At 47.5% G+C, this 72,089-nt stretch overlaps 1 protein-coding gene across 1 annotated transcript; it reads right to left on the bottom strand.

The window, feature by feature from the left end:
- Positions 1-33,231: 33,231 nt before the first annotated feature.
- LOC141126626 (ecto-ADP-ribosyltransferase 5-like) lies at positions 33,232-67,840 on the bottom strand. Its single transcript, XM_073612546.1, is given in 8 exon segments — positions 33,232-35,916; positions 47,854-48,009; positions 49,226-49,393; positions 55,172-55,360; positions 61,517-61,549; positions 64,295-64,507; positions 64,510-64,987; positions 67,687-67,840. Coding segments are annotated over 8 exon segments (1,428 nt in total). The 5' UTR covers positions 67,777-67,840; the 3' UTR covers positions 33,232-35,815.
- Positions 67,841-72,089: the final 4,249 nt, after the last annotated feature.

Raw genomic sequence — 72,089 nt, 5'->3', positions numbered from 1 at the left:
CAATTTCAATTCCTCTTCCAGGGAATACATGGAAATCCGGATAACTGATGAGGAGGAACAGCACATGGATCTTAGGCCAGAGGAGAACTCATAAACAAGACATGAAATCCTCTGAAGGAGATGGACTTTTTAGGTGCCAAAATTGTACTTGTCAGGAACCATATATCAGGCGGAGACAGAAAATGCAGTTAAAAATCACACCTTTAATGAAATAGCAAAAAAAAAATAACACAGTACGGGAACGTAGTAAAAAACTAAACCCCGGGCTTGGTTCCCGAGAGCGGTTAATCAGACGAGCCGGGGTCAGAAAGCCAGAAATCAGAGTAGTAAGGAGCCAAAACAGGAACAGGTCCCGAAAGAGAAGTAAGCCAGGCCAGGTCATACACAGGAACACAGACAGGAATACACTGGATATCATTGACTATATCCCATGTTACAGGTCCTCGGTTCCTGGTCTAGGCGGTCTCTTGGTTATAGATTTCTACAACATACATACACTATATGATTTTGTCTGCCTGTCCCGTAACACCACTCCCTGAAATTTACTATATCATGTTAAGTGATCTTTTCTCATTTTTTTGTCCTGTGGGTCCCCATTTTGGACCCTCTTGAGGTGGAATTGAGCCATGGCAGAGTCTCCAGCCTGGCCACCAAGCATTAATAGACATTCTACCAGACTTATGCAAAGAGACAATACAAGCAGATCCGTTCTTTCACGGAACAGACAGGTGACAAGGAGACTCTCAATCTTTTTTCATAAACTCAAGAGACTTATGTCGGTTAAAACTTGGTTTTGGTGGGATGCTGCGTTCCCTGGAGGAATATTTAAAAGAAAATAGAATCCCCAAAGGACTCAGAATAAATAAATGTCCCTCCTTTGAGGTAGAAGACTTCAGATCCCAGTGGGTTAGTATTTTAGATGAAGCCTCCAGGAGGACTAATGAGACTCCTAATTAAATTCAAAGAAACTCGTACGAAGGCTTTTAAATCTGAAATAAACAAAACACAACAGGACCTGGATAAACTTCACCACTTACCAGACTTTGAATTAAAAGAAGAACAACTTACCAACAGCATAGACACCTTGGAAGAGGAGATTACACAGACAAAAAGATCTAAACTTGACAAACTTGACTACGCCGAAGAAATAGTATACAAGTGGATCACCTTTAACCAACACTCTGGGATACACAGACTGGACTGTGACGCCTGTAGCTGGGGGGACATGATCTGGGAGTTATTGGAGACTGGGGACATAATATAGGAGTTGTTGGAGACTGGGGACATGATATAGGAGTTATTGGAGACTGGGGACATGATCTAGGAGTTGTTGGAGACTGGGGAAATGTTATAGGAGTTGTTGGAGACTGGGGACATGATCTGGGAGTTGTTGGAGACTATGGACATGATCTAGGAGGTGTTGGAGACTGGGGAAATGTTATAGGAGTTGTTGGAGACTGGGGACATGATCTGGGAGTTGTTGGAGACTGGGGACATGATATAGGAGTTGTTGGAGACTGGGGACATGATATAGGAGTTGTTGGAGACTGCGGACATGATATAGGAGTTGTTGGAGACTGCGGACATGATCTAGGAGATGTTGGAGACTGGGGAAATGTTATAGGAGTTGTTGGAGACTGGGGACATGATCTGGGAGTTGTTGGAGACTGGGGACATGATCTAGGAGTTGTTGGAGACTGGGGGCATGATATAGGAGTTGTTGGAGACTGGGGACATGATCTAGGAGATGTTGGAGACTGGGGAAATGTTATAGGAGTTGTTGGAGACTGGGGACATGATCTGGGAGTTGTTGGAGACTGGGACATGAGCTAGGAGTAATTGGAGACTGGGAGATGATATAGGAGTTGTTGGAGACTGGGGAATAGGGATGAGCTGAACACCCCCCTGTTCGGTTCGCACCAGAACATGCGAACAGGAAAAAAGTTTGTTCGAACACGCGAACACCATTAAAGTCTATGGGACACGAACATGAATAATCAAAAGTGCTCATTTTAAAGGCTTATACGCAAGTTATTGTCATAAAAAGTGTTTGGGGACCCGGGTCCTGCCCCAGGGGACATGGATCAATGAAAAAAAAAAGTTTTTAAAACGGCCGTTTTTTCAGGAGCAGTGATTTTAATAATGCTTAAAGTCAAACAATAAAAGTGTAATATCCCTTTAAATTTCGTAGCTGGGGGGTGTCTATAGTATGCCTGTAAAGGGGCGCATGTTTCCTGTGTTTAGAACAGTCTGACAGCAAAATGACATTTTGAAGGAAAAAACCCATTTAAAACTACCCGCGGCTATTGCATTGCCGACAATACACATAGAAGTCCATTGATAAAAACGGCATGGGAATTCCCCACAGGGAAACCCCGAACCAAAATTAAAAAAAAAAAAGACGTGGAAGTCCCCCTAAATTCCATACCAGGCTCTTTAGGTCTGGTATGGATATTAAGGGGAACCCCGGCCAAAATTTTTAAAAAAATGACATGGGGTTCCCCCTAAATTCCATACCAGACCCTTCAGGTCTGGTATAGATTTTAAGGGGAACCCCGCGCCAAAAAAAAAACAAAAAAAAAAAAAAACGGCGTGGAGTCCCCCCGAAAATCCATACCAGACCCTTATCCGAGCACGCAACCTGGCAGGCCGCAGGAAAAGAGGGGGGGCGAGAGTGCGGCCCCCCCCCTCCTGAACCGTACCAGGCCACATGCCCTCAACATTGGGAGGGTGCTTTGGGGTAGCCCCCCAAAACACCTTGTCCCCATGTTGATGAGGACAAGGGCCTCATCCCCACAACCCTGGCCGGTGATTGTGGGGGTCTGCGGGCAGAAGAAGAAGATGAAGGAAGATAGAAGGAAGAAGAAGCATTTAAATAAAGGAATTGTCAAAAACTGTCTCTTGTCATTTTTAACATTTTTGACAGTTTTTTAGTGAAATGGTAGGGGTAAGTACCCCCTTACCATTTCACACAGGGGGGGCCGGGATCTGGGGGTCCCCTTGTTAAAGGGGGCTTCCAGATTCCGATAAGCCCCCCGCCCGCAGACCCCCACAACCACCGGCCAGGGTTGTGGGGATGAGGCCCTTGTCCTCATCAACATGGGGACAAGGTGTTTTGGGGGGCTACCCCAAAGCACCCTCCCAATGTTGAGGGCATGTGGCCTGGTACGGTTCAGGAGGGGGGGCGCACTCTCGTCCCCCCCTCTTTTCTTGCGGCCTGCCGGGTTGCGTGCTCAGATAAGGGTCTGGTATGGATTTTTGGGGGGACCCCACGCCGTTTTTTTTTTTTTTTTGGTGCGGGGTTCCCCTTAAAATCCATACCAGACCTGAAGGGCCTGGTATGGAATTTAGGGGGACTCCCACGTCATTTTTTTTTTTAATTTTGGTTCGGGGTTCCCCTGTGGGGAATTCCCATGCCGTTTTTATCAATGAACTTCTATGTGTATTGTCGGCAATGCAATAGCCGCGAGTAGTTTTAAATGGGTTTTTTCCTTCGAAATGTCATTTTGCTGTCACACTGTTCTAAACACGGGAAACATGCGCCCCTTTACAGGCATACTATAGACACCCCCCAGGTACGAAATTTAAAGGGATATTACACTTTTATTGTTTGACTTTAAGCATTATTAAAATCACTGCTCCTGAAAAAACGGCCGTTTTTAAAACTTTTTTTTGCATTGATCCATGTCCCCTGGGGCAGGACCCGGGTCCCCAAACACTTATGACAATAACTTGCATATAAGCCTTTAAAATGAGCACTTTTGATTTCTCCCATAGACTTTTAAAGGGTGTTCCGCGGCATTCGAATTTGCCGCGAACACCCCAAATTGTTCGCTATTCGGCGAACTTGCGAACAGCCAATGTTTGAGTCGAACATGAGTTCGACTCGAACTTGAAGCTCATCCCTACTGGGGAAATGTTATAGGAGTTGTTGGAGACTGGGAGATGATATAGGAGTTGTTGGAGACTGGGGACATGATATAGGAGTTGTTGGAGACTGGGGACATGATATAGGAGTTGATGGAGACATGATTGTCACGGGCATGGCCAGAGCGGAGGCTGTTGGAGAGGACTGTGTGCAAGCCTGTTGCCCACCGATTATGGGCCCTAGCATTTGAGGTGAATGAGAAATCCAGTCTGAACTGTATTAATCGGACTCAGTCATGTATATATTGTATGGGGGACAATGATCTAGGGCAGCCCTCAAATTTTCCACTTGCCTGCTCGCATTTCTTCAAGTGGAATTTAGTTGAGGGCAAGTGAGGAGCCGTATCGGAGGGGGGCAAGATTAATTAGGAGCATAGGTACACAGAAAGAGGAGATTACACGGACAAAAAGATCTAAACTCCTTAGAGACAAACTTGACCATGCCGAAGAAAAAGTATACAAGTGGACCACCTTTAACCAACACTCTAGGAGAACAAGGTCTGGAGGTTAAGACATGTATTCCTAAGGACACCATCAGCCACAACTAGCACACCTAAAAGAGTCAGCTTTTCTGACACTGAGGGGGAAACTTCGATCTCCTCAACTTCTACATCAACTACAGGTAGCCACGAAAGAGAACATAAACTTAGGGACACCTTTTCCTATGATGGTGGCTCACAGGTGTCAAAAAAAGTCAGGAACCCCCAAAAGGAAAGGGAGGGTCACAACAAGTCACAAAGGAGAAGTAAGAAATGTTGCCGGCGCAGTCTGATTGCATCCTCTCAAACCACAAATGTTCAGAATCTCCCAAGTCAAGATTTATCACCATTATTAGATGTTTTATCTCCAGGATTGAATTTTGCACAGTCCACTAACTTTGCCTTTAATTTCTACTTTAGTTGATGTTAACAATTTTGCTCGCCGTTTCACCTTGAGAAAATATTTTCTGAACGCCGATTCGCAAATTTCTTCACTCAACATGTCCTCTTTTCACCCTGCATCTTTACCTTCACATTTTGATTTTCAGGATTTTCGCTTGATTCATGATAAGAGCATTTTAGATTTTTTTTTTTTTTTTCAGTATACTCAGGTATCTGTATAATGAAAAAATGACCCCACCTGACAATCTAGTGATCTCTTCTAAATGTAAATCCAACATTTACCCCATACACACGGGGAGTAGACAACTAGATTCCTTCCAAAAATCCGTTGAGCGTGACCTTGTGACCTTAGCCAACAACATACATACCCCCACCAACACCGCCAGAATCTCACCAAAGGAGAAAGAGACATTTTGAAATCCATGCAAGAAGATTCTAATATTGTTAGTAAAACTCTGACAAGGGGGAGCTGTGGTCATACTCCACTCTTTTGACTATGCTAATGAGGCATTATGACAACTTTTGGACTCTGAAACACCCACCCAAACGTACAAGGAACAACTAGTATTCATTGTCAATGAGGCCGTTTCTGTGCCGTACTGAAGCTAATAAGTTGTTCACCCCCCCCTTCTCCCATCCTGTTGCACCCAATTTCCACCATTTACCTAAGACAAAGAAAACCGACACCCCACTCCAAGGTAGGCCCATTGTGGCCAGTATTGGTTCCCTAGGTGAATCACTTAGTAATCTCATGGACACTCCGTTAAAACCCTTAGTCTCCAGAATACCTTCTTATCTATGGGACACCAAACACATCATACAAGAGACTGAAGGGTTTCCATGGGATGAAGACAAAGAAATGGTTAACCTGCTTTGTCAAATCCCTTTACTTCAGCATACCCCACAATCTCGGTCTACAATCATTAAAACATAAGATTTTCAAAGCCATATAGTTGAAATCGCTTCTTTCCAAGACTTTTAGGCTATGACCTCCTGGGCATGGCCCACCAGCTTCTTCTTAGGCTCCCAGGTGGATGCTCCCCTCTCTGACCTACAGCACAACTGGCTACATAGCCCTCAGGTTATTTATACTGCTCCAAGTAGTCTCCTACTGGCTCAGCCAGATTCCCTCAACCAGGTCTCTGGACAGTGGGGAGCTGGTTCAGTGTCAATATGGTGGTGACACAATAGTTCAAGATCAGTATGGTAGTGAGAAGCTGATTCAGCTTCAATGTGGCAGCTGATATCTGTTTAGGCCCGTATCTAGAAGAAAAAGAAAGGGTACATTGAAGCCGGGGGCTTGCCTATGGAAGCAGTAGGGCAAGTCAAGAGATGACCTGATTGGTAGACTTGGTTCTGGTAAGCCTGATGTGAGTTGTAGGCCTCATTAGAAGACAAACAGTCCAAACTGACACCAGACTGAACCACCCCTCGGCTATATGAAAGCAATTGGAATCCCTCCTTGAGTGTGGGAAGACAGCAAAGACCATGGGAGCATCTCCCAGACCCCAAAGTGAAGTCTATTCTGTGCAGACGTTGCCCTGTTGCAGTAGTCCTGGCAGTATTATGCATATCTGGTCTCTACCTGACAGCCTGCAGGGGCCCCAGCATTGGTTATTGCCCTGGCACATCCCACACTTCTCCCCACACATCTCCTGGCAGGGGCTTATAACCTCCCTATTGCTAATCTGCAATGGCACAGATCAGACTGTGAAGCCTGTAGCTGGGGGGAAATGATCTAGGAGTTGTTGGAGACTGGGGACATGATATAGGAGTTGTTGGAGATTGGGGACATGATCTAGGAGTTGTTGGAGACCAGTGGCATCTCCAGCTTTCATATTTAGGGGGGGCACATGGGGGGACAGGGACAAAAGTAGGGGGGCAACTATAAAATGTATATATACAGTATATATATATATATATAGATATAGATATATAGATATATAAAGATATATAAATATATACTGGGGCCCTTTACTACGATCCCACAACAGGCCCTTTCACATGTTCTGCAGTGAGCTCCCTTCCTACTGTATTGGGGCCCCCCCAGGGTGGCAGAAAACAAGAGATATATGTCACCAGCATACCAAGAAAATATAAGGCTCCAAAGCAGTTGGAGAACCATCAGGGTTGCAAAGGTTGTCTTGCCAACGGGCCCTGGTTTTCTGCCACTGTGGGGTTCCCCAGCCTCCTCTTGCTGTCCTGCCCCTGCTATTGACTGCTCTGGTCTGGCATCTCTTGGAATTTACAGTCTGGTTCTCCTGTCCTAAGGATGGGAGAAATCAGTCTGTTTTTTCAGTAACTGAGAGTCCTGGTGGAGTCCTTCCTGCAACTCGCTCTTCTTGCTGCTAATGAGGATGCAGGGGAAGGAGCAGATCAGGCGGCCGTGGTTGTGTGAGCGCTCGCATTATGCAGTGTCAGCGAGCAGGGGAGGGGGGAGGAATCAGCAGCTGACTGGGGACTCTCTCCCTCTTAGACATTGATTTTTTGTAAAAAAAAATATTTTTTTTTTATTGGGGGGGGGGGCACATGGTGGGGCACAGCATAATGTTGGGGGGGTCAGGGCCCCCTCTGGCCCCCCCCAGGGACGCCATTGTTGGTGACTGGGGACATGATCTAAGAGTTGTTGGAGACTGGGGGCATTATATAGGAGTTGTTGGAGACTGGGGACATGATCTAGGAGTTGTTGGAGACTGGGGAAATGTTATAGGAGTTTTTTGAGACTGGGGAAATGATCTGGGAGTAGTTGGAGACTGGGGACATGATCTAGGAGTTGTTGGAGACTGGGGACATGGTATAGGAGTTGTTGAAGACTGGGGACATGATCTAGGGGTTGTTGGAGACTGGGGACGTGATCTAGGAGTTGTTGGAGACTGGGGAAATGGAATAGGAGTTGTTTGAGACTGGGGACATGATATAGGGGTTATTGGAGACTGGGGACATGGTCTAGGAGTTGTTGGAGACTGGGGACATGATCTAGGAGTTGTTGGAGACTGGGGACATGATCTAGGAGTTGTTGGAGACTGGGGACATGATCTAGGAGATGTTGGAGACTGGGGGCATTATATTGGAGTTGTTGGAGACTGGGGACATGATCTAGGAGATGTTGGAGACTGGGGACATGATCTAGGAGATGTTGGAGACTGGGGACATGATCTAGGAGTTGTTGGAGACTGGGGACATGATCTAGGAGTTGTTGGAGACTGGGGACATGATCTAGGAGTTGTTGGAGACTGGGGACATGATCTAGGAGTTGTTGGAGACTGGGGACATGATCTAGGGGTTGTTGGAGACTGGGGACATGATCTAGGAGTTGTTGGAGACTGGGGACATGATCTAGGAGTTGTTGGAGACTGGGGACATGATCTAGGAGATGTTGGAGACTGGGGACATGATCTAGGAGTTGTTGGAGACTGGGGACATGATCTAGGGGTTGTTTGAGACTGGGGACATGATCTAGGAGTTGTTGGAGACTGGGGACATGATCTAGGAGTTGTTGGAGACTGGGGACATGATCTAGGGGTTGTTGGAGACTGGGGACATGATCTAGGGGTTGTTGGAGACTGGGGACATGATCTAGGAGTTGTTGGAGACTGGGGACATGATCTAGGGGTTGTTGGAGACTGGGGACATGATCTAGGGGTTGTTGGAGACTGGGGACATGATCTAGGGGTTGTTTGAGACTGGGGACATGATCTAGGAGTTGTTGGAGACTGGGGACATGATCTAGGAGTTGTTGGAGACTGGGGACATGATCTAGGGGTTGTTGGAGACTGGGGACATGGTATAGGAGATGTTAAAGACTGGAGACATGATAGAGGAGTTGTTGAAGACTGGGGACATATTCTAGATGAATTAGAGTAGTCCTCAAAATTTCCACTCATCTGCTCGCATTTGGCGAGTGGAAATTAGTTGAGGGCGAGTGAGGAGCCATATGAGAGGGGGGCGAGGTTAAATGGAAACCGATTCTGCAATCGGCCAAGAAACTTTTGGGAAGGGAGAGGAGAGAAAGAGGAGAGCCGTCCGGATCACACAGAGAGGGGGATCTCCGCTGTGAAACAAAGTCCCACCTCCTGGACCGGCTCCTATGATAGACAGCACAGTGGTCCAATGCCAGGAAATAGAAGTAGTGTGACTGTCATATACCAGATAAGACCAGAACTGTGTGACTGTAACAGAGTGAACCAAACATAAATAGGTGAAAGTAAGTTTATTAAGGTAAATGCATATAAATGTGAGCACACCACCAATACAGAGTCCGCCAAACAAACAGTGATAATAAACCAACCAGCATATGTAGCAAAAGGGAGTACCAGAATCGTAGTCAAGCCAGGCCGGGGTCATAAACAGGAGATCAGTAGCTGGGAAGGGAAACAAACAGGACAAGAGAGGATGGATCACAGGAGGGATGGGTCAGGTACAAGGCTCAGGGTCCAGGTAACAGACAGGGAACAGGATCAACAGGTTCCAGGAATCAGAGTAACAGGATGCAGGTCAGGGCTCAAGGACAATATCAGGGCAACATAAGTGTGCAATTGTCAGGTATTTATTTATTTTTTTTCAATAAATGTTTATTAAAATTTTTCAGATATACATAAAATCACAGTTATCGGGTATACATTGAAACAGAAGCTGTTAATACAATCAATAAGTCATACAATCAATAAGTCATACAATCAATAAGTCATACAATCGATAAATAAAGCAGAAATGAAAGAACAAGTTCAAAATACGGCCAACTGAGCCTCTTACTAGATCACTTCTGTATTAGTGATGGAGGTGAAGTTCTGACCCAGTAAAGTATTCCTATGGTAAAGTGGGAATACCCTAATTAACAAGTGTATAGACAAAGGATCATTAAGTACCTCCGTGTGAGGGAGAAGGGGTTGGTGTGGGGGGAGGGGTCGGTGTGGGGGGAGGGGTCGGTGTGGGGGAGAAGGGGTTGGTGGGGGGGGAGAAGGGGTTGGTGTGGGGGGAGGGGTCGGTGTGGGAGGAGGAGGGGTTGGTGTGGGGGGAGAAGGGGTTGGTGTGCGGGGAGGGATCGGTGTGGGGGGAGGGGTTGGTGTGGGGGAGGAGGGGTTGGTGTGAGGGAGAAGGGGTTGGTGTGGGGGTAGGGGTCCAATCGGGGTAATGTTATGTACCGATCAAAGCCACCCTTAAACCCATTCACCCCTAAAGGGTTCTAACTGTGAATGGGTGGGGGCCATGTGTAGTAATGTGTGTGGTTTTATTCGGTCCCCATATGATTGAGAGGCAGCTCCGTAATAATAATATGTTGTTTAGGAGTGGGGGGGAGGGGAGAAAGGAGACCAATTGCCGGGTATTTATACTGCAGCTGCTAATTAAGGTCAGGTGTCACCTGTCTGCAGAGGGGAATACCTGCTCCATACTGCCAGGATTCCTCCGCTGGTGGACACCAGTACTGCGGCCCAAAGGTGACAGAATACCAGCAGGAAAAAGCTCTTCTGACAGCTCCGAACTGCCAGGAGACACCTGCTGGTGGACCTCAGTACTGCACGCCAAATGATCAATATTATCAGCGGAGGGGACCTTTCCTGACAGTACCCCCCCTTGAAGGAACGACCTCCGGACGTTCCAACTAGCCGTTGCTGGGGAAAGTCCATGGTGTCCAGCCGGGCAGCGGGCACCTCAAGCTGGGCAGCAGGCAGGAACACACCGGGCTGGGCAGCAGGCAGGAACACATCAGGCTGGGCAGCGGGCAGGAACACATCAGGCTGGACAGCGGGCAGGAACACACTGGGCTGGGCAGCGGGCAGGAACACACTGGGCTGGGCAGCAGGCAGGAACACACCAGGCTGGGCAGCGGGCAGGAACACATCAGGCTGGGCAGCGGGCAGGAACACACTGGGCTGGGCAGCGGGCAGGAACACACCGGGCTGGGCAGGAGGCAGGAACACACCGGGCTGGGCAGCGGGCAGGAACACACTGGGCTGGGCAGCAGGCAGGAACACACCAGGCTGGGCAGCGGGCAGGAACACATCAGGCTGGGCAGCGGGCAGGAACACACTGGGCTGGGCAGCGGGCAGGAACACACCGAGCTGGGCAGGAGGCAGGAACACACCGGGCTGGGCAGCGGGCAGGAACACACTGGGCTGGGCAGCAGGCAGGAACACACCAGGCTGTGCAGCGGACAGGAATACTTCAAGCTGGGCGGCAGGCATGGGCACTTCAAGCTGGGCAGCAGACACTTCAAGCTGGGCAGCAGGCACGGGCACTTTAATCGGGGCAGCAGGCACTTCAAACTGGGCAGCAGGCACGGGCACTTTAATCGGGGCAGCAGGCACTTCAAACTGGGCAGCAGGCAAGGGCACTACAAGCTGGGCAGCAGGCGCGGGCACTTCAAGCTGGGCAGCAGGCACTTCAAACTGGGCAGCAGGCGTGGGCACTTCAAGCTGGGCAGCAGGCGCGGGCACTTCAAGCTGGGCAGCAGGCATGGGCACTTCAAGATGGGCAGCAGGCACATCAGGCTGGGCAGCAGGCACAGGCACTTCAATCTGGGCAGCAGGCACATCAAGTGGGGTAGCAGGCACATCAAGCGGGGAAGTGGGCACTTCAAGCTGGGCAGCGGGCTCATCAGGCTGGAAAGCGGGCACATCAAGCTGGAAGGTGGGCTCATCAGGCTGGAAGGCGGGCTCATCAGGCTGGAAGGTGGGCTCATCAGGCTGGAAAGTGGGCACATCAGGCTGGAAAGTGGGCACATCAGGCTGGAGAGCGGGCACATCAGGCTGGAAAGTAGGCATTGGCACCTCCGGCTGGAACACTGGCACCTCAGGCTGGAAGGCGGGTACCAGGACATCAGGCTGGATAACAGGCACTGGGACATCAGACTGGATTGGATTAGCTGGTGCGGAGGGTTACTGGCAGGATCGTCTTGGTTGGAAAAACCTTTTGTTTTTTCTTTGGCTTATCCACTGAAGCTATGTAGGTGAGGGGTACAGCAGACTGGAGGTGAGGATTGGGATATGGTAGAGAAGAGGTAACAGTAGCTGGGGGAAGTTCCTGTGGGTTTGTAGGCAGCTGAGAAGAGGCAGGTGGGTTGAATGCAGGATAGGTAGAGGGAGCAGAGACCGGATATGAGTATTTGGTTGGCAGCAATGTATACTGAGCTGCAACTGAGGTTGACATGGGTGATGGGGAAACATACATTTGGGTAGGCTGGTGTTTGGTGGAAGAGGTGGTTTGTTTGGCTGGAGCTGGTTGCACCATGTCAGACCATGCCCAGAGTATAGGTTGTACAAACTGTGCTTTTAACTCTCCCTGTCTAACAAAAGACTGAGCAGACACAATGCACTCCGCAATCACCTGTGGGGAACAGGCTGAGTAGTGCTCACAAAAATCGTCTGGATGATCTTCAAAAAGCCACACTAGGGATACAACCTGATTCATATCAAAAGGAGGAGTGAAATCATCACGGCCCTCTGGAATACAAGGCAGGGCCAGCTCAGTACAGATCAAAGGCTGCACCTCCCCAAACAATATATAACCCTGATCGACCAGGGAGTGAGCCGAACGTATAGTGGCAAACAACTGGTCACTACACCATTCTTTCAAAGCCTGGCGGCAATAATCACCACTTTCAGATGCCAGCAGAGAAAAATAAATCACCTCATCGGCATTCATGTTTGTAATCAACTGAATCAAAATGGTTCCCCTGTGCAGCCACTTCTAGTCAGGGATGTCCCCGATATTCTGTCATAAACCAGATGTGACCAGAACTGTGTGACGACGACAGAGTGAACCAGACATAAATAGGTGAAAGTAAGTTTATTAAGGTAAATGCATATACATGTGAACACACCACCAATACAGAGTCAACAAACCAAACAACCAAACAGTGATAATAAACCAACCAGCATATGTAGCAAAAGGGAGTACCAGAATCGTAGTCAAGCCAGGCCGGGGTCATAAACAGGAGATCAGTAGCTGGGAAGGGAGATAAACAGGACAAGAGAGGATGGATGGATCACAGGAGGGATGGGTCAGGTACGAGGCTCAGGGTCCAGAGTCCAGGGTTCAGGTACCAGACAGGGAACAGGATCAACAGGTTCCAGGAATCAGGTTTCAGGTTCAGGTTTCAGGTTCCAGGAATCAGGTTTCAGTTTCAGGTCTCAGGAATCAGGCTTCAGGTTCAGGTTTCAGGTTCAGGTTTCAGGTTCCAGGAATCAGGTTTCAGGTTCAGGTTTCAGGTTCCAGGAATCAGGCTTCAGGTTCAGGTTCAGGTTTCAGGTTCCAGGAATCAGGCTTCAGGTTCAGGTTTCAGGTCTCAGGAATCAGGCTTCAGGTTCAGGTTTCAGGTTCCAGGAATCAGGCTTCAGGTTCAGGTTTCAGGTCTCAGGAATCAGGCTTCAGGTTCAGGTTTCAGGTTCCAGGAATCAGGCTTCAGGTTCAGGTTTCAGGTCTCAGGAATCAGGCTTCAGGTTCAGGTTTCAGGTTCCAGGAATCAGGCTTCAGGTTCAGGTTTCAGGTCTCAGGAATCAGGCTTCAGGTTCAGGTTTCAGGTTCCAGGAATCAGGCTTCAGGTTCAGGTTTCAGGTTCCAGGAATCAGGTTTCAGGTTCAGGTTTCAGGTTCCAAGAATCAGGTTTCAGGTTCAGGTTTCAGGTTCCAGGAATCAGGTTTCAGGTTCAGGTTTCAGGTTCCAAGAATCAGGTTTCAGGTTCAGGTTCCAGGAATCAGGCTTCAGGTTCAGGTTTCAGGTCTCAGGAATCAGGCTTCAGGTTCAGGTTTCAGGTTCCAGGAATCAGGTTTCAGGTTCAGGTTTCAGGTTCCAAGAATCAGGTTTCAGGTTCAGGTTTCAGGTTCCAAGAATCAGGTTTCAGGTTCAGGTTTCAGGTTCCAGGAATCAGGTTTCATGTTTCAGGTTCCAGGAATCAGGTTTCAGGTTTCAGGTTCCAGGAATCAGGCTTCAGGTTCAGGTTTCAGGTTCCAGGAATCAGGTTTCAGGTTCAGGTTCCAGGAATCAGGTTTCAGGTTCAGGTTTCAGGTCTCAGGAATCAGGTTTCAGGTTCAGGTTTCAAGTTCCAAGAATCAGGCTTTAGGTTCAGGTTTCAGGTTCCAGGAATCAGGTTTCAGGATCAGAGGATGCAGGCTGCAGGTCAAGGCACAAGGACAATACCAGGGAAAGATGAGTGTGCAATTGCCGGTATTTATACCGCAGCTCTGCTAATTAAGGTCAGGTGACACCTGTCTGCAGAGGGGAATACCTGCTCCATACTGCCAGGATTCCTCCGCTGGTGGACGCCAGTACTGCGGCCCAAAGGTGACAGAATACCAGCAGGAAAAAGCTCTTCTGACAGATCCAACCTGCCAGGAGACACCTGCTGGTGGACCTCAGTACTGCACGCCAAATGATCAATATTACCAGCGGAGGAGACCTTTCCTGATAGTGACGTCTATCATAGGAGCCGGTCCAGGTCCGGTCCCCCCTCTGTGTGATCCGACCTGCTCTCCTCTCCCTTTCCCCACAGTTTCCTTGCCGATCGCTGGGAGAATAGGCTCCCATGAGGCTACATTGATGGGTACTGATAGGCTATGCAGATGGGCACTAGTTGGCTGCATTGATGGGCACTGATCGGCTGCATTGATAGGCAATGATCGGCTGCATTGATGGGCACTGATCGGCTGCATTGATGGGCACTGAGAGGCTGCACTGATAGGCTGCACTCTTGGGCACTGATGAGGCTGCATTGATCCTAGGGATAGGAGTTGTTGGAGACTGGGGATATGATCTATGAGTTGTTGGAGACTAGGGGCAAGAAATAGGAGTTGGAGACTGCAACTGGAGATGTTGAAGACTGGGGGACATGACCTAGGAGTTGTTGATGGAGGCCATGATCTTAGGAGTTGTCGGACACTGAGAATGTGATCTAGGAGTAGTTGGAGACTGAGGACATGATCTGGGAGTTGTTGATGGAGGACATGATCTTTGGAGTTGTCGGAGACTGGGGACATGATCTGGGAGTTGTTGGAGACTGGGGGACATGATCTAGGAGTTGTTGGAGACTGGGGACAAGATCTAGGAGTTGTTGATTGAGGCCATGATCTTAGGAGTTGTCGGACACTGAGAATGTGATCTAGGAGTAGTTGGAGACTGGAGACATGATCTGGGAGTTGTTGATGGAGGACATGATCTTTGGAGTTGTCGGAGACCGGGGACATGATCTGGGAGTTGTTGGAGATTGGGGGACATGATCTAGGAGTTGTTGGAGACTGGGGACAAGATCTAGGAGTTTTTGATGGAGGCCATGATCTTAGGAGTTGTCAGACACTGGGAATGTGATCTAGGAGTTGTTGGAGACTGGGGACAAGATCTAGGAGTTTTTGATGGAGGCCATGATCTTAGGAGTTGTCGGACACTGGGAACGTGATCTAGGAGTAGTTGGAGACTGGGGACATGATCTGGGAGTTGTTGATGGAGGACATGATCTTTGGAGTTGTCGGAGACTGGGGACATGATCTGGGAGTTGTTGATGGAGGACACGATCTTTCGAGTTGTCGGAGACTGGGGACATGATCTGGGAGTTGTTGATGGAGGACACGATCTTTCGAGTTGTCGGAGACTGGGGACATGATCTGGGAGTTGTTGATGGAGGACATAATCTTTGGAGTTTTCGGAGACTGAGGACATGATGTGGGAGTTGTTACATAGTTACATAATTACATAGTAGGTGAGGTTGAAAAAAGACACAAGTCCATCAAGTCCATCCTATGTGTGTGATTATATGTCAGTATTACATTACATATCCCTGTATATTGCGGTCATTCAGGTGATTATCTAATAGTTTCTTGAAGCTATCAATGCTCCCCGCTGAGACCACCGCCTGTGGAAGGGAATTCCACATCCTTGCCGCTCTTACAGTAAAGAACCCTCTACGTAGTTTAAGGTTAAACCTCTTTTCTTCTAATTGTAATGAGTGGCCACGAGTCTTATTAAACTCTCTTCTGCGAAAAAGTTTTATCCCTATTGTGGGGTCACCAGTCCGGTATTTATATATTGTGGGGTCACCAGTACAGTATTTGTAAATTGAAATCATATCCCCTCTCAAGCGTCTCTTCTCCAGAGAGAATAAGTTCAGTGCTCGCAACCTTTCCTCATAACTAAGATCCTCCAGACCCTTTATTAGCTTTGTTGCCCTTCTTTGTACTCGCTCCATTTCCAGTACGTCCCTCCTGAGGACTGGTGCCCAGAACTGGACAGCATACTCCAGGTGCGGCCGGACCAGAGTCTTGTAGAGCGGGAGAATTATCGTTTTATCTCTGCAGTTGATCCCCCTTTTAATGCCAATATTCTGTTTGCTTTATTAGCAGCAGCTTGGCATTGCATGTCATTGCTGAGCCTATCATCTACTAGGACCCCCAGGTCCTTCTCCATCCTAGATTCCCCCAGAGGTTCTCCCCCCAGTGTATAGATTGCATTCAGATTTTTGCCACCCAAATGCATTATTTTACATTTTTCTACATTGAACCTCATTTGCCATGTAGTCGCCCACCCCATTAATTTGTTCAGGTCTTTTTGCAAGATTTCCACATCCTGCGGAGAAGTTATTGCCCTGCTTAGCTTAGTATCGTCTGCAAATACAGAGATTGAACTGTTTATCCCATCCTCCAGATCGTTTATGAACAAATTAAATAGGATTGGTCCCAGCACAGAACCCTGGGGAACCCCACTACCCACCCCTGACCATTCTGAGTACTCCCCATTTATCACCACCCTCTGAACTCGCCCTTGTAGCCAGTTTTCAATCCATGTACTCACCCTATGGTCCATGCCAACGCACCTTATTTTGTACAGTAAACGTTTATGGGGAACTGTGTCAAATGCTTTTGCAAAATCCAGATACACCACGTCTACGGGCCTTCCTTTATCTAGATGGCAACTCACCTCCTCATAGAAGGTTAATAGATTGGTTTGGCAAGAACGATTCTTCATGAATCCATGCTGATTACTGCTAATGATATCGTTCTTATTACTAAAATCTTGTATATAGTCCCTTATCATCCCCTCCAAGAGTTTACATTCTATTGATGTTAGGCTAACTGGTCTGTAATTCCCAGGGATGTATTTTGGGCCCTTTTTAAATATTGGTGCTACATTGGCTTTTCTCCAATCAGCTGGTACCATTCCAGTCAATAGACTGTCAGTAAAAATTAGGAACAACGGTCTGGCAATCACTTGACTGAGTTCCCTAAGTACCCTCGGATGCAAGCCATCTGGTCCCGGTGATTTATTAATGTTAAGTTTCTCAAGTCTAATTTTAATTCCGTCCTCTGTTAACCATGTAGGTGCTTCCTGTGTTGTGTCATGAGGATAAACACTGCAGTTTTGGTTACTGAAGCCCCCCGATTCCCTCATGAAGACTGAGGAGAAGAATAAATTCAATACCTTTGCCATCTCCCCATCCTTTGTAACCAGATGTCCTTCCTCATTCTTTATGGGGCCAATATGGTCTGTCCTCCCTTTTTTACTGTTTACATACTTAAAGAATTTCTTGGGATTTTTTTTGCTCTCCTCCGCTATGTGTCTTTCATGTTCTATCTTAGCCATCCTAATTGCACCCTTACATTTCTTATTGCATTCTTTATAAATTATGAATGCTGTGGATGATCCCTCAACCTTGTATTTTTTGAAGGCCTTCTCCTTTGCTTTTATATGCATTTTTACATTGGAGTTAAGCCATCCAGGATGTTTGTTCGCTCTTTTAAATTTATTACCCAATGGGATACATTGGCTAATGCCCTTATTTAATATGCTCTTAAAGCAAACCCATCTCTCCTCCGTATTCTTTGTTCCTAATATTTTATCCCAATTTATGCCTTTTAGCAAGGTTTGTAGTTTAGGGAAGTTGGCTCTTTTGAAATTCAGTGTCTTTGTGTTCCCTTTATGTTTCCTATTTGTGTGATTTATACTGAAACTAATTGACCTGTGATCGCTGTTACCTAAATTGCCCCGTATTTCCACATCTGTTATCAGGTCTGTATTGTTGGTAATCAGTAGATCTAGTAATGTTTTATTTCTAGTTGGTGCGTCTACCATCTGACCCATAAAATTGTCCTGCAAGACATTAAGGAACTGGCGAGCCTTAAATGAATGCGCGGTTCCCTCCGCCCAGTCTATGTCTGGATAATTAAAATCCCCCATTATGATAACACTTCCCATCCTTGCTGCTAATCCAATTTGTGATAGGAGATCCGTCTCCACTTCCTCCCTCGGGTTAGGGGGCCTATAGCATACTCCCAGTATTATTTTCCCCTTAGCTTCATCCCTTTGGAGCTCTACCCATAAGGATTCCACCTCCTCCCTAGCTCCCTCAGTGATGTCATCTCTCACATTCACTTGTACATTATTCTTGATATATAGGCATACCCCTCCCCCTTTTTTACCCTCTCTATCCTTGCAGTAAAGGGTATACCCTTGAATGTTTGCCAGCCAATCATGAGAGCTGTTGAACCAGGTCTCTGAAATTCCCACAAAATCCAAATCCTCCTTGTACAACAGTATCTCTAGTTCACCCATCTTGTCCGCCAGGCTCCTGGCATCGGTGAACATGCCACATAGTTTAGACCGGTCGCATATTGTCCTTGTATTGGGTGTTCCGAGATTGCAACTAGGACTTGCTACTATACTTACCTTGGGTTTTTGTGTTTGGTCAACCTACCACTAATGCCCCCAATACTGACCTCTGGAATATGTTCCGTGCTGACTATCTCTGGACCCTCCCCCCCATCGCCTAGTTTAAAAACCCCTCTAACTTTTTGGCCATCTTCATTCCCAGCAGATCTGCACCCTCCTCATTTAGGTGCAGTCCGTCCCTTCTATAGTACCGATTACCGACTGAGAAGTCGCCCCAGTCCTCCAGGAACCCAAACCCCTCCTTACTACACCAGCTCTTCAGCCACTTGTTTACTTCCCTAATCTCCCTCTGCCTTTCTGGTGTGGTTTGATGTACCGGTAGTATTCCTGGGAATACTACCTTGGAGGTCCTTTTCCTCAATTTAGCACCTAAGTCCCTAAAATCGTTCTTTAGGACACTCCATCTGCCTCTGACTTTGTCATTGGTGCCAACGTGCACCATGACAGCCGGGTCTTCCCCAGCCCTTTCCAGTAATCTGTCCACAAGATCCGTGATGTGCCGAACCCGAGCGCCCGGTAGACAACATACTGTTCGGCGCTTCAGGTCTTGGTTACAGATTGCCCTCTCTGTCCTTCTAAGAATTGAGTCCCCTACCACCAGACATGATCTTTGGAGTTGTCGGAGACTGGGGACATGATCTGGGAGTTGTTGATGGAGGACATGATCTTTGGAGTTGTCGGAGACTGGGGACATGATCAGGGAGTTGTTGATGGAGGACATGATCTTTGGAGCTGTCGGAGACTGGGGACATGATCAGGGAGTTGTTGATGGAGGACATGATCTTTGGAGTTGTCGGAGACTGGGGACATGATCAGGGAGTTGTTGATGGAGGACATGATCTTTGGAGCTGTCGGAGACTGGGGACATGATCAGGGAGTTGTTGATGGAGGACATGATCTTTGGAGTTGTCGGACACTGGGGACATGATCTGGGAGTTGTGGACTGGAGGACATGATCTTTGGAGTTGTCGGAGAGTGGGGACATGATCTGGGATTTGTGGACTGGAGACATGTGACATGAGAAAACTAGAGATGACTGCTCATACAGCCTATTTAGTGATCCTTCCACATCCTCACTCCCTTCACTCCCTTTAGAATGACGTTTGAGAAAATAGGATTTTTTCGTCAAACTTGTCCATAAAATCGTTTTCTTTGAGTACATCATGGGACACAGAGTTATGCTAATATTCATTACCTGCTGGGTTATACTTCATCTCCAGGTGAATGGACACTAGTGGACCAAAGGTCTTTAGACAGGAAGTGATCCCCTATATAACCCCTCCCATACAGGAAGTACTTCAGTTTTGTAGCAAGCACTGAATCCTCAAAAAAAGGGGAGGGATCTCTGTGTCCCATGATGTACTTAAAGAAAAGGATTTTACAGGTAAGTATGATGAAAAAATCCTTTTTTCTTTTTCATACATCATGGGACACAGAGTTATGCTAATTTTCATTACCTGCTGGGACATCCCAGAGAAATAGCCTTGAGGGGAGGGAGACAGCCTGCCAAACAATAGCCATCAGACCTTATACTGCAGCCCTCAGTACACTGCGGCCGAAAGACAAATCCTCGGTGGCTCGAACATCTACTTCATAAAATTTTGTGAATGTATGCACTGAAGACCAGGTAGCAGCCTTACAAATTTGAGCCACAGATACCTGATGGCGAAAAGCCCAGGAGGTGCCTACACCCCTGGTAGAAGGAGCTTTCACCTTAAAGGGAGGAGCTTTACGTTTCAGACCATAGGCCTGAATGACCAGTTGACGAACCCAATTGGCAATGGAAGCCTTGGAAGCTGCCTGCCCCTTCTTGGGTCCTTTTGGTAAAACAAAAAAGGAGTCTGATCCTCAGATCTCCGCAGATCTAGACAAATAAACCTTGACTGCCCGGACAACGTCCAAGGAATGAAGGTGTCTCTCTTCCGCCGAACTACGCTGATAGAAAAAAGAAGGCAAAATAATGTCCTGATTTAAATGAAAGGCTGACACCACTTTTGGCAAAAAAGGATGGAACAGGTCGTAACGCGACCCTGTCGTGGTGAAGGATCAAGTATGGTTCCCTGCACGAAAGGGCCGCCAACTCCAACACCCTTCTAGCCGAGGTGATGGCCATCAGGAAGGCTAGCTTGCGTGACAGCAAGTCTAATGGGATTTCCTTGATAGGCTCAAATGGTTGTTTCTGTAACACAGACAGCACCGAGTTCAAGTTCAGGTCCCAAGGACACATAGGTGACCAAATGGAGGGAAGCAAATGAGTTGCCCCCTGCATAAAGGTTCGGATTAGTGAATTGAGAGAATTCTCTCTTTTCTACAGTCAGCTGTGGAAATCAGATTGGCTTTGAGTACAATCAGAGGTCATGTTTCGGCCCTATCAGTATTCTTCCAAAGGAATATTGATAGGGCCGAAACATGACCTCTGATTGTATATTTAAAGCCAATCTTATTTCCACAGCTGACTGTAGAAAAGAGAGAATTCTCCCAATCACGTATTTCCGAGGATGCCATTTTTTGGCTTCACACCAAGCAATATAAGTCTTCCAGACCTTATGATAGATCTTCCTAGTGACAGCTTTTCTAGCATTCACTAGGGTAGACACCACTGGTCCCGAGATGCCATGGTCCTTTAACACCCTGGCTTCAATAGCCATTCCGTCAAATTTAGAGACTGTAAATTGGGGTGGAATATAGGACCTTGAGACAGTAGATCGGGGGGCGACATGAAAGTGTCCATGGCCCGTCTATTGTCAGTTTCACAATCTCTGGGAACCAGGGTCTTCTGGACCAGGCTGGTGCCACCAGAATAACTGGAACCCCCTCCCCCTAATCCTGTGCAACAAATGTGGAAGGAGAGGGATCGGAGGGAAAGCATAAACCAGGGAGTACTGGCTCCATGGAACTACCAGAGCATCTGCTCCAATTGCCAGAGGATCTCTTGTTCGGGACACAAACTGCTGTATCTTCTTGTTTAACCTGGATGGCAGTAGGTCAACCTCTGGCTATCCCCAACTTTGGCAAATTTCCTGGAACACCCCTGGGTGTAGGGACCATTCTCCCAGGAATACCTGCTGGTGGCTGAGATAATCTGCCTTCCAGTTCTCTACTCCCGGGATATGGACTTCTGATAGAATCGGCACATGTCCCTCTGCCCAGGCTAGTATGTGGTTCACCACCTTCAGAGAAGAACGACTCTTGGTACCGCCTGGATGGTTTATATAGGTCACTGCAGTGACATTGTCGGACTGAACCCTGATAGTCAAATATAGTAAGTGAAAAAAATGGACTTTCTAGGCACCAATCATAAGAAACAAACAATACATTTTTATTAACAATGAATACATAGAAATTGTCTTATAAAAAACACATTATAATACTGAAGTATTACTACAGTGGCAGATAGACCTCTCCAACGTTGGTCATAGATGTCACAAACATGTCATAATAGACATGTAAGACTGAACTATAATGTAACAATAAAATAAGCTCTACATGTTTCACGAAAATCGCTTCTTCTGGAGCTTGTGTGTATTCTAAGGAGAGAAAAAGACAATCAATAAATATATCCCAAACTATATATGTGATGAGTAAATAGATAGTCTCAAGTTTAGCATAGTATGCAGAAGGCACCAAGACTGCGCCCGGGAGCGAACGAATTGACACACAGCCTGCAAGGAGCACAGCAGGCGATATGTGGGGGTGTGACAGATATATATATATATATATATATATATATATATATATATATATATATATGCACTAAGAAAGGTTGCAACACCAAAACTGTGTACATAAAGGAGAAATGAAGAAAAATTATATATATATATTGTTGTGGAAAATGTTATTAATGTATGTTGTCAGATGCCCCCCCAGTGTCAGTTTTGCTGTAATACTCTCATGTGAGCGTATTCGCACATACAGATGTCGGTGGAAGACCATTGGATGCGGAAACCTTCCCGTGGACACGGCGGATCTGTTTGCTCTTTTAAGGATGTCTGTTTATGTCTCTCCAGGGACCCGGCCACTCCATGGCGACCGCATCTAAACTCCTAAGTAAGCAGATCTGCGTACATGGGAACCATAGTATAACCATACAATATTATAGCCCACTGGGCCATGGTATAGTACGGTTCACATCACTAGTAGCGGTGGTAATGTGCACACGGTTGTGTTCGGAATCATGTGCTTGCTGCCTGGTTTTGCACACCACCATCTGCACACGTCACTACTGCTTTTATATTTGATTATATGCGTGTGTGTCATTGGCTCTTTTGAATGAATACAAGTGTCTGATTGGCTGATTCTGAAGTCAGCAGCCTCTTTTGCTATCCATGTGTTTAGTATAAATAAAAGCCACTTGGCTCCCTGTTCAGGATTTTATACAGAGATCGAAGTGATACCAGCGTCTGTTTTAGTTACTTGGAGAGATAAAGGAGCGCGATTTCCCGGCATTATATAAGAGAGCTTTTTGTGCTTTTAAATGCAGAGAAATGATCTGCTTATAGGGAGAAGCTTAGATTTTCCTGGACAGAAATGGCGAGCCAGGTAGGAGCCAACAGATCTTAATTCAGCGGACCTCGAGACCTCCAGAACCAGCAGAGTCCGGCCAATGGGAAGACAACCATACTTCAAGATTTCTGAACATTTTTGCTGTTCTGTGTTCGGGATTTTTGATTCTCTGTCTGCTGTATGAGGTGAGATCTGCCAGGCAAAGAACCTTATGTTTTTCTGTCGCTCTCTGTATAATGACGGGACTTTTATTGTAGGTTATACTTTTGTCATTGTAAGTAGGTCTATTAATTGGGGAAGCACCTATATTTATATCCCCTATAAGTCTCATTTAATACAAACCTAAAGTGAATGTTGTGTGTGTCTGAGCAGGCTGTGTAATTGTATGTTGTGTGTGTCTGAGCAGGCTGTGTAATTGTATGTTGTGTGTGTCTAAGCAGGCTGTGTAATTGTATGCTGTGTGTGTCTGAGCAGGCTGTGTAATTGTATGTTGTGTGTGTCTGAGCAGGCTGTGTAATTGTATGCTGTGTGTGTCTGAGCAGGCTGTATAATTGTATGTTGTGTGTGTCTGAGCAGGCTGTGTAATTGTATGCTGTGTGTGTCTGAGCAGGCTGTTTAATTGTATGCTGTGTGTGACTGAGCAGGCTGTGTAATTGTATGTTGTGTGTGTCTGAGCAGGCTGTGTAATTGTATGTTGTGTGTGTCTGAGCAGGCTGTGTAATTGTATGCTGTGTGTGTGTCTGAGCAGGCTGTGTAATTGTATGCTGTGTGTGACTGAGCAGGCTGTGTAATTGTATGTTGTGTGTGACTGAGCAGGCTGTGTAATTGTATGTTGTGTGTGACTGAGCAGGCTGTGTAATTGTATGCTGTGTGTGTCTGAGCAGGCTGTGTAATTGAATGTTGTGTGTGACTGAGCAGGCTGTGTAATTGAATGTTGTGTGTGACTGAGCAGGCTGTGTAATTGTATGTTGTGTATGACTGATCAGGCTGTGTAATTGTATGCTGTGTGTGTCTGAGCAGGCTGTGTAATTGTATGCTGTGTGTGTCTGAGCAGGCTGTGTAATTGTATGTTGTGTATGACTGATCAGGCTGTGTAATTGTATGCTGTGTGTGTCTGAGCAGGCTGTGTAATTGTATGCTGTGTATGACTGAGCAGGCTGTGTAATTGTATGTTGTGTGTGACTGAGCAGGCTGTGTAATTGAATGTTGTGTGTGACTGAGCAGGCTGTGTAATTGAATGTTGTGTGTGACTGAGCAGGCTGTGTAATTGTATGTTGTGTGTGTCTGAGCAGGCTGTGTAATTGTATGTTGTGTGTGACTGAGCAGGCTGTGTAATTGTATGCTGTGTGTGTCTGAGCAGGCTGTGTAATTGAATGTTGTGTGTGACTGAGCAGGCTGTGTAATTGAATGTTGTGTGTGACTGAGCAGGCTGTGTAATTGTATGCTGTGTGTGTCTGAGCAGGCTGTGTAATTGTATGTTGTGTGTGACTGAGCAGGCTGTGTAATTGTATGCTGTGTGTGTCTGAGCAGGCTGTGTAATTGTATGTTGTGTATGACTGATCAGGCTGTGTAATTGTATGCTGTGTATGACTGAGCAGGCTGTGTAATTGTATGTTGTGTGTGACTGAGCAGGCTGTGTAATTGTATGTTGTGTGTGTCTGAGCAGGCTGTGTAATTGTATGTTGTGTGTGTCTGAGCAGGCTGTGTAATATGTATATGAGAAATAGAAATGGATGAATTGTGCAGGGAGGACAGGCAGAGACCGGGCGGGTGGTGTCGTGGTTGGGATTCAAACCAGCTGCCCTTTTTGCTGATGGGCGAGGGTGCTAACCACTACACCACTGTGCCATCATATATTGTTTAGTTAAATATGCCTATATTTCAGTATAGGCCCTAATTGACAGCCTAAAGTGTTTGTCTAGGGATAAGTGTTAATATTGGTGTCTCAATTGTATTGTCAATTTTTATAGGAAGAAATCCTGGTTTGTCTTGTCATTTGTTAATGTCGGCCATTTTTCTGTAGTCCGGGTTTCATTCACCATTTTGCCGTGGACCGATTTTCGATTGCTGCAACTGCCTTTTTGTTTCTGCTGATTTTAGTCTCCAGCGAAATATCTCTGGTTTTGTACTGAATTCCATTTCCAGTAGAATCATTTAGGTTTTTATTCCAGTTGTTTTAAATAAGTTTATGTTTCTAGTGAAGAAATCTCGATCTTGGTGGGATCAACAACTAATTTTCATGTGTTAAGGGCGCTATTTTGTTGTGGCCTGGCTTTCGTCTGCCATTTTCCATTCTTGTAGTCACCATGTGGCCGTGTCTTGATTTTTGTTGGTCCCGGCTGATATTTTGTGTCCGCTGTGTTTGGGTGGAATTTGTATTTTGGTTTATAGAGACGCTGTTTCCTTTTAAGTGAATTCAATCTTTTCAGCTCTTTTGTTCTTTTGTAACGGTGTGTGTTATTTTCGATTTTTTTGTGGCTTGCAGCGGAAGGGAAAAGAACTCCTTCGGCCATCTTTTTTTGCAGGAGTTTCAGTTTTTGGCTTTTGTTACACTGTTGTGGTATTTCTGTCTCAAAACTTGTGGTTTGACTTCTCAGGGGATATGTGAGTCAAGGGGGATTCCCTCCCATTTACAATATGGGGGTTTATTCCACCCACTCCCAGACAAAAGGTTTATTTGTTAATGTTAGCCATAGAATTTTCTAATGTCTTGATAGACAAAATATGAAGCTATTCGAGGCTTCCCCTCTTCTTACTCAACAGGAAGTTGGTGGGAGGGGCTTGGGGTCTTTTGACTTGTGTTTGGAAGGACGAAATCGTTTTTATTTTTAAATTATATTAAAGTGGTGTTCCGGCCGAAATGATACTTTTTAAATAAAAATCCCCCTATAATACACAAGCTTCATGTATTCTAGTAAAGTTAGTCTGTAAACGAAGGTCTGTTTTGGTGGTTTATAGAAGTAGTTTGTTATTTTATAAACTTACAGCAGGCCGCGGCCATCTTAAGTGTGGGCATCTGAAGCCAGACTGTATTTCTTCCTGGATCTCATCCTTGCAGATCTCGCACATGCTCAGTGCAGCACAAGCAGTTTAATAGGTTTCAGGTCAGGTTTCCATAGCAACGGCAGTGTCAGAGGAAGTTGCCGCCCCTTCCCAGAAGGCATTGCAAACAGGAAATGATGCGATGGGCCGAGGCCAGGGAGGAGGAAGTGAAGAATGAATACAGCAGATATACAGGAGGTGCTGAGAAAAAAAAATAAAAAAATATCCAATTTGTTTCCAGTGCAGAGTTTAGTGAGGGATGCTGAAGAGTTGTAAAAGCGGGTGGAGCTCCACTTTAAGGTTTATACTGTAATACAGTTTTGGGTAGAGAGCAAACAGGAGGCATCCAAGTTATTGTTGTAATATCGAGGTACAGAGAGAAGCCATGAGATTGTTTTGAATAGCGGAGGATTTTCGTGGTGTTTTTGTAGTTGTCGGACGAACACGTTTAGAGGGCTGTATATCGTGAGACCGGTCGGGCCGTGTATAATAGTCGGAATTCCAGTGCGCCATTGTATTAGCATAAAACGTGAGGAGTAGTACGCTAACAGCCCCGCTCAGGCCGTGTAGGATAATCGGAATGCGGGGGTCGATTATGGTGATAAAGGCGCAAACCATAATCACTCCGAAAATAAAGCGCAGGGTTCTCTGGACGCAGAGTTCGCCAAAAAAAGCGATTGGAATCGTCATGGGTAATGTTGGTCCATGGGTTGGAGGAAAAAATGAGGCTCCACACCAGTCAGACAGCTGCACCTCACATGAGATCTGGGGCTCCGGACATGAGACCCCTTAAAGATCGGCAGAAATGGTCGGAGGGGACAGTAAGATGTATTCCTTTGGAAGGTACTTTTGATGTCTGGAGGTACGAGACCCCAGAATAAAAATACCTTGGAAGTAGTTGAGCTGTGGCTTCAGAAATCTGTAATGTTGAGTGAGTTGATGGATGCGTAGTACACGTTTGTGTGATTAGAAATACACAGGCCTGTTTCTGAACTTTGTGAGGCTGGTCCATGCAAAGATTTTGAAATGCTCTCGTGCCTTTCAAATTGTATTCTTTTTCTGTCGCTAAAAGAGTGAAGGCAGCATTCCATCTGGTCGTTTTTATTTTTTTTTCATTTTTGGGAACTATGAAATATCTCCCCCACATTTGTATCTAAATGTTTGTTTCATTGTTTGTATGTGGTAACAAGATGTTTGAACCTCCCATGACAGCCCTCTTACGTGTTGCGGCTGTTGTATTTTAGGAAAAAAAAAATGTACAGAGGGTTTAGTTATTATCGGTTTTGTGGAATGTCAGTGACAATTTACCAATGTACATGAATATTGTATTGTTTACCATTCTTTGAAGGATAGAGTAATAACCTCTGCTTATAAGTATCTTTTCAGGTCCGAAGAGTTTCTGGAAGTGTGTGTACAGGTGTATAAGAAGGTAAAAGTATCATAAGCTATTTCACTCTTTTATTCTGCACCATCCTAAACCCTGCATGTCTTCCTCCAGTTTGTAATGAGGAGGGAAGAAAAGGGGGGATGAGAGTGGTGAGAATGACACATTTTCAAACCAACAATACTAACCGCTTTAATTCTAACCAAGTTTGTGCCAAGACTGTTTTTCTTTGATGGAATTTGAATCAGCAAGCAGCAGTCTGGTGAAGGAGGCTCCCATCCCAGATGCTAAGAACCTTTTTGTCACTGGTTCCAGGTATTACACCCCGGATGGTAAACCACGCACAGGTTATGCAGTGACCACAGTCCTGATGTCTGGGTTATTGTCATATGAGGTTTGTTTGAAGGTCAACCAAAAACAGAGTTGTACTTTCCTCATTAGCTGTCACCTACATTCTCAGCTGATGGGGTAGGTGCAATCACTGTAACATGAACTTCAAAAGGTCCACCACAGGGTTCGTGAGTCCATCCTGGACCCTGACACAATAACCAGTTTACATTCTTTCCAACCAGGTGACTGGGTCATTGTAAAGAAGCTTGAGGGATGAGACCACGCCAGCCACTGCAAGAAGCTGATCAACTACACCAAAGGATGAGGAGTATCTTTGTTTATTTATATTGTTAAAGTGTATTTTGCAACTAGCTAAGAAAGAGAACAGGACACATGGTGAGGTCTACTCTGAATCTCCACCGAGCTCTAGTGCCCCAGCGATGACGGCGGTACATGATATATGTGACGTTCATATTGGTGTGAGGAGTTTTGACAAACTAGTAAAATCCAATCAGACACCTGTCAAATAGAACTTAACGATACATTTCTAGAGGATAAAATGAATTATAATTTTAACAATAGCTCTGGTTCTTGCCAGCTTTGGTATCGGGATAACTAGGTAGCCCACAAGTGTGCTTCAACTGTAGTTTGGTATTAATGCGGATCTACAGCTTATAAGGTATAAGACTCGCAGTCTGTGGACTACTACTTGGCTCTCTGCACCATACTTATCCCATCTCCAGTGAAAGGAAGCATCTTTGGGACCACATCTTCCGAATTGGTGCCCTGCTGTTGCTGAGTAGTCGCCCAGGAAGCAGGTTGGCAAGATTCCCTACAGAGCCTCTCAAGGGACATCCCTCGAAGTTCATCCTACATCTCCCTCTACTAAGCCTGTTTTGACCCCCCTGAGTAAGGGCGGTCGCTGGCTCTCTGGTAAGCCTTCATTACTTTATCACCAGGTGGTGGGCAGCACTGGCGGTGGATTATTGATCCAGAACTCCGCATGGAATCATTTTTGGACTTCACTCACATCATAATTCAGAACTTTTATTTGCATTCACTGTACTTGCTTTTTCATCACTTATGGACTTTTGATTGAATGTTTTTTTCACTAGTCATTATTATTAGGTGTTGTTTACTACTGTTGTTTAATTTTTTTTTCAACACTATTTTCACAATACTTTTCACTTATGATATTTGTCCAGCGCTGCACTGTTCTCTTCATATAAGGTAATTTCCCGTAAGGCAAGAGGTTCAGGTGTGCTGGTGAACCTCGTTCCAGCATCTTATGTCGCGGCCGATCGCGAGGATCTGATGGTGAGAGAGAAGGTAAGAATGGCAGGGACAGCTGGAAGGGAATTGCTTGTACACGGTGGGGGATTGAGCTCATGAAACGCTTGAACAATTTCTCATCCATTGAGGATGGGATGTTTTCATGTAACTGTTGAAGCTACAAGGAAGTTCCCACAGTCCAAGGGGGGTTTCTGGGAATTCATAAGTAAAGATTGTTATTCACTCGCTGGTCATCTCTCGCCTCGACTACTGCAACTCCCTTCTCATTGGCTTACCTCTACATAGTCTATCACCTCTTCAATCCATTATGAATGCCGCTGCCAGACTCATCCACCTTACCAATCGCTCTGTGTCTGCCACTCCTCTATGTCAATCCCTCCACTGGCTTCCGCTCAGCCAAAGAATTAAATTCAAAATTCTAACAACTACGTACAAAGCCATCCACAATTTCGCCCCCAGCTACATCACTTGCCTAGTCTCTAAATACCAACCTACTCGTTCTCTTCGTTCCTCTCAAGACCTCCTGCTCTCTAGCTCCCTCATCACCTCCTCCCATGCTCGCCTCCAGGCCTTTTCCAAAGCCTCTCCAATCCTATGGAACTCCTTACCCCAATCTGTCCGCTTATCTCCTACTTTATTAGCTTTCAGAAGATCCCTGAAAAACCCTTCTCTTCAGAGAAGCCTATCCTACCCACACCTAACAACTGTACTTTTTTTTTTTTTTTTCCCCATCAGCTCATCCCCCACAGTTATTACCTTTTGTCTCCACTTGACCCTCCCTTCTAGATTGTAAGCTCTAACGAGCAGGGCCCTCTGATCCCTCCTGTATTGATTTGTATTGTAAGTGTACTGTCTGCCCCTTGTTGTAAAGCGCTGCGCAAACTGTTGGCGCTATATAAATCCTGTATAATAATAATAATAATAATTGTTATATCTGGATCGGGGATAGTAGTGACAAAGTTCAGGCCCATATGGATAAGGTTTAGATCCCTGCAAGGCAAAGCCAGAGATATAGCTAGTGAAGGTTGGAATCCTTTTAAGGGTTTGGGAAACTTGGGGGATTTTTTTAATTTCCATCGGATCATGGTTGAAGGAAGTAGGGGTATATATACTCATGTTGTTTTTATTTCTATTCCTTCTATATGTCGTGATGAGGTGTTCCTGTTGCCTGATTAGACGCGTGAATATATAGAAATAATTGGCAAACTAGGCCCATATCCAGGTATTATCATGCGTTGGGGTGTACAGGATCTTAAAATGCCTACCTTGATGAGAACATTAAATATTTGTAGATTAAGGATATTTTATCTGTATTATGTGGCTGGGACCTTCACGTATAGCTTTAAATGTGCTTAGCGGCAAAAAATTGCCATCTATGAAATATAAGGAGCCAAATTAAAAAAGGTCCTAAAAGGGGAGGGATCCTGAAGCTCCACCGTCCAGGACCGTAGGGCCAGACGTACTGCCTGTAATTCCAGGACGTTGATGGACAGGATCTGTTCTGTCCTTGACCATTTACCCTGAGCTGTTAACCCCTCTAGGGTCGCCCCCCAACCTGAGAGACTGGCTTCTGTAGTCAGTACTCTCCAAGTTACCGGAAGGAAGGATTTTCCCTTTCCCAGGTTCTGATCCTGCAACCACCAATTTAGGCTTAAGCGTCCCCGAGGAGATAAGAACATTGGATAATCCAGGGCTTGTCCTCTTCTGTTCCAAGCCAACAAGATGTCTTGTTGTAAAGGCCTGGAATGGAATTGGGCATAGGGCACTGCCTCGAAGGAGGATACCATCCTCCCTAGAAGACTCATACAGAGCCGAATGGAGGGTTGTCTGGTGCCTCTTGTCTGACACACCTGATCCTTCAGGGCACAGATCCTTGGGGGTGGCAAGAATACTCTTACTTGGGCCATATCTAGGATCAGACCTAAATACTTTAGACTTTGAGCTGGTTTCAAGGCTGACTTTTCGGTATTTATGAGCCAGCCTAAGCTTTTCAAATACCGCACTGTGCATGTAATGCTCAGTTCTAGAGCCTGTAATGAGTGATCTCTGAGCAGGAGGTCCTTCAGATACCCAAGCACCAGGATCCCTTGGGCCCTTAAAAGACCCAGTACTGGTGCTAGAACCTTTGTGAACACCCGGGGAGCGGTAGTAAGCCCGAAGGGTAGAGCCATAAACTGAAAATGACGTTCCTCTACTGCAAATCACAGGAACCTCTGATGAGGCTGAAAGATAGGTACGTGTAAATACACGTCTTTTATATCGATGGAGGCTAGAAAGTCTCCCGTCTGGAGTGAGGCTACTACTGAGCGGACAGACTCCATCCGAAAGGACTGTATCAGTAGATACTGGTTCAGAGATCTTAGGTCCAAAATGGGCCTTGTGCCCCTCTTTGGTTTTTGAACCGTAAACAGGTTCGAGTAAAACCCTGTGCCCCTTTTCAGATACAGGAACCTCTACAATCACTCTTTTTGGAGGATCATTTAACCACTTAAGGACCAGCCTCGTTTTGGATTTTAGGTGTTTACATGTTTAAAACAGGTTTTTTTGCTAGAAAATTACTTAGAACACCCTAGAGAATAAAATGGCGGTCATTGAAATACTTTTTTTTGCATCGTATTTGCGCAGCAGTCTTATAAGCGCACTTTTTTTGGAAAAAAATCACTTTTTTGAATAAAAAAATAAGACAACAGTAAAGTTAGCCCAATTTTTTTTTTATTGTGAAATATAATGTTATGCCAAGTAAATTGATACCCAACATGTCACACTTCAAAATTGCGTCCGCTCGTGGAATGGCGCCAACTTTTACCCTTAAAAATTTCCATAGGCGACATTTAAAAAAATTCTACAGGTTGCATGTTTTGCCCTACAGAGGAGGTCTAGGGCTAGAATTATTGCTCTCGCTCTACCGGTCATGGCGATACCTCACATGTGTAGTTTGAACACTGTTTTCATATGCGGGCGCTACTCACGTATGCGTTCACTTCTGCGCGCGAGCTCGTTGGGACGGGGGGTTTTAAAATTTTTTTTTTATTTTTATTATTTATTTTACAATATTTTATTTGTTTTTACACTGATTAAAAAAAAATGTGTCACTTTTATTCCTATTACAGGGAATGTAAACATCCCTTGTAATGACAGGTCCTCTTAAATATGAGATCTGCGGTCAAAAAGTCCTCAGATCTCATATTTGGACTAAAATGCAAAAAAAAAAATATGTTTGAAAAAAATGACATAAAAAAAATATGCCTTTAAGAAAAGTGGGTGGAGCTGACGTAATGACGTCACTTCAGCCGTCCAATGGTATGGAGATGGGTGGCGGCCATCTTAGCCTCACTCGTCTCCATACCCAGGCACAGAAAGGTCCCGATCGCCTCCGCTGCTACCGACGGCTCCGGTAAGCGGCGGAGGGCGCGGGAGAGCGGCGGGAGGTGGGGGTCACCTCTCCCGCTGCCGATAACGGTGATTTTGCGGCGGACCTGCCGCAGAGACCACCATTATCGTACACAGAACCGGCTCCTGTAAAGATGGATACCTCGGTTGTGGCAGCAGCTGCTGCCGTTACCGAGATATCCATCTTCAAAGTGCCGACGTATATGTACAGGAGGCGGTCAGTAAGTGGTTAAGAACCATTTGTGGGACTAGAGACCTGGAGCTCAGAGAGCTCAAACAACCGTGTCCTCCACCTTGCAGACACTGGTAAAAAACTGAAGTACTTCCTGTATGGGAGGGGCTATATAGGGGATCACTTCCTGTCTAAAGACCTTTGGTCCACCAGTGTCCATTCACCTGGAGATGAAGAATAACCCAGCAGGTAATGAATATTAGCCCGACGCTGTGTCCCATGATGTAGGAAAAAGAAATGTGTTCTTTCTGTCTGCTGGATCCATCATAAAGGACTGGAGGAGCAATATATGTACAGAGGGGCCAACACAGAACGCAGGAAGGTCGAGTGAAAGAAATGAACCATTTACCTACCAGAAACCAAATATAAATAATTTCCTTTAATGGCCTACATGAGACCAAAACCCAGACTACTGCCTGCCGGTACCCCGAGGGCCGCACAGTAGATTTCAAAAGGCCCCATGCAGCTCTAGAATGAGTCGGGCTCGCCGCTCGGGACATAAAATACACTGAACCCCATTGACCCCTAACTGGACTCTTAAGGCACTCAAATACGTATAAGTAGAAAATTATAAATATTTTATTAGTGAATACATATAGTGAAAGATACAGAATAAAAATGGCGGAATGTTAGACAGATATGCATATGATTTGAAACAGTCAATACAATAATTGATGATGTTATCTATATCTATATATATTATTACCACATCCAAGGCCTGGTAAGCTGCAATATATCAACTTTCTGGTTTTGGGTTTAGACACTATTTATTTATTTCTTTTATTTCTTTTTTTTAGCCTCTATGAACCTTCACCAAACCCTCCGTGCCCTTGATAAGGTCAGTTAAAAACTGGCACCAATGTCCAGGCCTAATGTTGGATGAAGCACACGAGTGTAATCCTTCATTTTGACAAGTGGAACCTGCAGGTGGGTAATAGATGGATACTAGCTCCACCTCCCTCTGACAGTCATGGACCATGGCTGGACACTGGCGCCACCACCCTCGACAGTCATGGACCATGCTTTGACACTGGCTCCACCACCCTCTGACAGTCATGGACCATGGCTGGACACTGGCTCCACCACCCTCTGACATTCATGGACCATGGTTGGACACTGGCTCCACCACCCTCTGACAGTCATGGACCATGCTTTGACACTGGCTCCACCACCCTCTGACAGTCATGGACCATGCTTTGACACTGGCTCCACCACCCTCTGACAGTCATGGACCATGCTTTGACACTGGCTCCACCACCCTCTGACAGTCATGGACCATGGCTGGACACTGGCTCCACCACCCTCTGACATTCATGGACCATGCTTTGACACTGGCTCCACCACCCTCTGACAGTCATGGACCATGGTTTGACACTGGCTCCACCACCCTCTGACATTCGTGGACCATGGTTTGACACTGGCTCCACCACCCTCTGACATTCATGGACCATGGCTGGACATTGGCTCCACCACCCTCTGACATTCGTGGACCATGGTTTGACACTGGCTCCACCACCCTCTGACATTCATGGACCATGGCTGGACACTGGCTACACCACCCTCTGACATTCATGGACCATGGCTGGACACTGGCTCCACCACCTTCTGACATTCGTGGACAATGGTTTGACACTGGCTCCACCACCCTCTGACATTCATGGACCATGGCTGGACACTGGCTCCACCACCCTCTGACATTCATGGACCATGGCTGGACACTGGCTCCACCACCCTCTGACATTCATGGACCATGGCTGGACACCAGCTTGTTCACCCTTTTTGACACCCATGGACCATGGCTGGGCACTGGCTCGTTCACCCTCTTTGACATGTATGGGCCATGACTGGATACTGTCTCCACCACCCGCTAAGACATTCATGGACCATGGCTGGCCACCGGCTCTTCCACCCTCTTTGACATTCATGGACCATGACTGGATACTATTTCTACAACCCTCTTGGACATTCATGGGCTGAGGCTGGACATGGGCTCGTTCACCCTCTTTGACATTTATGGGCCACGACTGGATGCTGTCTCTACCACCCGCTTTGATATTCATGGGCCATGGCTGTATACTGTCTCCACCACTCACAATGACATTCATGGACCATGGCTGGACATGGGCTTTTTCACCCTCTTTGACATTCATGGGCCATGACTGGATGTTGTCTCTACCACCCTCTTGGACATTCATGGACCATGGCTTGATACTGTCTCGTTCACCTGCTATGACATTTTTAGACCATGGCTGGACACCAGCTCTTGCACACTCTGACATTCATGGACCATGACCAGATGCTGTCTCTACCACCCTCTTTGACATTCACAAACCATGGCTGATCACCAGCTAAACCACCCTCTTTGGTATTCATGGATCATTGCTGGACACCACCTTTACAAAGCCTCTTGGGTATTTATGGATCATGCCTGGACACCATCTCCACCTCCTGCTATGACATTCATGGACCATGGCTGGACACCAGCTCTTCCACCCTTTTTGTAATTCCTGGATCATGGCTGGATATTGGCTCCACCACCCTCTTGGACATGCATGAACCATGGCTAAATATGGCTCCACCACCCTCTTTTACATTCATGGATCATGGCTAGATATCAGATCAACCACCTGCTAAAACATTCATCATGAACCATGGCTGGATGCAGGCTCATCCACCCTCTTTGGCATTCATGGATCACAGCTAGATATTGGTTCCACCACCCTCTGTAACATTCCCCCAATCAGTTCATGTAAAAACAAATCACAGATTCAGATAAATAGCTGAGTGATTATTAGCAGCAGAGATTCCTGAGAATCGGGTCCATGCAGGTTAATGGAGGAACACACCAACACACAATCAGCAACAGATCGGTAGCAGTAATAATAAAGGAGTCTTTAACAAGGCAGAAGAATTTAAAAGGCAATCTGGTATTTGTTGTCCACCCGTATCCAGAAAGAGTATAAATATTGAAAAGTGCTAGAATGTATCGGATCCACCACCCCACCGGAAGAGGAAGATTCTCACATCTTTGTATCCACTGTATCTACACAGTAGAAGACCTTTCCTTATCTGAGCACGGTTCTCTGGGGGGGGCTTTCACCAGACGCAGATTCACAAATCAATCACCAAAGCAGCTTCTTACATCGGAATCCATAGTTGTCTTCATTCACGTCTTCTAAAGAATCACCAAAATCTGTTCATCAAGATTAGGATTCCAACAATACAAACGATGGTCAATCCCCGGGTGATGATGTTCACGGTGCCCTGCAGCTCATCTCTGGAAGCTGAGAGGAAAAAAAAATGAGATAAATCCGACACTCACATCTGTGTCTCCCGAAAAGATGAAAGACATTATTGAGGGGTTTCAGTTCTGGGGCGGAGGCGTGAGTATTGGTTCCTCAAGTACCTGAAGTCATTGGAGATCCACCACCTGATGGTAGAACATATTTCCATACCTGAAGCCATTGGAGATCCAGCACCTGATGGTAGAACATATTTCCATACATGATCTTTATGGATGGATTCTGTATTTCTACGGAAAGGTTAAAATCCCCCTTTTAAAAATAACAAGCGTGATACTTACCAGCTCTGTAATGGGTTTGCACAGAGAGGCCCCCCGATCCCCCTCTTCTCGGGTCCCCCACCGGCACTCTCGGCCCCTTCTCTTTTCGTTGCACCACCATACAAAGTCACTTTCTATGGAGACACACATGCGCTCGCTCAAGAGCCTGGGCTGTGTGAGTCCATAGACACACAACCTGCATAGCTCAGCCCCCCCCTTACAGGACTTGATTGACAGCAGCAGGAGCCAATGGCTTCCACTGCTGCCTCTGTGTCCTGTGAGAAGAGAGAGATGTGAGAAGAGCTGCTGCAGACAGTGCTGGATGGAGATGGGACTCGGGTAAGTATAAGGGGGTCATACAAATAGGGGGACATTTCTTATCTTAATGGTGGGAATGTCCTTTAATGGGGTGTATATTAAATATCACCTTCATCTCCACTCGTCTGTAGTCCTCAGATGGTAAGTGTGGCTCCGGAGGGGCAGACCTGAAAAGCTGGATCTCAGATTACACACACAGCTGAATGACACACCCCCATCTTCCTGTCCTGTACAGACTGTGACATCCAGGTCTTTGGGGCCCGTTCACATCAGATGCGGGGGGGCTGCTGCCCCCAGTGCTGGGTCCTCCCATCAGCAATCTACAAGGGAAGAGCCAGTGCTGGGCTTTCCTATCAGCAATCTACAAGGAAAAAGCCAGTGCTGGGCTTTTCTATCAGCAATCTACAAGGGAGGAGCCAGTGCTGGGCTTTCCTATCAGCAATCTACAAGGGAGGAGCCAATGCTGGGCTTTCATATCAGCAATCTACAAGGGAAGGGCAGTGCTGGGCTTTCCTATCAGCAATCTACAAGGGAAGGGCAGTGCTGGGCTTTCCTATCAGCAATCTACAAGGGAAGGGCCAGTGCTGGGCTTTCCTATCAGCAATGTACAAGGGAAGGGCAGTGCTGGGCTTTCCTATTAGCAATCTACAAGGGAAGGGCAGTGCTGGGCTTTCCTATCAGCAATGTACAAGGGAAGGGCAGTGCTGGGCTTTCCTATTAGCAATCTACAAGGGAAGGGCAGTGCTGGGCTTTCCTATCAGCAATGTACAAGGGAAGGGCAGTGCTGGGCTTTCCTATCAGCAATCTACAAGGGAAGGGCAGTGCTGGGCTTTCCTATTAGCAATCTACAAGGGAAGGGCAGTGCTGGGCTTTCCTATCAGCAATGTACAAGGGAAGGGCAGTGCTGGGCTTTCCTATCAGCAATCTACAAGGGAAGGGCAGTGCTGGGCCTTCCTATCAGCAATCTACAAGGGAAGGGCAGTGCTGGGCTTTCCTATCAGCAATCTACAAGTAAGGAGCCAGTGCTGGGCTTTCATATCAGCAATCTACAAGGGAGGAGCCAGTGCTGGGCTTTCCTATCAGCAATCTACAAGGGAAGAACCAGTGCTGGGCTTTCCTATGAGCAATCTACAAGGGAAGGGCCAGTGCTGGGCTTTCCTATCAGCAATCTACAAGGGAAGGGCCAGTGCTGGGCTTTCCTATCAGCAATCTACAAGGGAAGGGCCAGTGCTGGGCCTTCCTATCAGCAATCTACAAGGGAAGGGCCAGTGCTGGGCTTTCCTATCAGCAATCTACAAGGGAAGGGCCAGTGCTGGGCTTTTCTTTTAATCTAAAGGGGAGGAGCCAGTGCTGGGCTCTCCTATCAGACAGCCAACATCTATTCCTCATACTGAATTACATTTTATTTGTTTTCTTTATAAATTAAATGTTTCATACAAATATAAATACAAATAATAGTATAAAATAATCCTTCATATATAAACTAAATATATTTAGGTTTCTTAGGTCTTCTTTAGCTATTTTTCTAAATTGTGATGAATTAATAGTAGAGATTTTTCTACCAATATGATTGTTATATGAATGTATTGATTTTCGGTCACCCTGTGATTGGGGGAGGGGTGAGGATATTCTGATATAAACCTTTGGAAAGATTTAAAATACATAGTACAATGGAAGCCTTGTCTGATGACAGGGCCTCTTATCCTTAACAGTTCAATGAACAGCACAAAGCTGATGGCCTCCATCATAGGAGCCTTGGAGTCATCTACAGATCAACCAGACAACAACAGCAACAGGCTCATGTCCAGCTCACCTTGTCTCATATCATCCCTACTTCATCCAGGAGGCCGCCTGTCCCGCTGGATGGCCATCGGGTAGGGCCCCAGAATTTAGGAAGCACCATTACATTACACCTATCCTTGGCCAAACAGGACACCCCCCTCTAACTGGCCACTTACATTGAAAAGTGCCCTTTTTACTCTCCCAATGCTGCCGTCATGTGACCCTCCAATCCCGAGTCTTCTCTCCTCTTCTGCTTATAGGAGGTGTGGTCCTTCTTTGGCTGTTCATGTCACTTCCTGTGTGACATGGACACTTCCTATTGGCTATCAAGTGGTGGGGTTCTCTCAGGAACCAGAATAGGAGTAACGTCAGTCTGAGCGGACTGTCAGGGACACACCAGTGGGGGGCACTGGATTGGTGGTTCCCAAACCCAAAAATGGTGCTGGTGAGTGATCTGGATGTAGGAGAGTATGAAAAACCATTCAGAATGGATAGGGGGTGAAAGGAACGGATATTTTGGGTTGCCTCCTCTTGCTCGAGCACAGTAGTTATATCATGAAGAGGACCCTGTAGAGAACACCAAGGATTGGGGTCACATGGGTTGTTCTAGATATTGGAGAGAGGAGTAAAGGAGGAGGGTGATGTAGAGGTGGGAGGACATGGAAAACACCGAGGACTGGGGTCACATGGGGTTACTCCTCCTCATTGGAGGTTGTAGATATTTGAAACAGGAGTGAGGAAGGAGGGTGATATAGAGGTGGGAGGACATGGAGAACACATAGGACTGGGGTCACATGGGGTTACTCCTCCTCATTGGAGGTTGTAGATATTGGAGACAGGAGTGAGGAAGGAGGGTGATGTAGAGGTGGGAGGACATGGAAAACACCGAGGACTGGGGTCACATGGGGTTACTCCTCCTCATTGGAGGTTGTAGATATTTGAAACAGGAGTGAGGAAGGAGGGTGATGTAGATGTGGAAGGACATGGAGAACACCAAGGACTGGGGTCACATGGCGTTACTCCTCCTCATTGGGTGTTCTAGATATTGTAGAGAGGAGTGAGGAAGCAGGGTGATGTAGAGGTGGAAGGACATAGAGAACACCGAAGACTGGGGTCACATGGGGTTACTCCTCCTCATTGGAGGTTGTAGGTATTGGAGACAGGAGTGAGGAAGGAGGGTGATGTAGAGGTGGAAGGACATAGAGAACACCGAGGACTGGGGTCACATGGGGTTACTCCTCCTCATTGGAGGTTGTAGATATTGGAGACAGGAGTGAGGAAGGAGGGTGATGTAGAGGTGGAAGGACATGGAGAACACCGAGGACTGGGGTCACATGGGGTTACTCCTCCTCATTGGAGGTTGTAGATATTGGAGACAGGAGTGAGGAAGGAGGGTGATATAGAGGTGGGAGGACATGGAGAACACATAGGACTGGGGTCACATGGGGTTACTCCTCCTCATTGGAGGTTGTAGATATTGGAGACAGGAGTGAGGAAGGAGGGTGATGTAGAGGTGGAAGGACATGGAGAACACCGAGGACTGGGGTCACATGGGGTTACTCCTCCTCATTGGAGGTTGTAGATATTGGAGACAGGAGTGAGGAAGGAGGGTGATATAGAGGTGGAAGGACATAGAGAACACCGAGGACTGGGGTCACTCCTCCTCATTGGAGGTTGTAGGTATTGGAGACAGGAGTGAGGAAGCAGGATGACGTAGAGGTGGAAGGACATGGAGAACACAGAGGACTGGGGTCACATGGGGTTACTCCTCCTCATTGGAGGTTGTAGGTATTGGAGACAGGAGTGAGGAAGGAGGATGACGTAGAGGTGGAAGGACATGGAGAACACAGAGGACTGGGGTCACATGGGGTTACTCCTCCTCATTGGTTGTTCTAGATATTGTAGAGAGGAGTGAGGGAGGAGGATGACGTACAGAGGTGGAAGGACATGGAAAACACCGAGGACTGGGGTCACATGGGGTTACTCCTCCTCATTGGAGGTTGTAGATATTGGAGACAGGAGTGAGGAAGGAGGGTGATGTAGAGGTGGAAGGACAGAGAGAACACAGAGGACTGGGGTCACATGGGGTTACTCCTCCTCATTGGAGGTTGTAGATATTGGAGACAGGAGTGAGGAAGGAGGGTGATGTAGAGGTGGAAGGACATGGAGAACACAGAGGACTGGGGTCACATGGGGTTACTCCTCCTCATTGGAGGTTGTAGATCTGGTAGAGAGGAGTGAGGGAGGAGGATGACGTAGAGGTGGAAGGACATGGAGAACACCGAGGACTGGGGTCACATAGGGTTACTCCTCCTCATTGGAGGTTGTAGGTATTGGAGACAGGAGTGAGGAAGGAGGGTGATATAGAGGTGGGAGGACATGGAGAACACAGAGGACTGGGGTCACATGGGGTTACTCCTCCTCATTGGAGGTTGTAGATCTTGTAGAGAGGAGTGAGGGAGGAGGATGACGTAGAGGTGGAAGGACATGGAGAACACCGAGGACTGGGGTCACATGGGGTTACTCCTCCTCATTGGAGGTTGTAGGTATTGGAGACAGGAGTGAGGAAGGAGGGTGATATAGAGGTGGGAGGACATGGAGAACACAGAGGACTGGGGTCACATGGGGTTACTCCTTCTCATTGGAGGTTGTAGGTATTGGAGACAGGAGTGAGGAAGGAGGGTGATATAGAGGTGGGAGGACATGGAGAACACCGAGGACTGGGGTCACATGGGGTTACTCCTCCTCATTGGAGGTTGTAGATATTGGAGACAGGAGTGAGGAAGGAGGGTGATGTAGAGGTGGAAGGACATGCAGAACACGAGGACTGGGGTCACATGGGGTTACTCCTCCTCATTGGAGGTTCTAGATATTGTAGAGAGGAGTGAGGAAGAAGGGTGATGTAGAGGTGGAAGGACAGGGAGAACACTGAGGACTGGGGTCACATGGGCTTACTCCTCCTCATAGGAGGATCTAGATATTGGAGACAGGAGTGAGGAAGGAGGGTGATGTAGAGGTGGGAGGACATGGAGAACACCGAGGACTGGGGTCACATGGGGTTACTCCTCCTCATTGGAGGTTGTAGATATTGAAGACAGGAGTGAGGAAGGAGGGTGATGTAGAGGTGGGAGGACATGGAAAACACAGAGGACTGGGGTCACATGGGGTTACTCCTCCTCATTGGTTGTTCTAGATATTGTAGAGAGGAGTGAGGGAGGAGGATGACGTACAGAGGTGGAAGGACATGGAGAACACCGAGGACTGGGGTCACATGGGGTTACTCCTCCTCATTGGAGGTTGTAGATATTGGAGACAGGAGTGAGGAAGGAGGGTGATATAGAGGTGGGAGGACATGGAGAACACAGAGGACTGGGGTCACTCCTCCTCATTGGAGGTTGTAGGTATTGGAGACAGGAGTGAGGAAGGAGGGTGATATAGAGGTGGGAGGACATAGAGAACACCGAGGACTGGGGTCACATGGGGTTACTCCTCCTCATTGGAGGTTGTAGATATTGGAGACAGGAGTGAGGAAGGAGGGTGATGTAGAGGTGGAAGGACATAGAGAACACCGAGGACTGGGGTCACATGGGGTTACTCCTCCTCATTGGAGGTTGTAGATATTGGAGACAGGAGTGAGGAAGGAGGATGACGTAGAGGTGGAAGGACATGGAGAACACATAGGACTGGGGTCACATGGGGTTACTCCTCCTCATTGGAGGTTGTAGATATTGGAGACAGGAGTGAGGAAGGAGGGTGATGTAGAGGTGGAAGGACATAGAGAACACCGAGGACTGGGGTCACATGGGGTTACTCCTCCTCATTGGAGGTTGTAGGTATTGGAGACAGGAGTGAGGAAGGAGGGTGATGTAGAGGTGGGAGGACATGGAGAACACCGAGGACTGGGGTCACATGGGGTTACTCCTCCTCATTGGAGGTTGTAGGTATTGGAGACAGGAGTGAGGAAGGAGGGTGATATAGAGGTGGGAGGACATGGAGAACACAGAGGACTGGGGTCACATGGGGTTACTCCTTCTCATTGGAGGTTGTAGGTATTGGAGACAGGAGTGAGGAAGGAGGGTGATATAGAGGTGGGAGGACATGGAGAACACCGAGGACTGGGGTCACATGGGGTTACTCCTCCTCATTGGAGGTTGTAGATATTGGAGACAGGAGTGAGGAAGGAGGGTGATGTAGAGGTGGAAGGACATGCAGAACACGAGGACTGGGGTCACATGGGGTTACTCCTCCTCATTGGAGGTTCTAGATATTGTAGAGAGGAGTGAGGAAGAAGGGTGATGTAGAGGTGGAAGGACAGGGAGAACACTGAGGACTGGGGTCACATGGGCTTACTCCTCCTCATAGGAGGATCTAGATATTGGAGACAGGAGTGAGGAAGGAGGGTGATGTAGAGGTGGGAGGACATGGAGAACACCGAGGACTGGGGTCACATGGGGTTACTCCTCCTCATTGGAGGTTGTAGATATTGAAGACAGGAGTGAGGAAGGAGGGTGATGTAGAGGTGGGAGGACATGGAGAACACCGAGGACTGGGGTCACATGGGGTTACTCCTCCTCATTGGAGGTTGTAGATATTGGAGACAGGAGTGAGGAAGGAGGGTGATGTAGAGGTGGGAGGACATGGAAAACACAGAGGACTGGGGTCACATGGGGTTACTCCTCCTCATTGGTTGTTCTAGATATTGTAGAGAGGAGTGAGGGAGGAGGATGACGTACAGAGGTGGAAGGACATGGAGAACACCGAGGACTGGGGTCACATGGGGTTGCTCCTCCTCATTGGAGGTTGTAGATATTGGAGACAGGAGTGAGGAAGGAGGGTGATATAGAGGTGGGAGGACATGGAGAACACAGAGGACTGGGGTCACATGGGGTTACTCCTCCTCATTGGAGGTTGTAGGTATTGGAGACAGGAGTGAGGAAGGAGGGTGATGTAGAGGTGGAAGGACATGGAGAACACCGAGGACTGGGGTCACATGGGGTTACTCCTCCTCATTGGAGGTTGTAGATATTGGAGACAGGAGTGAGGAAGGAGGGTGATATAGAGGTGGGAGGACATGGAGAACACAGAGGACTGGGGTCACTCCTCCTCATTGGAGGTTGTAGGTATTGGAGACAGGAGTGAGGAAGGAGGGTGATATAGAGGTGGGAGGACATGGAGAACACCGAGGACTGGGGTCACATGGGGTTACTCCTCCTCATTGGAGGTTGTAGATATTGGAGACAGGAGTGAGGAAGGAGGGTGATGTAGAGGTGGAAGGACATAGAGAACACCGAGGACTGGGGTCACATGGGGTTACTCCTCCTCATTGGAGGTTGTAGATATTGGAGACAGGAGTGAGGAAGGAGGGTGATGTAGAGGTGGAAGGACATAGAGAACACCGAGGACTGGGGTCACATGGGGTTACTCCTCCTCATTGGAGGTTGTAGATATTGGAGACAGGAGTGAGGAAGGAGGGTGATATAGAGGTGGGAGGACATGGAGAACACATAGGACTGGGGTCACATGGGGTTACTCCTCCTCATTGGAGGTTGTAGATATTGGAGACAGGAGTGAGGAAGGAGGGTGATGTAGAGGTGGAAGGACATGGAGAACACCGAGGACTGGGGTCACATGGGGTTACTCTTCCTCATTGGAGGTTGTAGGTATTGGAGACAGGAGTGAGGAAGGAGGGTGATATAGAGGTGGGAGGACATGGAGAACACCGAGGACTGGGGTCACATGGGGTTACTCCTTCTCATTGGAGGTTGTAGATATTGGAGACAGGAGTGAGGAAGGAGGGTGATGTAGAGGTGGGAGGACATGGAGAACACCGAGGACTGGGGTCACATGGGGTTACTCCTCCTCATTGGAGGTTGTAGATGTTGGAGACAGGAGTGAGGAAGGAGGGTGATGTAGAGGTGGAAGGACATAGAGAACACCGAGGACTGGGGTCACATGGGGTTACTCCTTCTCATTGGAGGTTGTAGATATTGTAGACAGGAGTGAGGAAGGAGGGTGATGTAGAGGTGGAAGGACATGCAGAACACGAGGACTGGGGTCACATGGGGTTACTCCTCCTCATTGGAGGTTGTAAGTATTGGAGACAGGAGTGAGGAAGGAGGGTGATGTAGAGGTGGGAGGACATGGAGAACACCGAGGACTGGGGTCACATGGGGTTACTCCTCCTCATTGGAGGTTGTAGATATTGGAGACAGGAGTGAGGAAGGAGGGTGATGTAGAGGTGGAAGGACATAAAGAACACCGAGGACTGGGGTCACATGGGGTTACTCCTTCTCATTGGAGGTTGTAGATATTGTAGACAGGAGTGAGGAAGGAGGGTGATGTAGAGGTGGAAGGACATGCAGAACACGAGGACTGGGGTCACATGGGGTTACTCCTCCTCATTGGAGGTTGTAAGTATTGGAGACAGGAGTGAGGAAGGAGGGTGATGTAGAGGTGGGAGGACATGGAGAACACCGAGGACTGGGGTCACATGGGGTTACTCCTCCTCATTGGAGGTTGTAGATATTGGAGACAGGAGTGAGGAAGGAGGGTGATGTAGAGGTGGAAGGACATAGAGAACACCGAGGACTGGGGTCACATGGGGTTACTCCTTCTCATTGGAGGTTGTAGATATTGTAGACAGGAGTGAGGAAGGAGGGTGATGTAGAGGTGGAAGGACATGCAGAACACGAGGACTGGGGTCACATGGGGTTACTCCTCCTCATTGGAGGTTGTAGATATTGGAGACAAGAGTGAGGAAGGAGGGTGATGTAGAGGTGGAAGGACATAGAGAACACCGAGGACTGGGGTCACATGGGGTTACTCCTTCTCATTGGAGGTTGTAGATATTGTAGACAGGAGTGAGGAAGGAGGGTGATGTAGAGGTGGAAGGACATGCAGAACACGAGGACTGGGGTCACATGGGGTTACTCCTTCTCATTGGAGGTTGTAGGTATTGGAGACAGGAGTGAGGAAGGAGGGTGATGTAGAGGTGGGAGGACATGGAGAACACCGAGGACTGGGGTCACATGGGGTTACTCCTCCTCATTGGAGGTTGTAGATATTGGAGACAGGAGTGAGGAAGGAGGGTGATGTAGAGGTGGAAGGACATAGAGAACACCGAGGACTGGGGTCACATGGGGTTACTCCTCCTCATTGGAGGTTGTAGATATTGTAGACAGAAGTGAGGAAGGAGGGTGATGTAGAGGTGGAAGGACATAGAGAACACCGAGGACTGGGGTCACATGGGGTTACTCCTCCTCATTGGAGGTTCTAGATATTGTAGAGAGGAGTGAGGAAAGAGGGTGATGTAGAGGTGGAAGGACATGGAGAACACTGAGGACTGGGGTCTCATGGGGTTACTCCCCTCTTGGATCTCTCCCCTCTTAATCGACCCGGTGGAGTACTTTTGCAATGGCCATTGTCGCACTTCTCCACACACACTGTACAGTTCCCTATTACAGTCTTTAGCATGTCCATGGATATAGGCAATCTTCTCTGCTGTGCCCATTCATATGTTGCTTTCTGCCCCAAATGTCCAGATTGCTTGTGGGCGCAATTGGCCAAGTTCGACAAGAAGGGATCAGTTGGCACAACTGCATTCACCTTGCCAAATTTTGTCTGCCGCTCTGTTATAGTTCTCAAAGTCTGAGACCAAGGGCACATGTGCGTCAACATACTACACTTTTATGGTGCGGGAGTGAGCTTCCTTTCACATGTAGTCCCAGACTTCCATGCCCCCCCACACCACCTTTCCATGAATCATCCATTCATTGGACTTCCACGTGGGCATCCAAGTTGTTAGTCCTTCAAAGTCCACCCAGCTGTCAGTGTAGATAGTGCAGAGCTGGCCAGGAAGTCGGCACTGCGCTAATCACAGGCAGCGAAACATTTCCCGATCTCTGCAGCCGCACATCGGGAAAATACCTCACTGCCTGTGATTAGCGCAGCGTCGTGCCGACTTCCTGGCGGGCTCTACACGCGGAGTGTGCGAACACGCCGGGGCTCATCCTTATTAGTGACATGTGAAGAAAGATCCGCCTGAAGAGTCATCACTACAGCTTTGAACTCTGCATACTGACTGGACCCTCCAATTCGGGTCTCCTGCAGGACTGTGTCTGTACTTGGGTTGTAGGCTGCTGCTGTCCATTTACGCCCAGATGAGGTGACTATGGCTGAACCATCAGTGAACCCCGCTGACTCCTTCATGTCTTCTGACAGAGACTCAGAGGGTGAAGCCTCTTGAATGGGGGATGACTGCAGCACAGGAATTTCTTCTTCTGGTCGGGTGCTGGTAAAAGTAACAAGCCCTGCCAACTGTTCTGAAATGTCTCTAACATTCCCAGCTGCAATACCCCCTCTTTCTTGAAGGTACCACTTCTACTTCATCAGTGTCTGGTTCTGAGCTACAATTACTCTAGTGGTCAGTCCAATATCTCTCACCCGTCCTGCTATTGGCAATGCAGTATGGATGGTGACTGTGTCCTTTCCTGTAATGGTCTCTACATGTTGAAGTGCTGTGTTGGCCCCAAAGGTACATCTCTAGAGTCGTGTATCTCTTCTGTACCCCTGTCAGTTGTTTAGACCAAAACCCAATGGGCATTGCTCTCTGTCCTTTCTTTTCATTTGGCTGCCACAGACTCCAAGATACGGTACCATCCTGCTCCACTACATCCAGCTGAAATGGTACTTCTTGTCTCACGGGTCCCAATCCCTGATGCTGCAAAATGGCTTCTTCAGCAGCCAGGAATGCGCTGCTCTGAACCCCGTGAGAACTCATTCTTTTTCTTGGGGACATTCTATATAGGCCTCAGGATCAGTCCAAGATGCTTGATGAATGATCTACAGAATCCCCAACTCCAATGAGGTGGAAGGACATGGAGAACACCAGGGACTGGGGTCACATGGGGTTAGTCCTCCTCATTGGTTGTTCTAGATATTGGAGAGAGGAGTGAGGGAGGAGGGCAATGTAGAGGTGGAAGGACATGGAGAAGAACACCTCCCTGGAGGGGTCCTCGAAGGAGGACTATAAGCCTCCATACACCTTTGTAGCCATAGCTGGGTACAGACGGTGGACTCACCACCCATTCCTGGCACCCAACATCGGGACCCCAATGCACTGTGAGTCTGTGTTGTGTGGGGTGACTAGCCTCTCCGAGAATTTACATGGGGCACAGAACCGTGTGTAGGGACTCTACCAGGAAGTACTGCTCTGTCTTTGTAAACCTTTGAAGAAAAATAATTCTCCCCTTTGAGAGAGAAGAGTCATTAGGTGACTGGAAAGGTTCCTCCACTGGCCTCAGATATGGGTGGAGACTTCCCGAAAACCACACCCATAACCATGGAATCTTGGGGCCCCTATATAGACAGGAACTGTGTCTTTCTATCTGGAACTATGCCCTGAAGAGTCATACTTTGGAACCCAGAGGCCTAGTTTGGTGTTGGCTGTCCATGAAAAGTCGTGGTTCATGTGGGGCCCTCTGTTAGTTCAGGAACTGGCTTATCTATCCAAAGGCTGGGGGGGGGGGGGGGGGGCCTACAACACCCTCGTCCTGGTTACCTTGCATAACGGACATTTGTTCCTGCAGAGTTTTCACTGTATCCAGATTGTGGGAAATGGAATCCTGGACATCGGTCACCCTCGTCCTGTCAGTGTCCAGAGCTTCCTCCATATCACGAAGGCGGATCTTAGCATTCCAGGCAAAATCCCGGAGGTCTGAGGAGGGGAAATCACCAGGAGGACACATCCGTCAAATGTGGTCAGAGAAACATGTGACATACCCCCCAAGAACTTCAAATACCACTATATAGTACAGCCCAATTCCAGGCCCATTCCTGCCCCAGACCACTCCCCCCCCCCCCCCCAGATATCAGTCCCTCACCCTCCAACCCCCAGATAAGTGCCTCATCCTCCTGCCCCCAGACACCCCTAGAGATCAGTGTCTCATCCTCCTGCCCCCAGACACCCCTAGATATCAGTGCCTCATCCTCCTGTCCCCAGACACCCCTAGATATCAGTGCCTCAGCCTCCTGCCCCCAGACACCCCTAGATATCAGTGCCTCAGCCTCCTGCCCCAGACACCCCTAGAGATCAGTGCCTCATCCTCCTGCCCCCCAGGGGTCTGTGCTTCATCCTCCCAATCACAGACCCCCCAAATATCGGTGCCTCATCCTCCTGCCCCCAGACACCTCCAGATGTCCACAGTTCATTCTGTCAGCCCCAGACACCCACAGATATCAGTGCAGTGATTCACTATTAGTAGTGAGCTCAAGACGTGTTCAGATTGTGCCCGCCAGCAAGCAGTGTGTATATGTGCAGCTGTGGGATGGGAAATGCCTCACTTCCTATGACTGGCGTTGTGCAGTGACGGCTTCCTGGCGGGTACAATCCGAACACGTCTGAGCCCATCCCCAATCTCTATCATATCACGGAGTCCCCCCCGTAATATGGGGTCACCTGGACACTCTCTAGGGTAACACGGAGTCACCCGACACTCTGCAGGGTGACATGGGGGTCATTCTAACACTCTGTAGGGTATCATGGAGTCACCCTATTACTCTGTAGGGTAACATGGGGTCATCCTAACATGCTGTAGGATAATACCAAAGCCTATTGACTCATTTAGCTCTAGAATGGTCAAGTGGCACTTTGTGTTACTTTAAACTTCTTCCTCCAGGGGTGCAGGTTTTTCTGGGGTGACTGTGGTGACTCTAGATCCATGATGACCCTGTCCCTGTATAAAGTGACCTGTCTGGGGTTTTTGGGGTGACTGTGGTGACTCTAGATCCATGATGACCCTGTCCCTGTATATAGTGACCTGTCCGGGGTTTTTTGGGGTGACTGTGGTGACTAAATCCTTGATGACCCTGTCCCCGTATATAGTGACCTGTCTGGGGTTTATTCATACAGACAGGTCCAGTAGGTGACTTACCGTCCAGCTTGGTGCGGATCCAGTCCAGTTTCTTCTCCTCCTCCCGGAGGGATCTGCGGTCTCTCAGCTCCTCTTCCAGTAGCAGATTCAGGATATTGGTGGTGTGGTGGAAGACCTCGGCGTTGGGGCTGTGCTGGTTCTGGGTGGATTCCATCTTTGATTTCATCTCTGCAGAGAAGAAAGGACTCATTGTCATCTGAACACCAAAGAGTAGGGATGGACCTAATGACCCCTGTTTGGTTGGCATCAGAACTTTCGAACATCGGGAAAGTTCGGACCCGGATAACAAACCCTATTGAAGTCTATGGGACCCGAACATGAAAAATCAAAAGTGCCCATTTTGAAGGTGCAAGTAATTGCAAGTAATTGGGCATACAATGGTTATGGGGGGTCCGGGTACCGCCCTGGGGGACATGTATTAATGAAAAAAAAGTTTGTAAAAAACATCATTTTAAAATGAGCAGTGATTTATTTATGCTTAAAGTGAAAGTATAAAAATGAAAAAATCCTTTTAATATAGTGCCTTGGGGGTCCCCTTAGTCTACCTGTAAAGTGGCAGATCTGTACTGTGTATAGAAGCTGCTGCAGCAATAATTGCATTTATAAAGCACAAAAAAAGGCCTTTTTTTGCAATAATTTCTTTATTTTGTAAGCAACGGCTTGGGGAGCCAGTGTGTATGATGAGGCCACAATGTAGTGCACGGGAAACAAGATTAGAGATTTTTTGGATAAATTCTGGTGACTCTGCCATAGACTTTGGATTTCTACTTCTGTAACGGGTGTTGAAAAATTGTTCTTCGGGTGTCGATGGCGCCTTCACACCGTAACCCTATAGAGGTACTCTTGATGAAAGCAAGAATTGGCCTTGCTGTCATAAATTGCAATGATATGCACCTGTCAAACAGGTGCGGAAAAATTGGTCTTTGGGTGTTAATTGTGCCCATGAAACCTACACCAAAAACAATCTTCCAGATGAAATCAACACCCACAGCACTAGGCAGCCTAGAAGTCCTTCAGAGATTCCACATCCCAAAAACACTTAATCAGCGACATCGGCATCAGGGGCTTCATAGCTGCTGGTAATCCAGGACTGATTCATTTTGATAAATGTCAGACGGTCCACGGAGTCTGTGGACAAATGTGTTCTATGATCAGTAACAAAACCTCCAGCAGCACTGAATGCCCATTCAGGAAAGCATGCTGCATGCAGGGAAACCCAACAACTCAATAGCAAGTTCTGGCCAGTGGTCTATTCTCATGACCCAGTAAGTCAGTGGATCGTCAGCTCGAAGGCTCTATTGGTCCATTGACCCAATTTACCATATGCCCGTGTTCTCTGCCTCCATGACCAGGACACGATACGAGCAGATTTTGTGGTTCATGCACTTCAACAACAATGAACTCTGTCGTCCTCGTGGAGACCCTGGATACGATCTGCTCTACAAAATTTGGCCCCTCGTAAACCACTTCAACCAACGTTTTGCAGCTTTGTTTACTCCCCATCAAGTTGTCTGCGTTGACGAGTCCCTGATTAAATTTTCTGGCCGCTTGTCATTTAAACAGTACCTTCCCAGCAAGCGTGCCAGATACGGGGTCAAGATGTATAAGCTCTGTGACAGGGCCACAGGCTATACATGTAGTTTTATGGTTTACGAGGGAAGAGATAGTCACGTAGAGCCGACAAACTGCCCTGACTACATAGGAAGCGCTGGCAAGATAGTGTGGGACTTGGTGTCACCCTTATTCGGAAAGGGGTACCACTTGTACGTGGACAATTATTACACGAGCGTGCCACTTTTTAGCCACCTTTTTGATCATCAGATTGGAGCATGTGGCACCATGCGATCTAAACGCCGGGGCTTTCCCCAGCGGCTTGTAGATTCCCGTCTTAGGCCGGGGGAGAGAGCCTGCTTGAAGTGTAATAATTTGCTCGCTATGAAGTGGAGGGATAAGAAGAATGTTTTCGTTCTCACCTCCCTTCATGCAGACATGACGGTCCAAATTACTACGGCGACTGGTGTTGTGGAGAAACCCCTCTGTGTCCACGAATATAACCAAAATATGGGAGGGGTGGACCTAAACGACCAGTTGTTGGCGCCGTACCTAGTTGCCCGTAAGGCCAGACGCTGGTACAAAAAAGTGTCTGTTAATTTATTTCAATTGGCTTTGCTGAACGCTCATGTGCTATACAGAGCTTCAGGACGGACTGGATCCTTCCTTAAATTCCAGGAAGAGATCGTCAGAGCCCTTCTGTTTCCGGACGGTGCTCCACCTCATCTTCCCCAACCAAATGCAGTAAGCCGGCTGCATGAGAGGCATTTTCCTTATGTCCTCCCGAGTACCCCTACCCAACGAGCCCCCCAAAAAAGATGTTGTGTCTGCAGCAAGCGCGGATATAGGCGTGACACCCGCTATTATTGTCCCTCCTGTCCTGGCAATCCTGGTCTTTGCAATGTTTTGAACGCTACCATTCACTAGTCGAGTATTAGCGTAGGGTACAGCATTGCACAGACTAGGACACACTTTCACAGGGTCTCCCAATCCTAGCGGATTGCACAAAACCCCCCCAAATGACCCCATTTTGGAAAATAGACACCCAAAGCTATTTGCCGAGAGGTATAGTGAGTATTTTGCAGACCTCACTTTTTGTCATAAAGTTTTGAAAATTGAAAAAAGAAAAAAAATGTTCTTGCTTTTCTTCATTTTAAAAAACAAATGAGAGCTGCAAAATACTCACCATGCCTCTCAGCAAATAGCTTGGGGTGTCTACTTTCCAAAATGGGGTCATTTGGGGGGGTTTTGTGCCACCTGGGCATTCCATGACCTCCGAAACTGTGATAGGCAGTGAAGAGTGAAATCAAAAATGTACACCCTTAGAAATCCTGAAGGCGGTGCTTGGTTTTCGGGGCCCCGTACGTGGCTAGGCTCCCAAAAAGTCCCACACATGTGGTATCCCCGTACTCAGGAGAAGCAGCTAAATGTATTTTGGGGTGCAATTCCACATATCTTATCATTATTTAATCACTTGGGACAAAAAAATTTAATATTTAATGGGCTCAACATGCCTCTCAGCAATTTCCTGCCTCTCAGCAATGTGGTCATTTGGGGGGGTTTTGTACTGCCCTGCCATTTTAGCACCTCAAGAAATGACATAGGCAGTCATAAACTAAAAGCTGTGTAAATTACAGAAAATGTACCCTAGTTTGTAGACGCTATAACGCGCAAACCAATAAATATACGCTTATTGACATTTTTTTTACTAAAGACATGTGGCCGAATACATTTTGGCCTAAATGTATGACTAAAATTTAGTTTATTGTATTTTTTTTATAACAAAAAGTAGAAAATATCATTTTTTTTTTTCAAAATTTTTGGTCTTTTTCCGTTTTTAGCGCAAAAAATAAAAACCGCAGAGGTGATCAAATACCATCAAAAGAAAGCTCTATTTGTGGGACCACGCAATTAGCAGTTAAAGCGACGCAGTGCCAAATTGTAAAAAGTGCTCTGGTCAGGAAAGAGGTAAATCCTTCCGGGGCTGAAGCGGTTAAACTCTCAAATGACCTACTAATGGCTAAAACCAGTGGACACTATTCTGTACTACTTCTCCTGGATCTCTCTGCTGCCTTTGACACAGTGGACCACCACCACCTCCTCAATAAACTCCACTCCTTTGGTCTCCATGACTGTACTCTTCGCTGGTTCTCATCCTACCTATCCCACCGCTCCTTCAGTGTCACTTACAACTCTACTTCCTCCTCTCCTCTTCCTTTCTCCATCGGGGTCCCCCAAGGTTCTGTTCTTGGACCTCTCCTTTTCTCAATCTACACCTCCTCCCTGGGTCAGTTGATTGCCTCCCACGGCTTTAAATATCATCTCTACGCTGATGACACCCAAATCTATCTCTCCACCCCCCAGCTCTCTCCATCTGTCTCCTCACCCATCACCAACTTACTAGCAGACATATCAGCCTGGATGTCACATCACTTCCTCAAACTCAACCTATCCAAAACCGAGCTCATGATATTTCCTCCCTCAGGTGCCACTTCCCCTGATTTCCCTGTCAAGATCAACGGCTCAACTATCAACCCATCTCCCCACGCCGAGGTCCTAGGTGTAATCCTGGACTCTGAACTAACCTTTCGACCCCACATTCTATCACTATCCAAAGCTTGCCGCCTCAATCTCCGCAACATCTCCAAGATACGCCCCTTCCTAACCAATGACACCACAAAGCTTCTAATCCACTCCCTGGTCATCTCCCGCCTCGACTACTGCAACTCCCTCCTTATAGGTTTACCTCTAAATAGGCTCCTCCCCACTTCAGTCCATCATGAACGCTGCTGCCAGGCTCATCCACCACACAAACCGCTCAGCGTCTGCTACACCCCTCTGCCAATCCCTCCATTGGTCTCCATTCAGCGTCTGCCACACCCCTCTGCCAATCCCTCCATTGGCTGCCACTCAGTCACCGAATTAAATTCAAGATACTAACTAGAACTTACAAAGCCATCCACAACCTGCCCCCAGCTACATCTCTAACCTGGTCACAAAATACCAACCTAATCGTTCTCTTCGCTCCTCCCAAGACCTCCTGCTCTCTAACTCCCTTGTCACCTCATCCCATGCTCGCCTTCAGGACTTCTCCAGAGCCTCCCCCATCCTCTGGAATGCTCTACCCCAATCCGTCCGATTTTCTCCTACTTTATCCACGTTCAGACGATCCCTGAAAACTCATCTCTTCAGAGAAGCCTATCTGGCCCCCACCTAACAACTGTACATTTATCTTCTCAATCAGCCCATCCCCCTCAGTTACTGCCTCTCTGGACCTTTCCTCTTAGATTGTAAGCTCTAAGGATCAGGGCCCTCTGATTCCACCTGTATTAAAGTGTATTATATTTGTACTGTCTACCCTCAAGTTGTAAAGTGCTACATAAACTGTTGGCGCTATATAAATCCTGTATAATAATAATAATTCAAAACACAAGTAACAACAGATATACAACTCAGGGACACCCCCCATCCCTTTCATTCAGGGTGGGATAAACTGTCCAATCAGCAATCAGGGACACAGAGGCATTGAAACATTTGAACAATAGAGCAGCTTATCAGCAGGGAGGGCTGTTGGAGGTATTCCCCCCTCCCCTCTCTGCCCTGCCCCCGGTTTACATGCCGGGAACACCAATACATCCATCCCATAATGCACTTCTTCTAAGACAGACACAACAGAACAATGGGACACGGCCACACCCCAAACCATCCCAGCAAAGAGTCCAACATCATGAGACAACACAGTATATATATATATATATATATATATATATATATATATATATATATGCACAACATTCCAGTGTGGCTGTACAGCGAGTCCGACTAGCACAGATCATAGTGGGGTTCTCGGTCACCCTGTGCCACTAATGGACACAGAGTGATTTACACATAAGAGGGGCCGGGGGAGCTGGGCACAGAGTCTCCAGAGCTCTCCGAGGTAAGCCGAGTTCCACAAAAGCCCCAACCAAAGTGACTCCCGTCACAGAGAGGAGAGAGGAGGAGAGGAGAGAGGGGGATGAGGAGAGGAGAGAAGAGGGGGAGGGAGAGGAGAGGAGAGGAGAGAAAAGAAGGGGGAGGAGAGGAGAGAGGAGAGAGGGCGAGGAGGAGAGGAGAGAGGAGGGGAGGAGAGAAGAGGGGGAGGAGAGGAGAGGAGAGAAAAGAAGGGGGAGGAGAGGAGAGAGGAGGGGGAGGGAGAGGACAGGAGAGGAGAGAAAAGAAGGGGGAGGAGAGGAGAGAGGGGGAGGGAGAGGAGAGGAGAGGAGAGAAAAGAAGGGGGAGGAGAGGAGAGAGGGGGAGGGAGAGGAGAGGAGAGGAGAGAAAAGAAGGGGGAGGAGAGGAGAGGGGAGGGGGAGCCTCCTTTGCTGTAAAGAAGAGGAGGGTTTAGTTCCCAATCACCTTGCATTTCTTCAAACATGTACACTACGAGGACAGCCAATTTTGTGTATTCGGTTCTGTGCTCGTCCCATTCCTCGTGGTTCCGGATGGCCAGATTCTCCAGCGCTGCGATTCGCTCCTCCTGCTCAGACGGAGGGGAGGAGACTTTGTTCTTCTTAATATTTCCGATCTTCTTTAATTTGGAGGAGTCTGAGAACAGATTGGTGAGAAATCACATAAAACCGATATTGATGTAACTATTGGGGGTCTGTATGTAAAACATTTGCTGTGGGAAGTCTTCATTCACACAGACACAACGAAAGATCAGCATACGGACTGTAATATGATTGTTTTTATTGAGGAATTTCAGGAAAATACCACATTGTGGTCACTAGATGGCGCTGACAATCATATTACAGATCGATCGTTCGTTGTGTCTGTGTGAAGGGTGAATATTTCACACATGGACCTCTCAATGTTTGCTGATTGGTCACAGATTTGTGATGTTTGTTGGGGACGTGGCCTCTCTGTATAAGGGATTGGATGGAGTAGGGAAGGGATAAGACCCCCTGTCAGTTCTTTGTCATTCCTCTCTAGGTCTTGTTGGGGAGATTTCCCTTCACTTCCTGTCCCAGAAACACAGCAGGAAGTGAGAGAAAATCTCCTCCCTATCAGTAGAAGAAGTGTCCCCAATGGGAGATTTCCCTTCTCTCCGAGACAGAACATTGCATGGTGTCACCGGAGAGGGGGGGGGTTACAAACAGAAATATATACCTAAGGGGGGGGTCTAACCTTTCCACACTCCATCCAAGAGAGGAAGAGAAGAGGAGAAGAAAGGAGAGCAGAGGAAGAGGAGAGGGAGGGGGAAGGAAGTAGAAAGGAAAAGGAGATGAGAGGGAAGGGTAAAGGAGAGAAGAGACAATAGAAAAGAAGGGAGAGGAGAGAGAAGAGGAGAGGTGAGAAGGAGACATGTAGTGTGGTGTGATGTCATGTAGTGTGGTGTGATGTCATGTAGTGTGGTGTGATGTCATGTGATGTCATGTAGTGTGGTGTGATGTCATGTAGTGTGGTGTGATGTCATGTGATGTCATGTAGTGAGGTGTGATGTCATGTAGTGTGGTGTGATGTCATGTAGTGTGGTGTGATGTCATGTAGTGTGGTGTGATGTCATGTAGTGTGGTGTGATGTCATGTAGTGTCATGTGATGTCATGTAGTGTGGTGTGATGTCATGTAGTGTGGTGTGATGTCATGTGATGCCATGTAGTGTGGTGTGATGTCATGTAGTATCATGTGATGTCATGTAGTGTGATGTGATGTCATGTAGTGTGGTGTGATGTCATGTAGTGTCATGTGATGTCATGTAGTGTGGTGTGATGTCATGTAGTGTGGTGTGATGTCATGTGATGTCATGTAGTGTGGTGTGATGTCATGTAGTGTGGTGTGATGTCATGTGATGTCATGTAGTGTGGTGTGAGGTCATGTAGTGTGGTGTGATGTCATGTGATGTCATGTAGTGTGATGTGATGTCATGTAGTGTGGTGTGATGTCATGTAGTGTGGTGTGATGTCATGTGATGTCATGTAGCGTGGTGTGATGTCATGTAGTGTGGTGTGATGTCATGTAGTGTGATGTGATGTCATGTGATGTCATGTAGTGTGATGTGATGTCATGTAGTGTGGTGTGATGTCATGTGATGTAGTGTGATGTCATTGTGATGTCATGTAGTGTGGTGTGATGTCATGTAGTGTGGTGTGATGTCATGTGATGTCATGTAGTGTGGTGTGATGTCATGTAGTGTGGTGTGATGTCATGTGATGTCATGTAGTGTGGTGTGATGTCATGTAGTGTGGTGTGATGTCATGTGATGTAGTGTGATGTCATTGTTATGTCATGTAGTGTGGTGTGATGTCATGTAGTGTGGTGTGATGTCATGTAGTGTGGTGTGATGTCATGTGATGTAGTGTGATGTCATTGTTATGTCATGTAATGTGGTGTGATGTCATGTAGTGTGGTGTGATGTCATGTAGTGTGGTGTGATGTCATGTAGTGTGGTGTGATGTCATGTAGTGTGGTGTGATGTCATGTGATGTCATGCAGTGTGGTGTGATGTCATGTAGCGTGGTGTGATGTCATGTAGTGTGGTGTGATGTCATGTAGTGTGGTGTGATGTCATGTGATGTCATGTAGTGTGGTGTGATGTCATGTAGTGTGATGTGATGTCATGTAATGTGATGTGATGTCATGTAGTGTGGTGTGATGTCATGTAATGTGATGTGATCTCATGTAGTGTGGTGTGATGTCATGTAGTGTGGTGTGATGTCATGTGATGTCATGTAGTGTGGTGTGATGTCATGTAGTGTGGTGTGATGTCATGTAGTGTGATGTGATGTCATGTGATGTCATGTAGTGTGGTGTGATGTCATGTAGTGTGATGTGATGTCATGTAGTGTGGTGTGATGTCATGTAGTGTGATGTGATGTCATGTAATGTGATGTGATGTCATGTAGTGTGGTGTGATGTCATGTAATGTGATGTGATCTCATGTAGTGTGGTGTGATGTCATGTAGTGTGGTGTGATGTCATGTGATGTCATGTAGTGTGGTGTGATGTCATGTAGTGTCATGTGATGTCATGTAGTGTGGTGTGATGTCATGTAGTGTGGTGTGATGTCATGTAGTGTGGTGTTATGTCATGTGATGTCATGTAGTGTGGTGTGATGTCATGTAGTGTGATGTGATGTCATGTAGTGTGGTGTGATGTCATGTGATGTCATGTAGTGTGGTGTGATGTCATGTAGTGTGATGTGATGTCATGTAGTGTGGTGTGATGTCATGTAGTGTGGTGTGATGTCATGTAGTGTGGTGTGATGTCATGTAGTGTGGTGTGATGTCATGTAATGTGATGTGATGTCATGTGATGTCATGTAGTGTCATGTGATGTCATGTAGTGTGGTGTGATGTCATGTAGTGTGGTGTGATGTCATGTAGTGTGGTGTGATGTCATGTAGTGTGGTGTGATGTCATGTAGTGTGGTGTGATGTCATGTGATGTCATGTAGTGTGGTGTGATGTCATGTAGTGTGGTGTGATGTCATGTGATGTCATGTAGTGAGGTGTGATGTCATGTAGTGTGGTGTGATGTCATGTAGTGTGGTGTGATGTCATGTAGTGTGGTGTGATGTCATGTAGTGTGGTGTGATGTCATGTGATGTCATGTAGTGTGGTGTGATGTCATGTAGTGTGGTGTGATGTCATGTAGTGTGATGTGATGTCATGTGATGTCATGTAGTGTGGTGTGATGTCATGTGATGTCATGTAGTGTGGTGTGATGTCATGTAGTGTGGTGTGATGTCATGTGATGTCATGTAGTGTGATGTGATGTCATGTAGTGTGGTGTGATGTCATGTGATGTCATGTAGTGTGATGTGATGTCATGTAGTGTGATGTGATGTCATGTGATGTCATGTAGTGTGGTGTGATGTCATGTGATGTCATGTAGTGTTGTGTGATGTCATGTGATGTCATGTAGTGTGGTGCGATGTCATGTAGTGTGATGTGATGTCATGTGATGTCATGTAGTGTGGTGTGATGTCATGTAGTGTGATGTGATGTCATGTGATGTCATGTAGTGTGGTGTGATGTCATGTAGTGTGATGTGATGTCATGTAGTGTGGTGTGATGTCATGTGATGTCATGTAGTGTGGTGTGATGTCATGCAGTGTGGTGTGATGTCATGTAGTGTGGTGTGATGTCATGCAGTGTGGTGTGATGTCATGTAGTGTCATGTGATGTCATGTAGTGTGGTGTGATGTCATGTAGTGTGGTGTGATGTCATGTAGTGTGGTGTGATGTCATGTGATGTCATGTAGTGTGGTGTGATGTCATGCAGTGTGGTGTGATGTCATGTAGTGTGGTGTGATGTCATGTGATGTCATGTAGTGTGGTGTGATGTCATGTGATGTCATGTAGTGTGATGTGATGTCATGTAGTGTGGTGTGATGTCATGTGATGTCATGTAGTGTGGTGTGATGTCATGTAGTGTGGTGCGATGTCATGTAGTGTGGTGTGATGTCATGTGATGTCATGTAGTGTGGTGTGATGTCATGTAGTGTGGTGTGATGTCATGTGATGTCATGTAGTGTGGTGTGATGTCATGCAGTGTGGTGTGATGTCATGTAGTGTGGTGTGATGTCATGTGATGTCATGTAGTGTGGTGTGATGTCATGTGATGTCATGTAGTGTGATGTGATGTCATGTAGTGTGGTGTGATGTCATGTGATGTCATGTAGTGTGGTGTGATGTCATGTAGTGTGGTGCGATGTCATGTAGTGTGGTGTGATGTCATGTGATGTCATGTAGTGTGGTGTGATGTCATGTAGTGTGGTGTGATGTCATGTGATGTCATGTAGTGTGGTGTGATGTCATGTAGTGTGGTGTGATGTCATGTAGTGTGATGTGATGTCATGTGATGTCATGTAGTGTGGTGTGATGTCATGTGATGTCATGTAGTGTGGTGTGATGTCATGTGATGTCATGTAGTGTGATGTGATGTCATGTAGTGTGGTGTGATGTCATGTGATGTCATGTAGTGTGGTGTGATGTCATGTAGTGTGATGTGATGTCATGTAGTGTGATGTGATGTGATGTCATGTAGTGTCATGTGATGTCATGTAGTGTGGTGTGATGTCATGTAGTGTTGTGTGATGTCATGTAGTGTGGTGTGATGTCATGTGATGTCATGTAGTGTGGTGTGATGTCATGTGATGTCATGTAGTGTGATGTGATGTCATGTAGTGTGGTGTGATGTCATGTGATGTCATGTAGTGTGGTGTGATGTCATGTAGTGTGATGTGATGTCATGTAGTGTGGTGTGATGTCATGTGATGTCATGTAGTGTGGTGTGATGTCATGCAGTGTGGTGTGATGTCATGTAGTGTGGTGTGATGTCATGCAGTGTGGTGTGATGTCATGTAGTGTCATGTGATGTCATGTAGTGTGGTGTGATGTCATGTAGTGTGGTGTGATGTCATGTAGTGTGGTGTGATGTCATGTGATGTCATGTAGTGTGGTGTGATGTCATGCAGTGTGGTGTGATGTCATGTAGTGTGGTGTGATGTCATGCAGTGTGGTGTGATGTCATGTAGTGTCATGTGATGTCATGTAGTGTGGTGTGATGTCATGTAGTGTGGTGTGATGTCATGCAGTGTGGTGTGATGTCATGTAGTGTGGTGTGATGTCATGTAGTGTCATGTGATGTCATGTAGTGTGGTGTGATGTCATGTAGTGTGGTGTGATGTCATGTAGTGTCATGTGATGTCATGTAGTGTGGTGTGATGTCATGTAGTGTGGTGTGATGTCATGCAGTGTCATGTGATGTCATGTAGTGTGGTGTGATGTCATGTAGTGTGGTGTGATGTCATGTAGTGTGGTGTGTTGTCATGTAGTGTCATGTGATGTCATGTAGTGTGGTGTGATGTCATGTAGCGTGGTGTGATGTCATGTAGTGTGGTGTGATGTCATGTAGTGTGGTGTGATGTCATGTGATGTCATGTGATGTCATGTAGTGTGGTGTGATGTCATGTAGTGTGGTGTGATGTCATGTAGTGTGGCGTGATGTCATGTGATGTCATGTAGTATGGTGTGATGTCATGTAGTGTGGTGTGATGTCATGTGATGTCATGTGATGTCATGTAGTGTGGTGTGATGTCATGTGATGTCATGTGATGTCATGTGATGTCATGTAGTGAGGTGTGATGTCATGTGATGTCATGTAGTGAGGTGTGATGTCATGTAGTGTGGTGTGATGTCATGTAGTGTGGTGTGATGTCATGTAGTGTGGCGTGATGTCATGTGATGTCATGTAGTATGGTGTGATGTCATGTAGTATGGTGTGATGTCATGTAGTGTGGTGTGATGTCATGTGATGTCATGTAGTGTGGTGTGATGTCATGTGATGTCATGTAGTGTGGTGTGATGTCATGTGATGTCATGTAGTGTGGTGTGATGTCATGTAGTGTGGTGTGATGTCATTGTGATGTCATGTAGTGTTGTGTGATGTCATGTAGTGTAGTGTGATGTCATTGTGATGTCATGTAGTGTAGTGTGGTGTCATTGTGATGTCATGTAGTGTCATGTGATGTCATTGTTATGTCATGTAGTGTAGTGTGATGTCATTGTGATGTCATGTGATGTAGTGTGATGTCATGTAGTGTGATGTCATGTGATGTCATGTGATGTGGTGTGATGTCATGTAGTGTGGTGTGATGTCATTGTTATGTCATGTGATGTAGCGTGATGTCATTGTCGGAGGTCTCCACTCATTGGTTGGATCTATGTCCTATAGAAGGGATGAGCGTTGTCTCCTTACCTGAGTGACAGATCGCTTCCGTCTGCTTCTCCCCTGTGAAGACAGATAGGAATCCTCATTGTGTGGACATGTAGTACCGGGATTATAACCCTCATCAGATCACAGATACCCCACTACACCCGTCATCATCTCACCCTCACAGAGGACGGACGCCTTTATTTACTTTCAGTTTTTACTAAACCGCTAAATACCGGCTGACTCAGCCTGGAACAAGGAAACCAGGAAAATGTTCCCTCCAATCAAATCTCCTATCTTTATCTTTGATCTTCCATAAAGTACTGACATTACAGAAATCTCTAATAATAAAAATAATAATAATAATAATAATAATAATAAGGATAATAATAGGGATAATAATAATAATACAATAAAAAGTACAAAGTATGGGATCTCCCACCTTCTAGAACACCGTACATCACCCAGAACTATTGGGGACTTCCCAGGGACTCCTATGTCGGGGGTTCAGTAGGTTGGACCGGTATTGGTCAGTCAGAGAAGGGAAAGGTGTTTAGGAGAAGCCACTGTCTCCCCGACCAATCAGATCTCAGAGAAGATTTCCCATGTTCATGTCATTGTTGGCATTACGTCTGTCCTAACAATGGACAGCTGGTGATCCTGACCATCCATGGTACTTCCTCCTGTGGGTGTGACAACGCTTTTTTTGGCTGTAATGAATTCACTGCAGCGTTGTCACCCTGGGGAATGGCTTCTGGACAGCCATTGTGGGGGAAGGGTTTTCATCAATGATTACCCCGCCCCTTGTGGATCAGTTGTGGGAGAAGAGATCCTTTGGGGTGATCAGTGTCCCTTCCTTCTCTCTGCAGACCATCTATAAAAACGGGTGTTCAACCTGCGGCCCTCCAGCTATTGCGGAACTACAAGAGTCCCATGAGGCATTGCAAGGCTGACATTTACAAGCATGACTTCCATAGGCTGAGGCATGATGGGACTTGTAGTTCAGCAACAGCTGGAGGGCCTGAGGTTTGCGCACCCATGTTCTATAATATTCCCATCACACACCATCCTGGGGGTTGTAGTACCCACCAGCTGGATACCGACCAATGATCCCATCATGGTGGTGGCCAATCTCACTGCAGTCCTGGTGTCACCGCTGCCATCACCCACACCATGACAACTGTGGACACCAGGTGGCCATGGAAACCCAACACAGATACCCTCAGACCAGAGTACCCGGGTCCTATGACACCCTGACAGGGGGTGGCCCACATGGTACTCTGGTTTCTTGGCTCTGCGATATCACTGGTTTCCATGGTGGTGGCCATCCTTAATGCCATAGTGTGGGTGGTCGCATGTGCCTGCCACCCCTATGGACCCCATTGGTAGGCTGTCCGTTGTCCTGGCAACAAGGAGACCAGCACTGCAGTGACATCATCCGCCTCCATGACTGGCATTTGACGAATCGGGGGGAGGCAGGATCCAGGATTCCTCACCCCGAGTGGTAACCCTAATCCTGGGATATGCTGATAGGAGGGACCTTCATTCTGCTATTGGTTGCATGACTTTTGGGGGGGGGGGTTTATGATGTCATATGATGTCAGAGGTCAGGGGGTTGGGCTCTTACCCTGTGATGTCACATTAAATCTTCTTGCATATCGTATTATATATCGTCTGCCTGATGAAGGGGCGTCCTGGGCCCCCGAAACGCTGCGATGTGGTCGCCCCAATAAACATTCGTACCCTTTCCCTCCCACTTCATTGCCCCTTTAAAAAGCTCTGAACGCCGGGGGTGGGGCAGAAAGGATCGGCTGATCATGTGACCACTGTGATTGGCTGTCAGATCACATCAAAAGGAGTTGGTCCCTCTGTCTACCAATCTGTCTTTCACAGCTCACCCAGCAATGTGTGGGCGTAGCCCTGTGGTGTGATATACCGTATAATATCTATATACAGTATCTGACAAAAGTCAGTACACCCCTAAGTGAAAATCTCCAAATTGGGCCCAAAGTGTCAATATTTTGTGTGGCCACCATTATTTTCCAGCACTGCCTTAACCCTCTTGGGCATGGAGGTCACCAGATGGGGGGTGATTTTATTGTGGGTGTGGCTACAGATGGGGGGTGATTTTATTGTGGGTGTGGCTACAGATGGGGGGTGATTTTATTGTGGGTGTGGCTACAGATGGGGTGTTATTTTTTTCTGGGTGTGGCTACAGATGGGTGAGTGATTTGTGTGGGTGTGGCTACAGATAGGGGAGTTATTTTTTTGTGGGTGTGGCTACAGGTGTGGGGGGTGGTACGTGGGTGTGGCTACAGATGCATGAGACATTTGTGTGTTTGGCAAGAGATAAGTGAGTGATTGTTGTGTGGGTGTGGCTACAGATGGGGGAGTGGTATGTGGGTGTGGCTACAGATAGGGGAGTTATTCATTTGTGGGTGTGGCTACAGATGGGGCAAGTGGTATATGGGTGTGGCTACAGATGGGTGAGTGATTTTTGTGGCTGTGGCTACAGATAGGGGAGTTATTTGTTGTGGGTGTGGCTACAGATGGGTAAGTGATTTCATGAATACAGCTACAAATGGGGGAGTTATTTTTGTGGGTGTGACTACAGATGGGGGAGTGGTTTTGTGGGTGTGGCTACAGATGGGGGAGTGATTTTTGTGGCTGTGACTATAGATGGGTAAGTGATTTTTTGTGTGGGTGTGGCTACAGATGGGGGGTGCCATTGTAGGTGGGGTTATAGAAGGGAGTGGTCAGTAGGGTGTCCTCGGATTTTATCCTGAATATCTGGTGATCATACGTTCAAAGCCAAGTTCTTACCTCCCATGATGGCGCAGTTGAAGTAGCTGCAAAGCTGGCCGGTGCTCTCCAGAACGTAGGTGGAGTTGCTCTTCTTGACGTAGGTGAATTTCTCCGTAGGTGGGATTAGAACTTCGTCTTCCCCGGGGTAAAACGAGAATTCGCCAATCTCGGCACCAAAGCAGGTGGTTATCTCGAAGAAGGACATCACTCCGAAGGTTTGAGCCTTGGAGCTGATGTGGAGGTGAATCTCCCAAACTTAAAGAGAGGAGAAGCCTTGAAGGTGTCCCAGCTCCCCCGGAACGTGGTATGCAGTTTTTTGCAGTCCGGTTTGAGGATCTGCAGGGCTCTGGTCAGGTAGAAGTGAAGAGCTTTGAAGTGAAAGTTGTCCATGTAGTCCTTGAGAGAGGCTCCAGCAATGGTGAGGTTGGCGTTCATTTGCTGGTATATGGGGTTCTCTACAGGGAACTGGTCGGTGAACACCAGTAGAGCGATCCCATGCTCATCCTCAAATTCATCTGGGAGTTTGACTTTGGACATCATCTTTTTCCACACTTTAGTCGCCCTCTTCCAAGCTTCGTCAAATTCCTGGTTGGCCTTCTCCTGCCGCAGGATCCTGGGCATAACGTCATCGTTGAGTTTGTCCATACACCCAATGTATTGGTCATCGAAGACGTTGGGTTTGAACTTCAGCTCATAGGTGTTGCCGATCGTCTGAGGAGATATAAGTTATGGGTGAAAACTAAAGCTTTGATTTTTATTGGATGGGTACATAGGTCCAGCTGGGCAAAATGGAAGTCTTCTGATCTCTTATCTGATGGATCCCCGGGGAAGCCGGAAATCACCGCAACAATGGCCACCATCTTCCAGGTCCTGGGCCAAGGTGTTTCCCCTCTGAAGATTAACCATAGGAGGTCACTCGCTTGGTACGTCGCCATTTACAGAATATTTCATGAATACAAGACGTTCTCTAATTGGGTAGAGGCAGGATGGTAATGTCACGCTCTTCATCTCATCCAATCAGAGAACACCTAGCATTCAAATACAAAGTACAAGGCTTTCTGTGAATGGCAGCAGTGCCAACTGAGTGACCCCCTGTAGTCATTGTGTAGTGGGGCAGCCGCTCAGCACAGGACCCAGAATATCACAGCTGTCATTGTAGTAGCACCAACTACTACTACAGTGATCTCCAGCCTCCCCATAGGTCCTGTAGGTAGGAGATATACTCTACATACCTACAAGCTGCATCAATGGAAGGTTACAATAAACTTCAGCTCAGCTTTAAATCCGACAAGAGTCAAAACTCTGCTGTAAGATCAGACCCCCCCCCTCCCCTCCCGCCTATTGCCCATACATCATACAGCCACATCTTTGAGGCCACGAACACCAGCGAGATGATAATTAGAAGACACGGAGGGAGGACAATTCAGCACCATTGTTGCCCCTCCACAGGACACACAGACTACCTGGTGAACCTCAGGATTGGGGTAGGAGAAAGAAAGCCTGAAAAGCGGGGCAAGAGAGGGGGGCCTAGGGAGTCGTGCGGGGAGACTGAAGAGTTTGGCAGGAGAAGGAGAACATGAGGAGAGGGACCGGGGAGTGGGAACCTGGAAAGCGGGGCAAGAGAAGGGGACCTAAGGAGTGGGGGAGCAGGGTAGGAGAGAGGGAACCTGGATAATGGGGCAGGAGAAGATAATCCTGGAGAAAGCGGCAAGAAACCAAGGAAGAAGGGCAGGAGAGGGGGGACATGGGTAGTGAAGCAGGAGAGCGGGGACCTGGGAAGAAGGGCAGGAGGAAAACGGACCTGGGGAGCAGGGCAGGAGAAGGGGGACCCGGAGAAAGAGGGGGACCTGGGGATCGGGGCAGGACAAGGGAGAACGGACAGGAGAAGGGGGACCTGGAGAAAGAGGGGGACCTGGGGATCGGGGCAGGACAAGGGAGAACGGACAGGAGAAGGGGACCTGGAGAAAGAGGGGGGACCTGGGGATCGGGGCAGGACAAGGGGAGAACGGACAGGAGAAGGGGACCTGGAGAAAGAGGGGGACCTGGGGATCGGGGCAGGACAAGGGAGAACGGACAGGAGAAGGGGACCTGGAGAAAGAGGGGGACCTGGGGAGTGGGGCAGGACAAGGGAGAACGGACAGGAGAAGGGGACCTGGAGAAAGAGGGGGACCTGGGGAGTGGGGCAGGAGAAGGGGGAACCTAGCTGAGCCAGACAGGAGAAGGGGGCAGGAGAGGGGGGAACCTAGCGGGGACGGACAGGAGAAGGGGACCTGGAGATAGAGGGGGACCTGGGGAGCGGGGTAGTGAAGCAGGAGAGCGGGGACCTGGGAAGAAGGGCAGGAGAAAACGGACCTGGGGAGCAGGGCAGGAGACGGGAGCCTGGAGAAAGAGGGAGACCTGGGGATCGGGGCAGGAGAAGGGGGACCTGAAGAAAGAGGGGGGACCTGGGGATCGGGGCAGGAGAAGGGGGACCTGAAGAAAGAGGGGGACCTGGGGATCGGGGCAGGACAAGGGAGAACAGACAGGGAAAGGGGCCCTGGAGAAAGAGGGGGACCTAGGAAATGGGGCAGGAGAAGGGGAACCTGGAGATAGAGGGGGGACCTGGGGAGCGGGACAGAAGAAGGGGGCAGGAGAGGGGGACCTGGAGATAGAGGGGGACCTGGGGAGCGGGGCAGGAGAAGGGGGAACCTAGTGGGGACGGACAGGAGAAGGGGACCTGGAGAAAGAGGGGGACCTGGGGAGCGGGGCAGGAGAGGGGGGACCTGGAGATAGAGGGGGACCTGGGGAGCGGGGCAGGAGAAGGGGGAACCTAGTGGGGACGGACAGGAGAAGGGGACCTGGAGAAAGAGGGGGACCTGGGGAGCGGGGCAGGAGAGGGGGGACCTGGAGAAAGAGGGGGACCGGGGCAGGAGAAGGGGGAACCTAGCTGGGCCGGACAGGAGAAGGGGGACCTGGAGATAGAGGGGGACCTAGGGAGCGGGGCAAGAGAAGGGGGACCTGGAGATAGAGGGGGACCTGGGGAATGGGGCAGGAGAAGAGAGGAACCTAGCTGGGCCGGACAGGAGAAGGGGGCCTGGAGATAGAGGGGGACCTGGGGAGTGGGGCAGGAGAAGGGGGACCTGGAGATAGAGGGGGACCTGGGGAGTGGGGCAGGAGAAGGGGGACCTGGAGATAGAGGGGGACCTGGGGAACGGGGCAGGAGAAGAGAGGAACCTAGCTGGGGCCGGACAGGAGAAGGGGGCCTGGAGATAGAGGGGGACCTGGGGAGTGGGGCAGGAGAGGGGCAGGAGAAGGGGGACCTGGGGAAAGGGGCAGAACAGGAAGGTGTGTTTCCCTCATTGGGCCAGAGAAAATAATTTTACAATAAATCGGATTTTAATTCAGGAAAATTGTGTCTGTCCTCGTATTACCTCCACATGTTCACATCCAATCAGCAGGCAGAATATTGCAGCCAAAAAGTTCTTTATTCTCATCTCTGTGCAGGAAAGAGAACCGGTCATTGTCAGACATTCCAGAGATTATTATCAGAAAACATTCTCATTATTTATCAGAAACTCCAATCTCTGAGATGACAAAAATATAACATTAGAAAAATACCCCCCCCCCACCCCTCCAGACACACGCACACCTGATCCCTTATAAGACCCCGCACCCAATCCCAGAAACCTCCTCCTGATCCCTTAGAGAGCCATAGAGACCCATAAAGAGACATAGAGACAAAGTGAGACATAGAAATCGATAGAGAGACATAGAAAGACATGGAGACCCATAGAGAGACATAGAGATATACAGAGAGCCATAGGGAGACACTAAAGACATAGAGAAGAGCAGTGATCAGAGAATGAGACTTCAGAGTGTTGATGGACCTCACCTGGAGGAGAAGACTGGAGAATGAGACTTCAGAGTGTTGATGAACCTCACTTGGAGAAGAAGACTGGAGAATGAGACTTCAGAGTGTTGATGAACCTCACTTGGAGAAGAGGACTGGAGAATGAGACTTCAGAGGGTTTATGAGCCTCACCTGGAGAAGAAGACTGGAGAATGAGACTTCAGAGGGTTTATGAGCCTCACCTGGAGAAGAGGGACACTTTATAACAGTCGCTTAGTACCTACTTTCGGTTCCTTACTAGAGGTGAAACCAGATTGATAGCTCATAGCAGAGAGCTGAATGTGGGGTTGCTATGGCGACTCTTGACCACATTCACGCTATGCCCCTGGTTACTAATGTTTGACATCCTAGTCAGTCATTTATTTTTTTCTATTGTTTCCTTCATCTATAACATTCTCAGGTTTTATTGGATGACTCAAAAAAAATCCCCGCTACCCGACTCAGCATTCCAGGGCTGTAACCAGCCGGTTCACTTCTATTGACTTTTGCTGAATCGGAATCAGGAGGACTCAAGATGGAGTGTGGAGGAGACACAGCAATTCTATAATCCAGACCCACAGGGGGCGCTCATCACTTCTGCCACACAGATTTATTATACCATTCCAGCAACATCCATACATCTGATTTCTATGTCACTTTCACTCTCTGGGGGCACAGAATTACAGGCAGGTAGTGGGGTGTGTGATAATCTCTACATTCTCAGCCGGGGTTCCTCCTGAGGTTCCTTGAGTAGTATGCAGTGAAAAACTGACCTGTTGCCTGATGGTCCTTGTACAGTTCTAGGGCCGGTAACACCTCGCAGAGTCAGTATTGGGGGCCAGTGGAGTCTCTGTGATAGGTAACCTCCTCTGACACCAATTATCTTTAGAACTGTCTGCAAGGGTGACCTTCTTTCCGCTGACCACCAACGTGAGGGAGCTCTACCATGACCACCAACGTGAGGGAGCTCTACCATGACCACCAACGTGAGGGAGCTTCTACCATGACCACCAACGCGAGGGAGCTCTACCATGACCACCAACGTAAAAGAAGTTCTACCATGACCACCGACGTAAGGAAGCTCTACCATGACCAAGAACATAGGGGAGGTCTACCATGACCACCAACGTGAGGGAGCTCTACCATGACCACCAACGTAGGGGAACTGTCATGGTTATGCAGTAATTTTTGTCTGTCAGCTTACCTCTCCATGTGTTCAGATTAAGAGGCCAGCCACTCTCACCTGGCTGCTTAAATAATCTCTCCTCAAAGCATGGCTCCACCCCAGCCCCTATCAGGGAACTCTATATTGACCTGTGCACTGCAAGCCAGCTCTGCTGATCAATATTGTGTGATTTGGGGTCTTTGTGCTCATTGCTCTGTGTCCTACGTCTGATCCTGTTTACCGATCTTGGCTTGTTCTTGACTATCTCTGCCTGCTTGTGATCCTGACCTTTTGGCGTGTTCTCTGTCTATCCTTGTCTGCTAGTCGCCCTGACCTTTGGCTTATCTCCTTACAATCCCTTGTTGTCCTGGGCTGCTGCTTCCTCTCTGTCCTCCTGTGGTAGGCTACAGGAGGAAGCAGCAGCCCAGGACAACAAGGGATGAGCTGGGAGACCCCGGGGGCCGCGACCTGGAGTCAGTTGCAGTGCAGTTCATCCTCACCACTAGAGGCTCTGGTGAACACCTGCTGGCTCTTAGACTCCACGCCCTGGAGAATCTATGCTCTAGCTCCCAGTGGAATCTGTGTTGTTGCTCCAGTGGACCTGCTTTCCTGAACCACCCAGAGTTCCATCCGCAGCAGTCAGCTGTAGGGTCCACTACCTTAGCGGTGCACTCCTGACTCCTACGGTGTGCATCTGTCACCTGGACTCAGGTGACCTGACAGGATCTCTACCCTGACCACTGAACTCAGGGAGCTCTACCGTGACCACCAACGTAGGGGAGCTCTACCATGACCACCAACATAGGGGAGGTCTACCATGACCACCAACAATAGGGGAGGTCTACCATGACCACCAACAATAGGGGAGGTCTACCATGACCACCAACGTAAGGGTGCTCTACCATGACCACCAACATAGGGGAGGGCTACCATGACCACCAACGTAAGGGAGCTCTACCATGACCACCGACATAAGGGAGCTCTACCATGACCACCAACATAGGGGAGGTCTACCATGACCACCAACATGAGGGAGCTCTACCATGACCACAACGTGAGGGAGCTCTACCATGACCACCGACGTAAGGGAACTCTACTATGTCCACTGACTTCAGGGAGCTCTACCAATACCACAAACGTAGGGGAGCTCTACCATGACCACCAACTTAAGGGAGCTCTACAATGACCACCAACCTAAGGGAGCTCTACCATGACCACCAACGTAAGGGAGCTCTACCATGACCACCGACGTGAGGGAGCTCTACCATGACCACCGATGTAAGGGAGCTCTACCATTACCACCAACGTAGGGGAGCTCTACCATAACCACCGACGTAAGGGAACTCTACCATGATCACCGACGTAAGGGAACTCTACCATGACCACCAACGTAAGGGAGCTCTACCATGACCACCAAAGTAAGGCAACTCTACCATGACCACCGATGTAAGGGAGCTCTACCATGATCACCGATGTAAGGGAGCTCTACCATGACCACCAACGTAGGGGAGCTCTACCATGACCACTAACGTAAGGGAGCTCTACCATGACCACCAAAGTAAGGCAACTCTACCATGACCACCGATGTAAGGGAGCTCTACCATGATCACTGATGTAAGGGAGCTCTACCATGACCACCAACGTAGGGGAGCTCTACCATGACCACCAACGTAAGGGAGCTCTACCATGACCACCAAAGTAAGGCAACTCTACCATGACCACCAATGTGAGGGAGCTCTACCATGATCACCGATGTAAGGGAGCTCTACCATGACCACCAACATAAGGGAGCTCTACCATGACCACCAACGTAAGGGAACTCTACCATGACCACCAAAGTAAGGCAACTCTACCATGATCACCGATGTAAGGGAGCTCTACCATGACCACCGATGTAAGGGAGCTCTACCATGACCACCGATGTAAGGGAGCTCTACCATGACCACCAACATAAGGGAGCTCTACCATGACCACCAACATAAGGGAGCTCTACCATGCCCACCAACGTAAGGGAGCTCTACCATGCCCACCAACGTAAGGGAGCTCTACCATGCCCACCAACGTAAAGGAGCTCTACCATGACCACCGACGTAAGAGAACTGTACCATGACCACCGACTTAAGGGAACTCTACCATGACCACCAAGTAATAGCCACGCCTACTCTGGGATGTTACGGAGTATAGTTGACTATAGGCATGTGGAGTTTGTTTCGCTCCAAATTGGAATTTGGACAAATTTTTCTTTATTCAAAATAGAACAAAAAAATAAAGGAAAAGAAAAGAATAGATTAAAAAAGAATAAAAAATAAAAAAAAAAATAAAGAAAGAAATAGAATAGAATCGATAAAACCATCTCCTGAAATGTGAATTTCGAATATACTAAACTAGCATCTGACATAAGAATAGAAAAGAATAGAATAGAAAAAATCGCAAAAAAAATAGAAGGAATATAACCCTCTTCCAAAATTAGAATTATGAATAGAATAAATTTGAATAGAATACATAAATAATTTTATTCATTTTAATTTTTATTTAATTTTATTAAATAAAATAAATTTAATAGAATTGAAAAGAATAGAACAGAATAGAAAAAAAACAATAGAATAGAACAGAATACTGTATAACTGTTATCTGAAATTCATATAGAATCAATTAGAAAAGAATAGATTTGAATAGAAAATAAAAGAATAGAATAAAAAAAGAATAGAAAAAAAACAATAGAATAGAATAAAATAGAATATAATCTGTTATCATTTGAATTTTAAATGCAATAAATTTGA

The sequence above is a fragment of the Aquarana catesbeiana genome, linkage group LG02 (assembly GCF_042186555.1).
Source record: "Aquarana catesbeiana isolate 2022-GZ linkage group LG02, ASM4218655v1, whole genome shotgun sequence".
In the NCBI taxonomy this organism is placed as follows: domain Eukaryota; kingdom Metazoa; phylum Chordata; class Amphibia; order Anura; family Ranidae; genus Aquarana; species Aquarana catesbeiana.
The sequence above is the reverse complement of the archived record's forward strand: the minus strand, read 5'-3'. Positions and strand labels throughout refer to the sequence as shown.